This window comes from Pteronotus mesoamericanus, unplaced genomic scaffold (genome assembly GCF_021234165.1).
Source record: "Pteronotus mesoamericanus isolate MK-2021 breed Mesoamerican mustached bat unplaced genomic scaffold, CSHL_Meso_final contig_74, whole genome shotgun sequence".
NCBI classification, from domain to species: domain Eukaryota; kingdom Metazoa; phylum Chordata; class Mammalia; order Chiroptera; family Mormoopidae; genus Pteronotus; species Pteronotus mesoamericanus.
In genome coordinates, this window is record NW_026555247.1 from 28498382 (window position 1) to 28570470 (window position 72089).

Here is a 72089-nt window from a genome sequence, read left to right on the forward strand (position 1 = left end):
TGTACTGCTATTTTTTCTTTGGCTTATATCTCCTTCTTACCTCTATGTTTTACAAAAGCTCTTTATTTCTCCTAATGTCAAAGTCAAAAGGGAAACATTAATATGTGAGAAGGATAACACAATTTGACTTCATCTACCCCCATGAAATATGTTAATTGTGTGGGGGATTTTTTGATCAAAATTCTTTTTATAGCTTTTAAAAATATTTTTAAAACAATAACTTTATAGAAAGGTAAGCTACATAGTTCACTCTTTTAAAGTGCACAATCCAGTGGTGTTTAGTGTATTCACAGCTGTACATTGATCACCCCTATCAGATTTTGGAACAGTTTTATCCTCTCCCAAAGAAATCCCATATCCAGTAGAGTCATACCTGATGGCCTATTTTTCCCAGCCCCAACAACCACTAATCTATTTTCTGTTTCTATAGATTCACTTACTCTGGATAGTTATATCAATGTGATCTTACAATATATAGTTTTTGTGGCTTCTTTTACTTAGTATATGTTATTAAGTTTCACCCACATTGTGGTGTGTGTCAGAGCATCGTTCCTCTTCATAGTAGAGAAATACTCCATTGTTTGAATATGTACATTCTGTTTATCTGTTCATCAGCTGATAGACATTTGGGCTATTCCCACTTTTTGACTATAATACATAATGCTATTATGAACATTTCAGTACAAGTTTCGCGTGGACATATGTGTTCATTTCTCTTGGCTGTGTACTTAGGAGTGAAATAGCTGCATTATATGGTAACTTTATGCTTAACGTTGGAATAGATGCCAAACGATTTTCAAAGCAGCTGCACCATTTTGCATCCTCATCAGCACTGTTTGCGGTTCCAGTTCCTTCACATTCTCACCAACACTTGTTTCTTTTGATGACAACTGTCCTAGTGGGCAACTCATTGTGGATTTTTGATGAACATTTCCCTAGTGACTAATAGTGATGCGCATCTTTTCATGTACTTACTGGCCATTTGCATATCTTTTTGAAGAAGTGTCTGTTGAAATCTTTTGCCCATTTAAAATTTGGGTTATTCGTTTTTATATTGTTGAATTGTAATAGTTCTTTGTATGTTATTCGAACTTTTCAGATATATGAAATGTCAATATTTTCTCCCTTATTGGGCTGTCTTTTTACTTCATTGATAGTGTCCCCTGAAGCTCAAAATTTCTAATTTTGAGTTCAGTTTATTTATTTATTTTGATTACTTGTGCATTCAGTGTCATATTTAAGAAACTATTGTCTAATCCAAAGTTACTGAGATTTACACCCATATTTTTTTTATCCAAGGGTTTTACTGTTTTAGTTTTTACATTTAGACGGGGCTGCGTGTGCATTTGAAGTGGACTCCGTGTTCTGGGTGTAAATGGTCATTTAATTCACCTGAGGTCAGTGTGGTTCTTCTACCCTTAAGTGTGCCTGCCTTTCCCTGGCCTGGAGAATGTCTATTTTACTGTCTTTAGAGAACAAATCTTCCCTCTTCTGCCAGGACTGGGGAGGGAAAGGCACTCAGCTGCCTGCAGCAGGGGATGGGGCACCAACAGAGGAACAAACCTAGTGAATGCTCTTCTTTGTAGCCCTGCTTCCACCTCTACATCAGAGGCACCAGGTGCCACTGCTACTTTATTATCACCTGGTAATGCCTCTGGTATAAACTGGGCCATTTCTCAGCTTTCTCTGCAACTTCTTTGGGATCCAGCAGACTACTGTCCGGTAAGTTGGCTCTTTTCTATTTTCTATTTACATTTCAGTTTAAAAAATTGTGCTGCTCTTTTTTTACTTTTTTGGTTTTCTTTTTTTCCTTTTGATCTTGAGTCTGAAATAAAAATCCATCCTGTAGTTTCAGTAAGAATTCATAAGGGAGCAAAAGTAATGTGTGAGTTTTCCCTACTCTAGTTCTACCCGTTTAATAATTAGTGTCAATTCCTCTCACATTATGTTCTTATGTTTTCTGACAGTCTTGGTTTCCAAAGTTGCAGTGAATCTTTTTCAAAAATTGTGTTCATGCATATCTCAGTGATAGGTTGATTGAGGTTGTATTGAATTTTCTAGTTAGAGAGCATTTGGAACCAGAAACCATTGATTTTGTTTAGAAAACTGTCACTTGATTGGATTAGAAACTAGAATTGGGGATGCTGGCTTTGGGTATGATATTCCTTAAGAAAAGGCTTCTACTGCATTTCATAAAATGACTTTTCCCACCACCTGAGGCCTATTTCAGTATATCTGGGTCATCACACGTAACAGGTATTCAATGAGTGTGCCCAGGCAGGTACTTTTTTAGAGTTTCTTTTATAACAAAACTCTTTAAAAGAGCTGTCTGTAGGTACTTTATGATGCTCACTCCCTTGGTTAATATCAGTTAATTCCATACCTTTTAAATGCTATCAATAAAGTGAGGGATTCAAAACTTGCAACTCTGTCTCTGACCTCTTCTTCAAGTTGGGACTCCTTAAACCGCCTCCTACTTGTATACCTAGTAGACATCTCATAAAAGAAACCCTAACTACCTTGTGCTATCTGTTCCTTCCTAGATCATTTCTATCTCAATAAGTGACTCTGACATATACCCTATTGCTCAGGTCCAAATCCTAAGAGTGATTATTATGTAATTATTATAGGGTTTGACCAAGAGTTTTTCTAAGACACGACTTTCAATCTAAAACAGGACAATTTCAGGCAAACTAGGATGCGTTGAACATGAACTCCAAGGTATTAAGTATGTGTTGAATAAATGAATGATAATTTCTTAACAATGTGGTATCCTAGAGAATCACAGTATAGTAGAAATGGCCAATTTAAACTAGTGATGAACTATAATCTGTCTCCCTGTTCCTTTTGTAAATTATAAAGCCAAAAGTAAAAATGTTGGAAAAACTGTAACTTCATGCTGAGAAATAGTAATCAACTATGGTATTGGGGGAGAGTTTTGAATTTGAAGTCACTTATATTGTTCCATTTTTTCAAATTTACATAAATTCTCACTTAACATCATCAATAGATTCTGAGACTTTAGGTAAAATGATGTATAATGAAACCAATTTTACCGTTAGCTAACTGATATAAAGAAGAGTTAAGTTCTTATGGTATTTCATCAACATTACAATGAAATAACATAGAACAAAAAGTTATTTGAGGACCTACTCGAAATTTCACGCTATGCATAAATTTATGATTCAGTAAAATACTATCTGTTTGAAAGAGAGTCCCTGTGTGTTATTAGAGTTATAATTGGGAAAGGATTATTTTTCTTCATGTGGTTCAGTAAAATAACAAAAAAAAGCATATATTTATTTTTTAGGTCAAATCTATTGTTTTCTGGTAACAGAAAGTTAATTTCACCTGGGAGATGAGTTCATTCATAAATGATAACTTACCTCTGGGTAAATTATCTCTTCTAGACGCTGAGGGTAAGACAATGAATAAGACAGAATATCTTATACTCCATGGGAGAGTCAAGATAATTCATAAACAGTGTATAGGTAGGATAGGTATTATGACACAAAGAAAATTGAAATAGAGTAATAGAGTGAAGGAGTAAAGGAAGTAGAATGAAGGCTGACGGAAGAGAGTGAAGGGAGCCCCTAACTTAGGTGTCAAGCAGCCTCCCTTGAACACCAGTTCAAGACAATATCTCAAGTTCAAGCTGTGTGTTTTTCCAGTCCTTTTCTACCGCCCTATTCCAGCAGGTTGGTGGTCAACAGATGTGATCGAGGCTGCCATTAAGAGCTTCCTCACTGCTATTAAAACACTTTGTTTTTATAAGTACCAAAATAAAAAGCAAGCACCAAAACACATAGAATTAATATTTAGCACATATATATACGTGGTATAAGCTAATCAAAACCTTAAAATGTAATTATTTCCACACAATATTTTATAACTGTATTTGAGTTACTCAGCCAAATGACTTGTGAAGTTGTCAAATGTTTAGCTGCCTCTTGCAGAAATTTGAAGATGAATAATTCAATGTTGCCACACTTTAGGTGAATTTTATGCTTAAATCTTGGGCTATTCAAGGTAACAAAACTATATAATTCTTTTTTTGAAGGTTTTATTTATTTATTTTTTGAAAGAGGGGAAGGGAGAGGCAAAGAGTGGGAGGGAAAACATTGATCAGTGGCTCCTCGCATGCCCCCAACCAGGGACCTGGCCTCCAACCCAGGCATGTGCCTTTACCTGGAATTGAACCGGCAACCTTTCGGTTTGCAGGACAAAGCCCAACCCACTGAACCACATCAATCAGGGCATCAGTATACAATTCTTTGATACACATTTACCCATAGTAATGGGCATGTAAGGACTGGCATGTATGGTGTGCATGAGGCCTTACCTAGTGCCAGGGAGAACAGACCATAGGAGACAGCTTGCAAACATTTTCACAAGGCTGTAGAAAGATTGTGTTGGCAGGAAACACAATCATTAAAGATAGCTCTGCATCATTCACATATAACTGAAGTTCTACCTTGCCTACTCTCTCCTGATCATTCTCAATTATTTTAAAGGAAAAGCAGCCCCTGAAATGCAGGTCACCTGACATGGACAAGAATACCTATATTAATAATACTTTGACACATGGAAGCAATGTTGAAGTTCTCCCAAAAAGACACAATCACAGAGCAGAGATGTCCGTGTATGAGGTGCAAATTGCTCCACCATATACTTATGATGTCAGGAACGTACATGCTTTCAGTTGGTAAAACCAAATTAGATCCTGCTCAACTCTCCGCCTGCCTGATATTATATTTGAGTCCCAGCATTGTTATCCCAATTCTTCAAAAGAGATCTCTCGGCCCACAGTTGCAGTGGCACAATTGCTGTAGCCCCAAGATGCACCCTTGGCACCAAGTTTTACCATCTGTCCCACACTGTTGTTCCATCTAAAACAGAATCTCATTAGCCCAGCTCACTGCCAAAGACACTGTTGTCCATTTGGAACTGGAAGCCTTGCAGATGGCTGGGCTTCCTACATGGACAGTCCCCTGCACAGGCTCCCATGGCAACCATACTTGAGGTGTGGCTCTTCCCAGCACCCATGCTGGTTGCCAGCCCCACCTCCAAAGCACAGACTCGTGCGGGCTCAAGACCTCGACCTCCCCCCATCCCCAGCCCACAATCTCAGCCCTAGCTGCATGGCAACTGGGCTGCCCTTTCTTCAACCTGAAGCCCAGTGCCTCCCTTGCTGCCCCCTCCTGCCCCCCACCCCTGGCTTAGACTGCCCAGTTTAATTGCTGCAGGGGACTTTGCATTTTTTTGGCCCCTTGTAAGCTGACCTTGCAGCAGCTTTTAACAAAATCTGGTACACCTTCTTTTCCTTTCAGTTTTACCGATGCTACGCTCTCAGTTTTCCTTCTGCCTCGCTGGTTACTCTCTCAATCTCCACTGCCTGGTCTCTAACCATTTGGATTATTATTTAGTTAGTTACTTTAATAAATACTTAAATAGCATGTATCATTAGTACTTGCTAATAACATTTGCTCAAAGTGCCTTGCAGATACAATGCCCCAAGCCTCAATTTCTTAACTTTCTAGGTTGTCTCTCCCTACGTCACGATCTTAAATACCATCTACTCACTGACATCTCCCAGTTTATGTGTCTGGCCCTGGAATTCCAGATTTGTTACCTCCATCCCTGCTCTATATTTCCCCTTGAACATCTGCTGATAGGGACACCCAACAACTTGTTGTGTCCAAAACAAAACAGCTCCCCTGCTGACATATGCCACCTTCCCACCTCCATCGAGCATCCTACACAAGCAAATGGCAAATCCATTCATTCTAAGTTGCTCAGGCCAAAAAAACTGCAGTCAGATTTGATTCCTCTCTTTCTCTTAACCAAGGATTAATTCATCATCATATCCTTTTGGATCTACCTTTGGCCAGAAGTGTTCTGACCACTTCCCTTCACCTCTGCCATCGTAGTCTAAAGCAGCATCTCTCGTCTGGATAATGGAAGAGCCTTCCAGCAGGCCTTCCTTCTGAGCTGCTACTATTTGGGAAGGACATGAGGTATCTGAGGCATGGGCATGTCTAGATCACTAAAACAGTAGGTGCACAGACATTTCGCAAGGTCACTTCTGGCACACATGGAAATCTGGAGAAATCCATAGGAAGAGATTCTGGGGCTTCAAGCAAGCTTTGAATGATCTATTGGGGTTCAAAGGCCAGGGATCAACATAACGAAGTCAGGTAGTTGGACCGTGAATCCAGGAAAGGAGACCAGACATTTGTGTAGGGTACCGGTGAAAGGCAAGGTCATGTTTCTGAACTGTTTGGTCTCAACCAAGGACTTTTTTATCTTCCTTATTAATGCCAGGGAAAGTCCTCCTATGTGACCTGCCAGTCTAAGATTCACTCATCTGTTGATTCATGCAACTGATGTTTGAGACTCAGCACTCAACACGATAGACATTGACCTAGCTCTTATTAAAATTATAGTCTGCTGGGTAAGATTGCCATGAAATGCATATTTTAACACTGAGTAATGAAGTTTATAACAAGAGCAAATTCCAGACTGGGAAGGGAGGTGAGGCAGAAAAAGAAAGGCTGCTACTGCTGTGCAGTTAGGGCCATTGATGTCCCTCAGACATGGCTTTAGGTTTAATTGCTGAGCTCTTCTCTCTGTCTCACCATCCCTGAACACTCCTAGCCGAGGTCACTTTGACTTGCTTTGCCAGTCCAACCCCAGTCCTGTCTATAACTCGCTTGGCCCTGTCTTGCCACTTATCATGCTGTGATGGTGACATAGTTCCACGGGAACAGGGCTCCAGCCTTGAGCATCTATTTCTCCAGGACAGCATTTCCTGTCCCCAAGTTGGACTCTAGGAACAGGCCTCCAGAAACTGCTGTGAATTCCTCCTTGTGCTAACCACAGACCTCCCTGAAACTTGGCCCTCTGCACGCATTTCATCTCATCCCGCTTTCCAACTTGGACGGACATCCTCCATCATGAACTTGATAGAGCCATTCTGCAAGTCCTTTAGATCAGGGGTCCCCAACCCCCAGGCCACAGACTGGTACTGGTCCATGGCCTGTTAGGAACCAGGCTGTGCAGCAGGAGGTGAGTGGCGGGTGGGTGAGTGAAGCCTCACCTGTATTTACAGCTGCTCCCCATCACTCACATTACCTCCTGAGCTCCACGTCCTGTCAGATCAGTGGTGGCAGCTTGAGGTTCTCAAAGGAGCATGAACCCTACTGTGAACTGTGCGCGCGAGGGATCTAAGTTGTGCACTCCTTATGAGAACCTAATGCCTGAGCATCTGAGATGGAAGTAAGGCAGTGCTGCTAGCACTGGGGAGCGGCTGCAAATACAGGTTAACTTTAGCCGAGAGGTTGGACTGCACAGAGATCATAATAAATCAGTTGCTTACAGACTCATGTCAAAACCCTGTCAGTGAGTGGCAAGTAACAATTAAGCTGCATCTGGTGGCTGGCTATAAAGCTATCCTCCCATTTCTCCATCCGTGGAAAAATTGTCTTCCACAAAACTGGTCCCTGGTGCCAAAATGTTGGGGACTGCTGCTTGAGATCTACGCATTCCTTTGGCTAGGGACTGTCTGTCCACCTCCCCAGGCCCTAGTTCTGGGAATGACACTTCACCCCAAATTGTTTATGAAAGAAATGCATATGCGTGAGTCGATTTCCAGCTTGTCACTTTCAATTGCAAAGTTCCTCAGGGCAGGACTTATCTCCTCTGCTTCAGGCAGGATGACTAACATTTGTTTATTATGTTTGATTTTAAGCATCGCCAGGGGCAATATGCTTCAGAAAATACACTGCAACAGCAAAGTCTTGTGAAATAAAAGAATTATTGTTTCCCTGACTGAATCTGAATCTTAATAATATAATTTTTGTCTTATCTTTTCTCATTTAAAAACTGTGTACATATTGGCAGAATAAGAAAAAAAGCCCAAAAAGTTATATGAGAAGGACAAAAGCTCTTTGCTTATTTGCACATATAATTTTTGACTTTTTTGTCTTGCACTGAAGGGATAAACTTCTCAAATTTAAATTTAAAAGGAAATTCATTGGTTTCTTCATTCATATTGGCAATCATCCCTACCATAAATAAATATCCAGTGCTTGTTAGCATAGATTTTCTTAGACAGCACATCTGGATATTAAGGATCATAAACAAGGTCTTATCTAAAAAGTAGTCAATCTTTTTAATGGCCAGACTTCGAAATAATATTTAATATTAGGAGAGATTGCTGCAGTGTTGTTTAATGAAATATATTTGAAATCAAATCAAGACTTATAAGTATTAAAAGTGAACAATATGAACTATTTCTCTGAGGACACACTCCGTGCAGAGATATTATTTATCAAGTTGTTTTTATTATTTGTCAGGTTGTTTCATAATATTAAGTATATATGTGCACTTTGAATAGGCTTGTCGGGCTGCTGAGGGTAGGAAGCCACGCTTCAGAGGATGAAGGCAGGAGGAGGAGGCCCGTGTGCGCTGTGACAGCAGGCCACAGGCAATTAGCGTTCATTGACCAAGGATGGATGCAGAGGTCAAAAATGAAGCTTATAGGTAGAAGTGTGTTCCCTAGGCACAATCTCAGGACTGCCTATCCAGTTCAGGACTCTCATTTGAGGAAATTGAGACCTCGTGGGGGTGGGGAGGAGAATTTATATATGTCATGGTACCTACCAGATACTATTATTGTAAATAACAATGTAAGTTCATTGGACATAGAGTGACCGGTAGTCAGTTAGGTTCAATAAATATTTGCTGAGACCTACTTTGTGTTGCATAGTGTGCAAGGCTAAGGACACAAAGGTGAATGGAGCAGGACCTGCACTGGTATACGGAACAGAGTATCTGAAGAAACAAGGTGTTATGATGGCTGAAAGTATTGACTTTCCAAAGCAGAGCTGTCTGAGTTCAACTTCTGTTTCTAGCACTTACTAGTTAATGATTCAGAATAATTTACTCACTGTCTCTGGGCCTTAGCGTTCCCATTGGATTGACACTGTCACCTACCTCAGAGAATCGTCATTTCCAGATTTGTATGTAAAGCACTTGTATCCCTGCCCAACCCTTAGCAAGCAACACGAGTTCCTATCATTATTACTGTACAATTTTAGAATAGTAATAGCCAAAGTGGATTTTGTGTTGAGCTTATAAACAATATTGGGATAGAGGAAGAAAATATTATGGCTTCTATTTCAATTTTTAACATCAACATAAGATGTTAAGCTTCACAGATGTTAGTACAGAGGCTTGAAACTGGTGCCCTCATTCAATCGTGTGGCAGATAACGTGGGTCACAAGAATGAGAGGAACTCGGAGGACTGGAAGCATGTCACTATTCAATTGTCTGCTTTCAGTAGACTGAAATATATGGCATTTGACACATGCTTGGATAAGCTGATTAAGAGATTATTTAGTTTTAAAATGTTTTTTCTATGCAGATGTTTATTTTGATATTTCAAACTGAAAGAAAAGCTGTAAGAATTGGGCAAATATTTCCTGCATACCCTTTACTCAGATTCACCAATTGTTAACATTTTTCTCATTTTGCTTTATCATTCTGTGTATTGTGTATGTATGTGCATTGTTCTGAAGAAAAGAGACCTTTTCCCCTATCATCCCTAAATATGTTACTATTTCTAAATATGTTTGTTAGTATATATTATGGAAGAAACAGAGATTTCCTTAACCACATTGTATGCAATGATCAAAATAGGCAAAATGGCACATTGATATAATCAATTTTTCTTTTCCAGCTTCCAATCCTGGATCATGAGTTTTATTTAGTTTTTGTTTCTTTTTTCCTTTAATCTGAAGCTCTTCTACTTTACTTGTATTTTTTTTGACCTTGACTTTTTTGACGACTATAGACCAGCTATTTTGTAGAATATACTTCAATTCTGATTTCTCAGTGTCCTCATGATTAGGTTCAGGTGTGCATTTGGGCAGCTGTACCACCGAAGGGATAATCTGAACATTTCCATGCACCACGAGCAGAGGCATGTGATGGTTTGTCCTATTGCTGGTGATGTTAAACTTTACCCCTTGGTTAAAATAGTGTCTGTTTAGTCTTTTTCCACTATAAAGTTACTATTTTGCCTGTTGTTTTTAAGCAGTAATCGTTGGAGAGATACTTGGAGACGAAGTAAATATTCTGGTCCTCGAACTTTTACCAACTGGTTTTAGCATTAATTGATTATTTTCTAACTGAATGATTCCTCCTATGTTTGTTAGTTGGCAACCTACTCTAAGAAAGAACTCTTATTTCTCTTATTTATACCAGCATGAACTCATGGATTTCGATTTTATGGATTATAACCCATTAGTATCATTTGGAAGCGATATCGTCTCACATTTGGCTGGTATGCAGAAGCTGATTCTTGTCTTTTTTTTACCTTCCCACCTTATTCTTTGAGCACTGCTTACTTTCTTGTACAAGGAGATATTCCAGGCTTATTTCATTCCTACCTTGTCTCAGCCTTGGAATTAGCCTTTTATCCAACAAATCCTGGTGGCCTTTAGTATAAAAATGGTAGAGACGAGGGAACAAAGTTCTCTGTAAAGGGAAATGTCAAGTAATTTTGCCCATCTTTCTAGGGTCTCAAGACAAAACAACGGTCCTTTAAGGGTTTCTGGTTAGAAATGCCATCATTCAGGTTTGAGGTTAAAATTTATTTTTCTGAGTAATCTAGAAACCCTAAACTATATGTATTAATGAAGATACTTATATTAAAAAAGTCCCTTGCTGGACAGCTGCTTGAGTAACTGGCAGAGACTGTCCAAAACTTCTTTGAAGGGATGGAAACCTCAATCCAGGCTTCACAATATTCTCACAGAGACATCCTCACTGAACATGAGCTCACAGCCCAGAACTATGAACCCCACAAGGAAACAGCCCTTCTTGAGTTAGAGCCAGCAAAAGCAGCAGACAGTTAGAGGTGACTGGGCCTCATCGCCTCCCCCAGTAAAAACACTTTATTTAATAGAGTTATCAGGTTATTAACGATTTTTAAAGTTTTTTCTAAAAAAGGAACTTTAAAATTTATTTTGGAATTACCATTTATAGTCAGTATTATTTTGTATTAGTTTCAGGTGCACAGCATAGTGGTTAGACAGTCATATACTTTACAAAGGGTTCCCCCTGCCCCCAATATTTCCAGTACTCACCTGGCACCATGCATAGTTATTACAATATTACTGGCTATATTCTCTATGCTGTACTACACATCCCCATGGCTACTTTGTAACTACCAATTTGTGCTTCTTTTTTATTGTTATTCTATTAAGTTGTCCCACTTTTTCCTGCTTTGCCTGTGTTGGGGGGGAGCGGTGAGGGGTGGGCGGGGCAGAGGAAGGCAAAGGGGGAAATTTTAAAAGTTCTTAGACATAAAACAAAGCATCAAAAACATAAGGAAAGAATGGGATGCTGTATTCTTAAAAACAAACCAACAAACAGGATTCATAGAAGAACAAGATTAGTTTGTTTAAATTGCTAAAGTCTATCATTTAAAGTAAACTGCTTATAAATTCATCTATTGACTTTTAATATATAGATGGCAGAGATTAATGAACTGAAAGAGATATCTGAAGAATATACATATCTCATAAGAAAGTTAAGAAGATAACGATGTGAAAGAAAGATTAAGAGGCGTGTATAAAAGAAGACCCAACATCTATTAATAAGAGTTCCAAATGGAAAGAATGTGGGAGAGGCAGTGTTCAAGGAGAGAATGCCGGTGAAGTTCCGGAATTAATGAAAGACATAAATCTATTCTATACATATCAGGGAAACTGCAGAACATCAAAAATGAATAGAAGATCTTGGAAGCAACCGAAAAAGAGATATTGGTTAATTATAGTATACAGCTGTAACAGTTAAGAAGTCATTCGAGCATTAAATACCCAGGAAACAAAAGGCCCACTTTTATAATTTTGTTCAGCAAACTTTAAAGCCATACACTCCATCTGGCATTTTATAAATTTTTACCAAACTGAAGCACAGACCTGCAGAGCCCTGTTTGAGGCTGAGTAGCCCTGGAGAAATATTCTTATTGTTATGGCAAGAGTGACTGATTTACAAAGAGAATAATCACAAACTAAACTCATTTATTACTGAATACTTGGACGACACATTAGAAAATATTGCTGATGGTCTGAAGAGACATTTTTAAGTATAGAGTATGGGAGGTTTTCTGTGTATTTGAAGGAGAGTACATGTGTTTTTAGCAACTTTCAGTGTTTATATTTTCTAGATTGGGTTTAAATATTGAGAAAAATAAAGGACTAATTTGTGATTTAAAAAGACATACTGGAGAAGACATTTTTCACAGTAAAACTATGTTTAGTATTAAGCAGTGTTTTAGCAGAGAACAGCTGCTTTTTTATTGGGATAAAAAATTTAATTTTAAGTTCTAGGTTAGACTAGTCCCCACATTTGAAACTTGCTAACGGCATTTAACTTATAGGTGAAATATCCCAGTAAACAAGTTGAAGTCTGAGGCGCACAGAGTTGTAGGATGCCGTCAATGTAGTTAATTTTAGATATCAAGTCCTTTTAAAATATAGTTGTTTGTAATGTTATGAGATGTGTGGTAACTGGGAAAATCTGTTGCATCACACAGTGATTCATAGGTTACCTTATGGCAAAGTACTTAGACGTCCCATTTATTCTTAGAAAGATATGTGTTCCAGATTGACTGACGTTATTTATGGTGACAAATAGCTGTTTCCATGGTCTTGAATGATATGCTAGTAAGCAGGGAAATAAAAATTGAAATGAAGAACTTTTCTGCCAGCTAAGGTGATTAAGAGAAAAAAAAATGAATAAGGAAGACATAGACCCCTCCCCTCAAATAAAACAAACTAGAAAAACCAGGAAAGTCACCACCAATATCAACGATCCACCAATCTATGCATGAGGGAGGTTAAAAAACAAACCAACCAAAAAGACTGTTTCAAAGTGTTTTAATGGTTACAATTTTTTGGTAGACTTTACTAGTTAGGTTATAAGAGCAACTTAGGTAATTTTGAGGTGGTATTTTAAGCTAAAGAGCCATTAAAACAGGTATTGAAATAAAATGAACTTAGACCCAGACTTTTAAGTCACTGTATTACAAAATAGTTAACTGAGATTTAAAAAATATAATGAAACATATTTAATAACATTGTTTTCTCACTGGAGTATGATGGCTTGACTATAATATTAACATTTTAATATATTGTAATTCTTTCCATTTATTTTGAATGTTTCTAAGTAAATGAAATGTAGTGAAAAAGCTATGTGTATACATGATTTTGGACTGTTAAACATGTTTTTCTGCCATGATCCCACCTTCAGGCCAGGGGCCAGGTGACTGGAAGGGGAGAAATCAGCTTACATGGGGCGGCCAGTGGAGACGTCACAGAGGGATGTGCTGGTCCGGAAGGAAGTGAAGGTTCAGAAGGCAGTCTTCCCATCCGGGGTAGCATGACTGCACACAGATCAGTTTTCCCGAAGTAAAGAGGGGAATCAATCAGTCAGCAAACTTTTCATATCTACCATATGATTGACTCTGTCCTGTGATGCAGAGCCATAGACCGTTGCCCCTAAAGAACTGGAGTCTTTCATTCAACAATTATTTGTTAAGCACCTTTTTGGAGATTTTGTTACTGAACGTGGACCCATTGGTGGGGGAGCCCCAGATGCTATTACTGGAACAATGCTCCCCTCTTTCCCCAGGGTCCCTCTGTTCTAGGTTTGTTTGCCCACCGTCCTTAAAAATTATGGCGCTTGATGGCAGAATTTGGTGAAAAGGAAAGGAAGTATTTATTCAAAAGTTATACAGGTTTTGGTTACTGGCTAAATGTTGCCATTAAATTTCAAAATTCCTTTAAAACACCCATCAACACATGCAGTCCTGCCTTCCCCCCTTTGCCCAGTCAGGGGTACCGTCCTTCAGGAGAAAAAGAACAGAAATCCGGAGCTCAGCTACGCAGGCCTCTGGCTCTTCCCAGCACCATCCACTGTGTTGCCACAATCTCCAGTTCTTAATTAAGAACCACGTGGCATCCTCTCCTGGCCCACTAGCAAGAGTCCTTCCTCCCCCTTCCTACATGGTCTTCGCGTTCTTCCCTCGCAGTGTGAAGCAAACCATCTCCGAGCTCTCAGGCCCACACGCTGTGACCAGGCGGGGGAGGGGGTGGTGGTGGTGGACAGCCGCCTGCATGGCTGCTATACCTTGCTTTCCTGTTTCCTAAGCCACGTGGTCAAGGGAGCCCCCACTCTGTTCCCAAAACCATGCAGTCAAAAGCCTCTAGCATGGCTGCTGTGCCTGGGTCCCCACCCCCGGTGGGAATCATCCCCCCCTCAACCCCATCTCCTACTCCTTAGGCAGACGCTGCCACCTGGAGAGCTGCCTTGTCTAGTTACATCCTGGGTTTAAGTTATACAAACCTCCCCGGTTAACCTTGTTGATACGCAAAATAACCCTCTTTGCATATGAGGTATGAAGCTATTCTGCTGTTACTGACATGCAAAGTGACTCAGTGGCCCTGCTCCCTGTCTCCCATCCCCCATGGCAGCCCACCTTGGGGGGTGGATGAGCATATCCTATATTTTTCTTGAACACTCCAATTTCTGGACCCAATTACAAATCTCCTTTGGGGGGTACCCAGCTGCACTCTGTTACTCTTTCATTGCTGGTGGGTTCTGGGATACAAGGGAGCCATGCTGCTTGCTCTTTTGCAACTTCCTATGCAAGGAGTTAAGATTAAAAACAATTGACACATGTAGATAGTTTATGTTAAAAAAAAAACCTAATGGACAACACAGGGGGTAAGAGATAAATTCAGAGACAAGGCAAATTGTGCCAACCAGAAAGCTTGTGGAATTTTCAACGCCTTCTGCCACTCTTATCCTGAATTCAGGTCTTTCACCACCCAAAGCTTTTGCACACCTTGTTATCCTCACCAGGAACACTCTCAGGACATCTGGCTCCTTGCGGTATCTTGTCTTATCTCAAATGGCTACTGTTCAGAGAGCTTTCTGAACAGCATTGTAAGGAGACATCACGCCATTGAAATGAACTGTTTTCTATCAGAGATGAATTTCTGTAGTTGGCTATTGCATATTAATTTATGTTGCTTCTTTCCCTTTCTCCCCTGTTCAGCTAGGATGTGAACTTGAAGTATAGAACTTGGCATAACAGTGACAATTATTTATTTAATAAATGAAACAAATAAGAATCAGAGTTGGATCTTGAGGGGTGGGTAGAATCTGGACTAAATCATAAAAGAGAGAAAGAGGCACCTGAGGATGGGGGAACAATGGCCTCAGCAAAAAAAATATAGGAATGATACAGTGCTCGATATGTTTGGAAGACAGATAGGGCTGATTTAGCTTGAGTAGAAGGCTTGGGAAATGTAATTGCTGGGCAGACCATAAAACAGGAAATTCAAGCCAAGATGTGGGAGATTTTGAATGCCAGTCTAAGCATATCACAAGGCAATTTGTATTTTATCCTGTATATTCTCCATGGGGACTCACCAAACTTTTATGGAAATTGTGAATTAGAAAGCTCAATCTGACTTGCCCCTTGGCACGGAGTAACTGAACACATTAAAACTCTTGATTGGTTAAGAATCGCTGTAGAGATTTTTGTCCAGACAATGACTGGAAAGGTGTTGGCCGAATGTGTGTAGTATTGGGAAGGATGCGTAACTACTTCCAGGTATGACTCTAATTTTAGTGACTCTCCTGGAGACAAAGGAGGTGGGTGGTGTACTTTGAAATCCAGGGTGTAGGTCCCCATTTCCTTTTCTTCCAAATGTATTCGATGTTAAAAGGCTTTATAGGAGGCTTGACTCTAAACTGCTAAGTTATAGACAAATCATAAATCCCTGAAAATTCAGGCTCTGCCACTTATTTGGGATGATGGGCAAGTTAGAGTAACTTTCTCAATTTCTAAAACTACAGAATGGACAGAATAATACTCTCCTTGTGAGGAGGAGAGCTATTTATCTTCACCACTGGCATGTTCTTACCCAGGAAACTTTATTCCTATCCCTTCGGCTCTCTCTCACCCCAAAGGTGGTTAAATTAGGGGTAGGCATGTTTCTTGCTTGGTTCCTATACAGCCTAACTAGGAAACCTATTGCACAATTTTTGTCTACAATTACAATAGTACTCTCAACACACTCAAAGTTTTTGGTTAGATTTTCCTATCATTTATATATCTCTGAACCTGTCAAAAGGCAGAAATGTTTTCTCAGAACCAAGATATCTGGTTACCAAACTGTTTATATGCAATTTTAAATTGGAGTTCTATATTTTTTCCATATAACCTCCCAGCTCCAAATAGCAGTTTTCTTTTTTGTATTTATTTTTAAAAATTTTATTATTTTTTTATTGTTGTTCAAGTATAGTTCCCCCCCACTCCCCGCTGGCCCGCCCACCTTCACCTCGCGCCCCCAATCCTACCCCCTTGGGCTCTGTGCACCAGGCCTTTATTCACGCTCCTTGACGACCCTTCCCCATCTTTCCCTCGTTACGCTCCACCCTCTGGTCACCGTCAGTTTGTTCTTTGTTTCGATGTGCCTGGCTATATTTTGCTTGCTTGTTTGTTTTGTTGATTTGTTTCACCTATAATAGCCCTTTTCAGATTACTTGTGAAAAATTGATAATGGAAGAGTCATCTGTAAATTGCTGGTTTTACTCTTCAGATCTTCAGTTGAGGCAGTGTGGTGTGAATCTCAATGGTCTGCTTCTGGGCCTCACTCTGAGGACAAGTGGTTGGTTTCTCCGAATGTGTCACTTGAGGGGTTGGATTAGGTGACTTCTAAGTTGTCTTCCCCTTGGGAGATTGTCGGGTTTGGAGGAACTGTATCCTCCTAAATTCTTTGACAATTGCTGCAAAAAAATATTCTGTGCAGTGTGGGAGGCAAAACCGCATGACCTCTAAGGTGCTTTCATTTTCCAAATTCTGTGACTAAATGGATTTCATAGATTCTCACAGATAATAGCTACTAAAAGACATTGACATCATCCACTTATCCATGTTAGTAAAAGTGTTCATTTTAAAGCTTATAAATATTTCAGGAAACATGCCAGAGTTCCATCCCTCCATCTCTGCTTAGATCATCCTCAGGTAATTGTTCCTTGACGGCCCCCACGACCTCAGTGTAAAGAAAGTTATCCAAGGTACACTGACTACTGTCCTGCAAACTCAGGCCACAGGGTCTTCCTTCAAATCTTTAGTAGCTTTGTGTCTTTGAAAAAGTTGACCTAACCTCTATAATACAAGGGGGGAGCCCAAAAAACCGGAATTATCTTCTGCAGGGCAGGCCCCTTGTAGTACAGGCTTCCCCTACTACGTGAGTGTTCTAGGGACCCAACTGTGTCACTGTGCCAGCTGGCGTTATTGTGAGCTTCAGTGAATTTGTTTTTAATACTCTTTCGAAGTGTTTGCCCATTTCATGATGGGTGAGTTACAAGCAGACCTGCCCACACTCTGATGAGTATTCAGCAGTTTGACCAAACATGGCAGGACCTCAGCGTTCCACCCTCCCTATTCACTGGCTCTTGCCCCGAGTGACTTTTTTTGTTTCTCCCGTTGAAAAACATCTTCAGGGGAAACATTTTGCCAAAGTGGAAGAGGTGAGACAAAAAACAGCCGGGGCACTAAAATGCATCAGAATTGATGAGTTCAAAAACTCTATTGAGCAGTGGGGAAAAATCTATATAGGTATATTGCATCAAATGAAAGTACTTTGAAGGTGACTGAAGTTTAAACATGTAAGAATAAATACACATTTTTTTATAAATAAGTTCTGGCTTCTTGGGGCTTCCCCCCTCATATCTTCTATGTTACCAAATATAGCATAAAATGTGAAATGTTATTTGCCTGTTAAATGATAGGGAGGCACACCTGGACTTGGGCAATGACTAGAGTCTCGTCACTATCGCTGTCTCTGCATGGATGACAGCACCGAAAGGACCGGACTTGCTCCCTGGATTGCATGTGAGTTAGAAAGAGCGGAGTCACGTGTAAGCTTCACAGAAGTTCAGGCCCTGGCCCGCCTGGGATGAGGATACTAGTTAGTACCTGGTATGGTATTTGTAGTTGTCATTTTATTTATCTATCAAGAAGTTTGTCCTTGAGCCCTGGCTGGTGTGGCTCAGTTGGATGGGCTTTGTCATGCAAACTGAGAGGTTGTCGGTTTGATTCCCCGTCAGGGCACGTGCCTGAGTCGTGGGCTCTGTGCTCTGTCCCCGCTGGGGTGCTTGCAGAAGGCAGGAGGCAACCAACTGATGTTTCTCCCTCAAATCAATGTTTCTCTCCCTTTCTTTGTCCCTAAAATAAAATAAAATTAAAATTAAAAATTTCTTTTGAAGTTTGTCCTTCAGTATTTGTCTTGTTCTTTCCCCTTAGTTTTCACCAAACAGTAACCACCTTCCGTAGAAGGTGAGCAAGCTGCTTGAGGTTATAGGCACAAGTTTACTTTTGTATTTCTACCCATTGCTTAATTCAGTCCTGGACTATAGCAGCATTTAAATATAGGAAATTTGTTGAATTAGACTTTCAATGACAAGTGGGTAAGCATAAAAAATGAAGTATTATTTAAATAGCATTTACTATATGGCAGTTATAGTGCTAAGTATTAACATACTGTACCTCATTCAGTGGCACAGTGTAGGACCTATTGTCATCTACCTCTTAAAAATGAGGAAACAAGACAGAGAGAAGTTAAGTAGTTTTTCGAAGTACAAAGCTACGAAGTGTGGCTTGGATTAGGTAATTTACTAGAGCTGTCCTCTTAAGGGCCACAATATAACTACTTCTGAGCAATTTGGTCCAAGCTAGATGATCTAACTGCAGTAAGAAATCATGAACAAATGTCACTTTGACTCATACCCACAGCTGACATTGATAATTGTTCATAAGTTTCTTTCCCACTCAGCTCATAAGTAGCTGCAAAATCAGACTTCATACAGTGTCACAGCATTAAGTGCGTATACATTGGAACAGTCATAATGTTCCAACATAAGTTGAAGCCCATTTGCCATCTCTGGAGTGGGTATAAGTTGTGGTGTATTTGACCCTCAGCCTTCACAGCCATGACTTCTCCCCTGAGGAACACAGCTGGCGTTCAATGGCTTATTGGATGCCTCTACTTGGATATCCAATAGATACAAAAATGAAATATTTTGTTTGTTCCCTAACTCTGCTGTGCCTAAACCTCATCTCGTTAAGGTTTCTATCTCAGTTGATACAATGCCATCTATCCAATTGCTTGAAAAATGGAATCTGTGCTTTTTTCCTTTCCTTGAACCCCTAATTGCCACTCAGCCACTGAGTCCCGCAGACTTTCTAAAATGCTATCATTTGAACGCTTTCCCTGCACTCTTTGTATCTACCAAATTATTTGAAGTCTTTATCAGCCATCAGATGGGTCTCTTCCTTGTAGGATCTATTCCTTCCATTCTTTTTCCTCCCTCAGTGTTCTGGATCATTCTACCCCTTGGTTAATCCACAGCAAGCACCTGTCACAGGATAAAGTCCAACACTCCCCCTGCCTCCCCCCCGCCCCCCGCCCCGCTCCAGCATCTCTTGCTGCTTCTCACCCCTTTGCTCAGGCCTAATCCTGCACCCACATCCACAGCTCCAGTCAGTCCACTCTGTCTCTGCGTCAGCTATGGCAGGGGACTCACAGTTCTGAAACACACTGAATGCTTTCACAAACTTCCCTTGGGCCACTTCTTCTGCCCCAAATGCCCATCATTATTTCTTCTCCTAATCAACTACTCCTCTTGCTTGCAAGACCAAGTCAAAGAGCTGTTTCTTCTGTAAATCTGTCTCTGACCACTTTGATTTATGAATCTCATTTTGCAATCTCGTTTTAATTTATTGACTTATTAATCCACCCAACACATAGTGCTCGGGCACTACACTGGTCTCGTCAGAGAGAGCTATTCATCAAATAATCACATAAACAAATATAAAATTTTTCCTGCTAGGAGGCAGAGATTTTTAAAAAAGTATGTTTGATCATGCTCTCAAGGATGAGTAAGACTCAGCAACATGAAGAATAGTGGACGAGGGCAGAAGGCCCGGGGTGTTTATTTTAAGAGGCCTGTGGCAGGGAGCACGGCCCTGTGGGGACTGCACAATGAAGGCAGGCGGGGCCTCTTGGCCTGTTCGGAGACAGAGGAGGGAAATGACACAATCAGACTTGTGTTTTGGAAAGATCACTGGCTCCAGTTTGCAGGGTGGACTGGAGGTATGTCAGAGAACATACGGGCAGAGCAGCCGGAGCCACTCTTCCAGTCACTGAGGCAACGCTGTGCATTAGAGGCCTGGGCTGGTGGCGATGACGCCTGCTCCAGACAAGCCCACAGGCTTCAAGTATGGTGCGGAGGTCACACCAGTGGACACGGGGAGCGGCTGCATTTAAGGGCGAGGGTTTAATAACTATTAGGTCTCCAGTGTGCGTAGTTAGGTAGATAATGACATAGAGAACGCTGGAAGGAGGACCTTTATATTTTACATTTTTTGGAGGTGGTGATGATATGCAAAGGGGAGGAATCTCTTAGTTTACCCACTGCATTCATTAGGGTAGGTAATAGGGCTATTTCTGCAGTTAGCTTGTGAGCTCTTTGAGTCCAGGAAACACATTTTATTTTCACTTATAACCCCAGAACATAGCTCATAGGTTGTTTGTTTGTCCTGTAGCATGGTTTTTAAAAAAGAACAAACTTGAGCACAACAGTATTACACTAACTTTCAATACCAATAAGACATAGTACAAGATTCAAAGGAATACACACAGAGGTATTATTAATGTCTTTTCTTGCTGATTTAGACCATCAAAACTTAATCTGCCCTTGATCTTATTTTTCAATTTCACAACAATACCTGAAAAGTTTTTCAGAATTCTTATTCTAGTGTCAGGTCTAATTCCTAGGGTTAGAGTTGGTTCTTAACTACCTTCCTCCATCCCTTTCAGCTTCTGGCTTTTGACCCCAAGCCATGTAGAGACTGCGTTTTCCAGTCCTGCAACTTCTCACTTAGTAAAGCTCTCCTAGTTAGAGTGCTTTTTTACACTACACAGGCTGCTCCATCAGCCTTTCTGCGCCAGCTGTGAGTGCACTGCCGAGACTGCTTTCTTTCTAAGAACTCCCCACTCTGAGTTCTTCTTTTCATCCTTCCGAGGGGAAGGAAGGAGGAAGGAAGTTACGGTGACAGTTAAAGATGCCCACACACCCCTGTGGTGGCCTTTTCCAATCAGAGTGTCTCTCAGTTACTTGACTCCTCTTCCCTTTGTGGAGATACTACTTCTGGCTCCTCCTATCAGAAGTTACTTTTGGTCCCCTCCTCCTAGGTCTTCTCTTTCTAACATGTGCATCTTTTCGTAAGATTCTATATGAATGTGATCAGTATCCCATTCTTCATAACCTTAATAATCCATTTATTAATTCCTCTTGGCCAGGGAAGGAGTCATATAGAGCTCTTCTCCCAGGGCATGTGTTCATTCTAAGCACCCATCCATACTGATGGAGAGAGATATTCTTTCAAAAGAATGGAACCGATTTTGAAAATCATTGAGGGTAATCAGTGGGACAGAGCCATAGTTAGAAATGGCTATTTATGCCTGAAGGAGATGAGAAAATCTTCCTGAGCGCTGTCAGATGATAGATAATTTGAAACCCCTTGAAATTATTTATTGGAAACAGCTACTAAAAACTCTGCCACCGTTTTCAGCTTGACAAGATGGGGTTGTTTCATATTTTAAACATTCAAAGGAAGCAGCAGGAAAGCTGTCATTAAGAGATCAGTGAATGAAGCCAATGAGTGAGATAATTGTTCACTAAGAAGAGGCAGTTGGATTTTTAATGCCTTTTCGGTGACGGAGGATGAGAAGGGAATAGATTGGTGGCACGTTCCAAAGTCAGCTGCCTGATGAAAGAAGGGCTTGGGCGATAGAAAGCAGAAGAAAATATCTTCAGGAATTGGGAAAAATTAAAACACAATAACCCCAGATCACTTTTCTGGTGGTAGGGCCCTATACAGCTGCGATAATCTGTTGGTGTTTATTTTCCTGCTCCAATAAAAATGAAGGGCTATTTGGGAGAGATTCCGTTTAAGGGGCTGCCTCTGAGAGACAGCCTGTGTGGAGCGGAGCTAATTGAACGAGCTATGGTCTTTCCAGGGGGACCGGAGGCCACTGAAAAGTGGTAAAATAATGATAAAATGTAGCATCAGCAGCAAAAACCAGCACAGAGAAGTAATAACAGGGGGAGATTCAGGGGCTGCTGAGCTGTCGCTGCTAAACCAACCACAGAAAATCCTCCCGTCCTTGTATCTGCTGAGGCTTCCTGGCAGTGGAGGGTGTTGGAGTTTGAAGAGGCTCTCGTAGTAACAATCCTCCTTCCCTTCTTGGAGTTCAGAACCAACTGAGAAAAAGAACGGGAGTCAGCAGATACACTTTTATCTTGAATCCAGGTAAAACTTTTTGGAGGATGTACCTTACCCAGATGACAGAGGGCTGGCTTATATTGTGTCACAGAATGAAACTTTATCTGGTGTCCTAAAGAGTGGAAAAATTACAGGCCTGGCTTCCAGGGACTGAACCTTTAATGCTAAGCTTACCGCAGGCCAGCGTAGACCAAGATCCCCAAAGGAAGACAGATTTGAATAAGAGATAGGAGCTAGTTTTAGCTGAGTTCTGCCATTCTTGCAAAGTAATCAATTTAGTTGCTGCATGGAGGGCCACTGGAGGCCAGGGGTGCCATCTAAGGGGGCTCCATATATGCAGATATATGAGATGGGGGGATAGTGTCCCCACCCCCAAATAATTCAAGCCATAAGGTCATGCCATAGAGCGTGTCATTTAGTAGAACTGTATGTTCTCCACTTTGATTTCATAAGTTTTTAAAATGGCATCTATTGCACAGTGCTCAAGAAATCATTGTGGATTGAGTTTTTATGTTCTCGTTAGAGAAATACTCGAGGGCAAAAACAATTATCATGCTACTTTGATATACAGCGTAGTACATCACTGGGAGGTGCGTGGTGGCCTCTCAGTGAGCATGTAGCTGGGTGCTGGTCAGGGCTCAGATTCTGCAGGTGGGCAGCATGCTGTTCCCAGTTCCATTGGCACTGAGAACGTGGACATAGCTCCCAGGTGAGCGAAGTGGCAGTGCAGTGCCCTTCTCTCCATTTCTATTTGGAGTCACAAATTTACCTAAGAATCCCAGGAGAGGCTTCTGGGAGACAGACTGAGGTGGAAGGCTCCTTTTGATATTCAAAATATGCCTGATTAGGCAGCAGCATGCTGGGAACTGTGCTGGAGAGAAACTTTGTGTCAAGATAGAAAATTCACTTAATGACAAATCCCACGATATAGTTATTATCTTTTACATATGCAGAAACTGCGAAGAGAGATCACATGTCTTGTCATAGGGGACAAGGGCAAGAGGAATTATCCCAGGCAGGGTGATCTGGCCTCAGACCCTGTATTTTTAATTATGCATCATGCTGCCTCCAAAAGGGGAGAGAAACAGTACACAGTTTCTTCTCATTGTGTCACTTGCTGGAGGCCCGGTGGCACACAAACATTTGTCTTACGTGCTTTTGAACTTTATTTAAATGGAATCAAATAGTTTTTGTATGCTGGTGTCTGACTTATTTGGTTTATGACTACGTTCATCTGTGTTGTCGCACACAGTAGCATTTTCCTCATTTCATAGCTTCCTCAGCAAATCGTATGAATACCCCACAATTTGTCTATCCTGCAGGTGATCCCAATTCGGGGCCACTAAAAGTGCTGCTCTGGTCATCCCTGTGCATGCATTTTGATGCCCATATATTTGCGGTCCTACTGGGTATTTGTTAGAAATGTAATTGCTGAATCACAGGGCAGGTGTTAGTTCAACCTTAGTAGAACCTGCCAATTTCCTAAAAATGGGTGTAACAATGTATACATTCTCCAAATAGTATATGAGAGTTTCATGTACTGATCATCACTTGGTCCTGTCAGTCTCTCTTCCATTTTAGTTAAAATTCTAGCCATTCTAACACCAGTGTTTCTTATCTAAGTCCCTGTCTCCAGACGACTAGTTATTTACATGTGCAAAGCCAATGAGATACTATATTTGTCCCTCTCAGAGGAGAACTATACACATATTTGGTTAAGTCTTTAAAGTGAAGTTGCCTAAGCAGAACTGATGAAATGTTCTCACCTACTAGAGCTCTTCATCCTGATTTGATTTTTTGGACTCGTGTTAACTTACTAGTGTGAATTAGAGTTCTAGACCAGAAGCGTCGATCAGATGGCTTGGAGGGCTTTTGTTGAAAGCTCTATGCTTCTGGTATTACCCTAAACCCACTGAGCTAGACTCTCTGGTTGTGCTCTTTAAATTCTAATGTTTTAATTCAATGTTGCTTACTACTACTACTAATTTATTGTCATTGTCGAATTTAAAGGTAGATAATACCATACATATTTCCTTGGGAGATTGAGTATTTCACCAGAAACATTTTTGGGCAAAACACCTGTTAACAAAGAATAGTGCCCCAGCGTTGGGGGAGACTCAGGCGAGCAGGGGGAAGAGCATTGATGTAACGCTGTCCTCTTAGAGCTGTGAAATCTAGTCCTTTAAGGGTCGTGGCTGAGTAAGCTGTAGCTGTGTAATTTTAGGGTCTCTGACAGCTCTTAGGAGTTCCCCTCATAAGGTGGTTTCCTATCTCTCCACCCGCCACAGTTCAGTCAGTAGCCAAAGTGGGGAGAGGGAACCTTTTGAAAATCCTAGGGAGGAAATTTATTTCCTGCAGAACATCCTCATGTCTTATTTACTATTTTGATCTTTGGTGATACAGCTTCTGCCAAGGCAGTCTATCTTGGGAAGGCTATTTTATTTTTTAATAAGAAGTATTGTTCTATGAGTGTCATACTTGGAGTGGAATTGGCTCTTCCAGCTTCCCTCTGATCCTCTGTGATCCCAAATTCCTCTGGGGGCTGAAGCCAGAAAGAATGTTTTCAGTTCACTAAGGAAGAAACCAAACAGCCACTTTGGGAGAGGTGGTGCATTGTTTTACATTCGTATCTTCCTAAGCGAAAGGTGCAGTATGTGTGCTCACGCTGGGGTCATTCCCTTCTTCCTATGTAGTTGAATCTCAGCTGTACAACTAGCTGCCTCCAGGTGAAGAATTTTTCCCTTTGTATTTTCCAGTTATTCAGCATCTGTGTGTGGAGTAAATAATTCAACCTTGCCTAGACTTTTGGCTTCTGCTTCTGAAAGAGAATCTCTCACCAGGGTTGCCCAACCTGAGGCCCATGGGCCGCATGCAGCTCAGGGTGGCTATGAATGCGGCCCAACACAAAATCATAAATTTACTTAAAACACTATGAAAAACAATTTTGTTTTTGTGATTACGTGTCACAATGTATTTAATGTGTGGCCCAAGACAACTCTTCTTCCAGTGTGGCCCACAGACACCAAAAGGTTGGGCACCTCTGTGACACTTAAAATGTCTTCGGTTGCCTGAGGACCTTGTGTCATCCTCGGTAATCTAACAATGTGATGTAAGGTGGGACTTTGGGTCATGCAGTATCAGCTTGACTTACAGAAGGGCTGGAAACTGACGTTGGGTATGTAGACAGTCAACTATGTCTATGTGATGGAGCTCCAATAAAAACTCTGAAAACCGTGGATCAGGTGAACTTCCCTGATTGATAACACACCATGTGTAATGCTACCCATCATTGCTGGGAAAAGCAGTGCTGCCTATGACTCCATTGAGAGTTGATAACTGGTAACTTTGTCTTTGGAGCTTTTCTGGACTCTAACCTATGCATTTCTTCCTTTGGCTGGTATACTCTATACTTTCATTGTAAGAAATTGTAACTGCAAGTATAAAAGCTTTCAGTGAGTTCTATAGATCTTCCTAGCAAATTACTGAAGTCCAGCGTGATCCTGGGGACTCCTGAGCTTGCAAGTAATGTCAGGAGTGAAGGTGATTTTGCAGACTCTTCTCTCTAAATTTTAATCATATGTTTTTGGCCAAAGAGTCTCTTTATTTTTAAGGAGCCCATGTGCTTCTGCTGGAGTTACCTCATAGCCATTTAAATTAGAAAAGTTTTCCAAATTGTGGAGAAGTATGGAAGGCCCTCCTTGATCTCTGATACATTCTGGGATAAGACCAAAGGTTGTATGCAGTCCAGTTTAATTAAATAAATAACTTATGGTGTTGAAGCTTCCCCCCGCCCCCCATCAGATGGATTAGCAATGATACTAGCTTCAAGAAATTTTTTAATTTGTCCCAGGGTAGAAGGTAAAACTAGTATGTGATTAATGAATTCTAGCTGGTCTGGGGAGTTAAATGAAGATGACATTATAGCACGTTGGAAGATTTGGCACTGGAACATAGTATGTGAGTCTTGAAAGTATAATAATTATGGAGATTTTTTGTATGTTAGAGATTACATGCATTAATAGAATCATAGGATATGAAAACCAGAAGGAAATCATAGAATATAAATACCCAGGGGTTTTCAAAATATATTCTGTAGACAGACACGACTTAAGTTTCCCCTGAAGGGGTTTCTGGAAGGTCCAGGTGGAAGTCTGGTTAGGAAGAGTTCATGCTACTCCTGGCTTTATTGGGATCTCTCTGTTCATTTGTAATCTATTTTATATATGACTTCATTTTTATGCAATAAGTCACTGTTACAACATACATACGCATTCATAAATCTGCAATTTCTTCAGCTTGACTTTGTAAGGAACATGGCACCACTGAAGAGTTTTGAAAGTGAAGTGACATTTTCAAGACTGTACCTGAGAAGATTATTAGTGAAGCACAAAACCAATTATAAAGGGAAAGAAGGGATGGCAGCATATTTGACCACTGAAGACTGAATTAGTACAGTGAATGGAGAGGCAGGGAAGGCATGGAGACATCTTTGGACTAAGATGGACTTGCTGGATGCAGGTGGCTGGAGAACGGAAAGCAGAGTCCTAAGGCAGCAGGTCGGAGGAAGACAAATACCATAGGATCTCACTTACATGGAATAAAATGAACAAAAGAAACTAATAAACAAAATAGAAACAGACTCACAGAGAACAGACTGACAGGTGTCAGAAGGGAGGCGTGTTGGGAAGCTGTGTGAAAGAGGTGAAGGGATTAATAAAAACACACACACACTCACACAAACAACAAAACCCCTCACAGACAGAGATGACAGTATAGTGATTAGGAGGGAAAGAGGGTAGCAGGGGATAAATGGTCACAGGGGAGACTAGGCTTTGGGTGGTGAATACACAATACAATATACAGACGATGTAGTATAGACTTGTACACCTGAAACCTATGTAATTTTATTAACCAATGTCACCCCAATAAATTCAATAAAATATATACCTATTAAATAAATAAATACTTGTGGGAGAAAAGATAACTCTGTGGCGATTTATTAGCTCCATTCATAGACGTTGAGAGGGCAGCCAGCTGCTCTTCATGAGAAATGACAGGGTTATTTTTACATGGGTCGAGGGTAAAAAGCAGAGAGCACCAGTAGGCAGCTGGAACTGTGGAATCAAAGAGTTACGTATCTAATCAGGTGTACTCTGGGATCCACTAGGAAGACCAGCGTTATTGAATAAATGAGAAAAATTCCATCGAGGAGTCAGATGCTTTAAATTAACCCAAAAGCTTGAGAAATGGGTTTTAAATGCACTTGAATTGTACTGCCTATGAAAAATGACTTACTGACACTGATGTATTAAAAAATCTACTGTTTTAATAGGAATGTTAACACTTGTGGCTTTTTATTACCTAGGAGATTTGAATCTTTATAAAATATTGATCAAGTTATTCCCTGATCAAAACATTTAGTTGCTGTTTTCAGATCTGCCAAAATTAGGGAAGGCTTCTTCCTTGGATCTCTTTTGTTTTAATTATTCGAACTGTCATGAGTGTAAAGCTCAGGAAACCAAGACTAAGGATCAGAAGGGTTCCAGATCGCCTTACTCTGTACCAAATGGAATGTGAAACAATGTCAAGGGGCTGTCTGCACTGCGTCCGCCCTTCCCCAAGAGGGATAGATCTGCAGTTGCTCCAGTGGCCCTAAGCCCTTCCCCGACACCCACTCTTTTCCTCTGCCCTGTCAGGAATATTTGTTTGCTTATTGGGAATGAGGGGATGAGAGGCTGTGTTAACAACCGGGGTGGTTTCATGTAGCCTGTGTGTGATAATGGACAATGGCACCAGGAGGGGCTGTTTTTCCTAAGGCAAAAAGAAAAGAAATTACTGCGACCTGTACGTAAGGTAAAAACCTATTAAACACTTTGTTAGGAGGGATCCAAAATCGACAAAATGCATATAGCAAAAGGAGGCCTTTGCATGTGTTATCCATCCTCTCCTAGAATGGATGTGCTGATGTTGGTGACTTAGCATGTAAACAAAGCACTCCAACCTGTTCTCACAAAGTTCTTCATTAACTTTAAGAAAAATTTCAGACTCTTTAGTTTATTATGAGAGCCAAATGATATGTATTAAAATCAACCAGTGTGTTTCCTCTCACAACTCTCTTACTCACACTTGAAACTCTGGGACCTTCTCAGAGATTGAGGTCAAGGACCTCTGAGAAAACACCAAAGTGTCAAAGCTTAGCTTCCGTGTGTCTTGGACAAGAGACAGAATATTTTTGGAAGTTTTGCTGAATTGGTAAAATTCGGTCTGCCTTAAATCAGTTGTAGATACAAATGTAAGGATATGTATGTATAGAATAAGAGGCATTGCAAGGAAATCTAAGAACAGTAGGCATAAGAAGGCCAGGCGTCATGGAGCCAGATCTGGAGGTTTGCTCCACATTGCAGAACTCCAGGCCTCACGGTGGCATAGGTTCCTGTTATGCTGTTGATGTTAGCATTTGGATGCACAGTTAAAGGGAAAACAGGATAAGGAAGTCACATTTATTCAGCACATGCTCATCAAGAACTATCACATAATATCACATATCTCCTTTAATTGGAAAGAAACACATCATCATGTGGCCTCTTTGTTATAATGGACATATGGCCACTCAGAATAAAACCTAGATTTCCAGACACTCTGTGGAGCTGGGGGTGGCTATGTAACTGAGTTGCGGTTGGTGAAAGCAAGTGGCAGAGCGGAGTGCAGCTTCTGGAGGAGGACATCCCGCTTCTTTTTCTTACTGCATTTTATGTCGACACTACAATGGTATGTATGGTAGGCTGATGGGAAAGGAAGAATCCTGTCCCCAAGTCTTAGCCCTGGGCTGCCAACATTTACATGAGAGAAAGGAATTTGTTACTTAAAGCAACTGTTATCCTGGATTTCCTGTTACAGTAAAATCTAATGAATAAAATTAGGTATTTGCAAATCTCATATAAGTCATTCTATATTATAAATTCCTTTTGTTATTTTATTTTTTTTAAATTTGTCTCTGCCTTCCCCCCACCACTTTCCCTTGCCCCTACCCCGTCCCTCCCAAATTCCTTTTTTTATAAAAACGAACTTTTAGCATGCTTATAAAGTCCCATTAAAAGAGACTTCCCATCAAATATTGCTAAGAAGTACTGGTAAAAGACTTGGCTAATTCCTGGTAAACAGCAGGCACTAAAAACGTTTGTGGAAAGAATGTGTGAATGAAACAATGGCTCCAATTGACAATTACTCCCTTGAAGCCCAGTTTAGAGATGAATTTCCTAAAAAGGACATTTTAAATCCATATTCACTGATTGTGACTAGCCCAGTGATGTGGAAAGGTAACAACAGTACATTGTCTATTTCTTCACTTTGTACCTGCAATTCTAGGAACTTCCAAACAGAGACAATCATAGATTAAAGAGCAAATCAGATTGATATTAAGACTTTACTCTCCTAGAACTGAGTCCTTGTCCACTCTTCAAACCTGCTTCGTCTTCTAGGAAAAGAAGTTGCTTGGGCTAGAAGTTTTCTAAGGTAGTACTTCTCAAGCTCTAATGTGCATATGAGTCATTTGTGGAGCTTATAAAAATGCAGAATCTGATTTAGTAAATCTGCACAATGGGGCTTGGGATCCTGTATTTTCAATAGACCCCAGGAGATGCTGATGCCATTGGTCTGCAGAGCACCTATTGAGTAACAAAGTTCTAGGAATGCCAAATTCCCAAGCCATGCGACAGATCTTTTAGAGTATGTCCATGAATGCTTTGCCTTAAGCTGCCTGATTTTACCACATTCCTTTCTCCGGGAACACAAAGATTGTAAATAAAGAGAAGAGTACAATCAGAGGCTCTGGGCTTCTCAGGGGTCAAGAGAAGCCCAGCCTTTTCACTTTTTAGATTGCAAGTGTATTTTACAATGAGAAAAATTCCAAAGAAGGGCTGTTTTTTATAAATGTGGTGAACTTTAAATATTAACATTCACATTGAAACCTTTATTACTTAAAATATAGTACAATAAGATTTTTTCACTTTCAAGATGGATAGAAGAGTTGTTTTTCACAGTACAGTCTAAATAAGATGACTGAGCATGACTTTAAAGAAATAAAACATTTTTTAACCGTATAAACATATCTATGTTGAAATTAATAACTTGATTTAAAAATAGTCCCATAAGTCTATATTGGAGCTGTTAATGAATCTGAGGCCAACACCATATACCTCTTCCTTTCCTACCATTGATGGGTTCTGCTCACTCAACTTGCAGAATTCATGAGCATCACTACTTTCTCATCTTGCACCCCCATCACTTAGGAATGTTTTTGATGACAAATAACAGAGCCAGTGGTCTTATTGCTCTTAATTGAGAAGTGAATTTTTGGAGTTCCTTACTCTGCCATGCCAGAAGTCCTATTCTCTGACCAAGTCATCTTGGAAAGCCTTTCCTACCACAAACATTAGTGAACATACAAATAAATTACAGCAAGTAGTGTGCGTGCACGCGCACACACACACAGACACGCATTCACACATTAAATTTGTTGGAAGGTCCTGAAAAAGATTCAGTCCTGAAAAATTCTCTCATGTGTCACTTCCCACTTCCTGACTTTGAATGCAGTTGTGTATGGCTACAATGCTTAGAATGTTATATAACCCCCTTGTAACTACCTGAGATCAACAAAGAACCCATCCAGTTTCCTGACATTCCTAAGCTCCACATCCAAATGTAGAAATTACTCGACTCTATGGGAGTTCTTGTGGGATCATTCAGAGATGTCAATAAGTAGGCCTTATTTAAGGGGAAGAAGGATTAATAGAGATATGAAATCTGTCACTTGTAAAGCAAGAGGAAGGTGAGGGAGCTACAAAAGCTAGATCTTCCCTTGTGTAGACTGAGATGATACTTAGTGATCCAGGAGACAGGATATCGTTGTATAGAATCAAACACTTGGCCAGAAAGAAGAACTAGAGCCAATCCTTGTTATACCATTGACTGAATTCTATACTACAAGCAAAAGAACTTTGCTTCTGAGACTTAACAGTTTTCCTTGTAAATTTAGGAGCTTGGAATAGACACTGTCTAGGTTGATCCCAACTACAAGAGTCAATCACCTCACTCCAGTCTATATCATTTTTTAAAGCATTAAATAAAATATAACTTAGATTTTTAAGACCTAACTATCCAGGATTATTGGGATATTTGCTTATTTATTCATTAATCCATTCAAGCATTCATTTTTATGATATAATTGACATATAACAGTGGTAGGTGTGCAACATAATAATTTGATAGATTTATGTATTACAACATGATTACCACAACAATTGTACTTCTGTGAAAAATACCATCAGAATTTTGATAGGAATTTTATTGAATCTATGCATTGCTTTGAGTAGTATGGGCATTTTAACAATATCAATTTTTATAATCCATGAAGAGAGAATCTTTCCATTAAATAGAAAGTAACTTCTTTCATCATAGTTTTCTGTGTACAGGTCTATCTGCAAATAGTAAGTTCTACTTCTTCCTTTTCAATTTGGATGCCTTTTCTTCCTTGCCTAATTGCTCTGGCTAGGACCTCCAGTACTGTGTTGAATAGAAGTTGTGAAAGTGGGCATTCTTGTCTTGTTCCAAACTTCAGAGGGAAAGCTTTAGCTTTCAGCTTTTCACTGTTAAGTATTATGTTAGCTGTGGGCTTGTTCCATATGGCTCTTATTATGTTGACGTGCATTCCCTCTATATAGCTTTGCTCATGACAGTTTTTATCGTGAATGGATGTTGAATTTTGTCAAATGATTTTTCTGTATTTCTATTGATAATGATTGTGTAGTTTTTACTCTTTATTTTTTAATGTGATGTATCACAATGATTTGTAGATGCTGAAGCATTCTTGAATCCCTGGAATAAATTCCACTTGATCATGGTATGTGATCCTTTTAATGTATTGTTGAATTTGTTTTGCTAACATTTTCTTGAGAATTTTTACATCTATATTTATCATGGATATTGACCTGTAATGTGTTTTCCTGTGTTTTCACTGTCTGGTTTTGACAAAAGGATAATGCTGTCCTCATAAAATGAATTTGGAAGTTTTTCAGTCTCTTTTATTTTAGGGGAGGATTTGAGAAGTTTTGATATTATTTCTTCCTTAAATGTTTGGTAGAATTTACCAGTGAAATCACCTGGCCATGGACTTTTGTTTGTTGAGAGATTTTTGGTTACTGATTTTTAATGTTCTTAGTAGTAATTAGTCTTTTCAGATTTTGTACTTCTTTATGATTCAGTTTTGGTAGGTTGTGTGTTTCTAGGAATTTATCCCTTTCTCCTAAGTTGTCCAAGTTGTTGGCATATAATTTTTCACAATAGTCTCTTATGATTCTTTGTATTTCTGTGGTATCAGATGTGATGTCTCCTCTTTCACTTTTAATTGTACTTGAGTTCATTCTTTTTTCTTGGTGAGTCTAGCCAAAGTTTTATCAATTTTGTTTATTCTTAAAATTTTTGCACTCAATTTGGCTTATCTCTTAGTGTTACCAATCTCTTCTATTGTTTTTTCAGTCTCTATTTGATTATTTTTGCTCTGATCTTTATTTCCTTTCTTCTACTAACTTTAGGTTTAGTCCGCTCTTTCTTTTCTAGTTATGTGGGGGGTATAAAGTTAGGTTGTTTGAGATCTATTTGCTTCTTAATGTAGGCATTTATTATTACGAACTTCTTTCTGAGAACTGCTTTTGCTGTATCTCATAAGTTTAATATGTTGTATTTCCATTTTTATTTGTCTCAAGATATTCATTCATTCATTTTTTAATTTGTGAGAGCTCAAAGGCAAGATGCTTACTCTTTAGATTTTCATTGTCATTCTTTAATTACTTAGTGCTATTCCATATGGATCTCCTTGTCCTTGGCTTCCAGAGTAAGTAAAATTTCTGTTTCCCTCCAGTATCTTATTAGATATTTCATATAACAATAAAATTATTTGTAAGTATATGGTATGGAATAGAGTGAGAAAAATTATTTAAGAAATGCAGGCAAAATGCCAGGAAACACTGGATGCAGAGTGATAGTGAAAGAGAGAGAAGTAACTTTTTTGGCATTTGTCTGGGAAATGATTTTTTTGGATATGGCACCAAAATCACAGGATACAAGCAAAAAATAGACAAATGGGATTGTATCAAACTGAAAAGCTTTTGCTCAGTGGAAAAAAAACCCCCAATAGAGTGCAAAGGTAACCTATGGAATGAGAAAAATATTTGCAAATATTTATACAATTCAATTTAAATAATAAAGAGCCTAATTAAAAAAATGGATAAAGGGTCTGAATAGGTATTTCCAAAAAAAAACCCCCAAAAAACATGCAAATAGCTAACAGATATATTAAAAGGTGCTCAATTTCACTAATCATCATGAAAATGTAAGTAAAAACCACAAGGAGATCACCTTACACCTCTTATAATGGCTATTATCAGAAAGACAAAAGATAACAAATATGAGCAAGAATGTGGAGAGTAGGGAACACTGTGCATTGTCGGTGGTAATATAAATTGGTAGAGCCATATTGGAAATGGTATGGAGGTTCCCCACCAAATAAAAAATACAACTACCATATGATATAGCAATCCTACTTCTGGGTATATATGGGAAGGAAAAAAAACAGGATCTCAGGGTGATATCTGCAGCTCTGTGTTTATTACAGCATTATTAACACTGGACAAGATATCAAAACAAGTGTACATTGACAGATGAATAGATAAAGAAAATGTAGTGTATGTACACAATAGAATATTATTCAGCCTTAATAAAAGAAGAAAGTACTGTCTTTTGGACAACATGGATGAACCTAGAAAACATTATGTTAAGTGAAATAAGCTAGATGCAGACAGACAAATTCTGCATGATCTCACTTACATGTGGAATCTTAAAGGAGTCAAACTCAGTGAAGCAGAGAGTAGAAAGGCAACTTCCAGGGGCTGGGTGGAGGAGGAGGAAATAGGAAATCATTTGTCAAAGGCTGGAAAATTTTGGTTATGCAAAATAAATTTTGGAGATATTATATATAACACTGTGGCTATAATGAACAATACTCTGTTGTGTAGTTTACATTTGCTAGGAGGGTACATCTTAAGTGTTCTCACCACACCCCAAAAGAGATCATGAATATGTGAGATGATGGATATGTCAATTGGCTTGATTGTGGTGGTTATTTCACAATGTATATTTATATCAAATTATCAAGTTGTACACCTTAAGTATGGCAGGGAGAGAAGGGGGAGAGAGAATGGTAACTAGGTATTTTTGAGTCTTCCATCACTCTGTACCTAAGCAATAATTGTGTTAAAAATGTAAATACTTGTATTAAAAATATGTAAATATTTGTATTACATATATTTGTGAATGTTGCTGCTGATAGTACGCTATGTGTGTGTGAGAGAGGGAGCGGGTAGAAGAAGGAGGAGGAAGAAGAGGAGGAGGAGGAGGAAGAGGAGGAGGAGGAGGAGGAAGAGGAGGAGGAGGAGGAGGAAGAGGAGGAGGAGGAGGAGGAAGAGGAGGAGGAGGAGGAAGAAGAGGAGGAGGAAGGGGGATTGAATACCTTATGACCAAGTGACAGGCATTTCTGAGGTCTTCATCTGCTAAGCAGTTTTATTTGGAGAGCATGCTGATTTTTTTTGAGGAGTCTGTGTAAGATTTTGCTTCTCAGATATGATTCCCTCAATGAGAAGAAACAGGATAAAAATATTCACTTTAATGAAGATTTTTAGCTGTCTATTCTAGGACATATTCAGCTGTTTTTCAAATTAGCTGTCATAATAAAAATATTTTACTTTTGGGACAATTAACACCATCACATCAAAACAAATTTATCTTTGCGCCTTCCTCACATGGATGCTGAGAGATCACAGAACAATGAAAGGGAATGAATTTCATAGGGCAATGTTCTGAAGCCTGGCTGGGCGAGGATCTGCGCTTTCCAGCCTTGGTGATGGGTAGCCAGAGTACATGGTAGCCCTTTAAGAGCTACTTCCATTAATTTGTATTGTTTATTGGAGTTCTGGATATAATGCTGGAGGAGGTGGCATCATTTATGTGTTAACATACTGTGCAGGAGCTGAAAGACGGATCGTGTGTGGACATCAGTTGGTGGGCACTGTTCTAAGGTCTTTGAAGAGCCTCAAGATTTAAGACCTGAATCCTTGGGAAAATGAATAATACCTCTGCAATTTAATATGATCAGAATCTCTCCTAATAATGGTATGTTTTTTCATCTCTTGCTAATGCAGAGGTGCATGCAAAGCTTTTGAGGGGGAAAAGCTAGGGAGAAAACAGCAGCAGTAATAATTCCCTGGTGTTTGTCAAGGCTGTTTAATGTTGTTTACTTAAATTTCATTTCCTGAAGTCAATGATTTTAACTTACTGAAATGTCCCATAGGACCCAGAGTGTGCCATATTGGACAGGGTATCTCATAAACTTGGAATCTCCTACGAGAATGGTTTTCTTGCACAGCCTTTTTGCCTCTGACCTCTCAATCTCAATGTGAAAAGGGGAGAAGGTTTAGCTTCTTAAAGAAAAGGAAAAAGGAAAGAAAAGCTCCAAGAAAGAAAGAAAAGGAAAGAAGAGCTGCCTTCTATTGTTAAAGATGAAAAGGTAAAATTATGAAAGACATATTTTCAAATGTCTAGCTTTTTACATTTTTGTTGTCCCTTAATTTAAAACCTAAACCAGACTATTTGAAAAACAATGTCCAGCCATTAGGGAGAAATTATTTATATCTTCATGTAATTTCTTATGACATTTTAAAATTAGTCATTTTAACAGTACCTTTAAATTTTTATTGGCTAAATGGCAGTTTTCCTTAGCTTCCTCTCAGAGGATCTGGAAAATTCGACAAGCAGTTATTTATAACCTTAATTTGAATATGATCTCCATCAAGATTTCTGATATTTTAAACCTAGAATTTGACTGGTTTTGCATGAAAATGGTAAAGTAGATAGCTGAGCAATGTATTGAAGTATTTTTAAAGTGAAATTGATTGCTTAATAAGTCTTCTATGAAATGTTTCAAGATCATGATTCACTGGAGGCTTGATCTTCCCCTCACTCTTTTATTTCCTCAAAAACTCCAGTTCTGATTAAATCTGATCAAATGCAAGCATTTATCTCTATGTCTTCTGAAAGTCTTAATAAAAACAAAGAATAAAAAAACAAAAACCAATTGAAACCCTGAAAGACAAAAAGAAGATGAAAAAAGGCAAGAATCAAAATTTTGGAAGCAGAGTAGGTTATGGACACGTGGTGAACAACTTAGCAGGTCCTAGAGGTGTGTAAACCAGTGGTGGGAGAAGCTGTGAAGAGTTTGATTTGTGTTGCAAACCCTAAAAGATACAATAGTTGGCATCATCATGCTCACTTTAGAATAAAGTTGAAAACAAGTGCGTTGGCTGAAAGTCTGATGAAAGAGAAGTTTCGATCTTGAATCCCATCATCACTCTTCTTATCTGGAAGACTTCCCTCCCAACCACAGGTCATAGGGTGGAGGGTTACCCTCAGGAGAGTGGACACGTCACCTCTTCTGGGAAACCAACATATCTGAGGGTGGGGGGGACACGTGTAGAGGATGATGTGGAAGTATTATTAAGAACCTTGAAATTCCCAAATCCCTTTTCTTGCTAGCCTCCCTCATTGCAACTAAGCTAATCTCCTTCATGCAGACATTAAATTATTTTATTTGGGGAGCTGACAATACAATAGAAGACAATTAATAAAAGATCTGCTTATTTAGTTTCTGAGGGATCCACTCTTTTCTATGGAAGGATGGCAGGGTCATCAGTCATGTTTCTAGCAAAGCTGACGTCACACACGGCAGTTGGCAGACACACATGCAATAAGGCAACACACAGAAAAACACAATTTTATTATCATTTTTAAAGATCTAGAAGGTACATTATCTATGACTCCTAATAAGATGTCATTAGGAAGATTCTTTCAGAGTAAACATCAAGGTTTTGAAAATTAAAAGTAGCGGGAATGAAAAAATCAGTAGAAGCATAAGAAGATAAAGTTGAATATCTCTTAGGAAGCAAAACATTAACAACGGCACTAACAAAGGTACTTAAAAAGAAGAGACATGGTGAAAAAAGGAGGCTCATTCAAACAGGTCCACTATCTAGGACTCAGGGAGAATAGGCAACTGATGGGAGCAAACTACAAAACAAAAACAAAAACAAAAAAAACCAAAAACTAAATTTTATAGAACTAAGGAACCTGAGTTTTTATAATTAACAAGCTCACAAAGTGCCCAGCAAAATTATGTGAAAACAGGTAATAGGGCACATTTTAATATCATTTCATAACATGTAGATTTATGCTAAAATTCTAAAATTTTCAAGATATTAAAAAACAACTACAAATACAACTCAGCATAAACAACTGTCTACAAAAGGTCAGAAATTAGAATCAAATTGAATTTCATCACAGCTGAGGCCAGAACACCTAGACTTCTATATCTCCGAATCACCACGCTACAGGGCTAAAAACATTTTTTCAAACATTCAAAGTCTTAAAACACTGTCAGTCATGCTCTTCTAATTAGGAAGATACTGGTATGATTAATTGTGATGATATACATGGTGAGCACAGAGTAAAATATACAATGGAATGGAATAAATGCTCCATAAATGAATGAAACCCAACCTAGACCTTGGTGATTGTAGGCCAATGAATTTAGAAAGAAAGAAAAGGACTGATTGTTTACTCAGTCGAACCAAAGACTTGTGGAGGTGGCTCTTGAATGAACTGTAATAGGCTTTTTGACTCTAATTGTAAAATTAGCTTTGGGGGGTTCATGACAGGTTGTGTTGTATGTGGGATGGCCTCTCTTTATATACTTCCCAGAGGGACACTGACAACTGAAGGCTGAAGACAGTAGACTGTTCACATCTGGGAAGTCACATAGCCAGTCAGCCAACGGTGAGCACCCAGCATTGACCCACAATGTCAAAGCATTTACTGAATTCACTTTCCAGCCTGCTTCCTGTGGGCTGTTATCCTCAGCACCATAAGCAAACGGTCCTCCTTTGGTTTACGTGTTGTTTCCACTTTTTATAAAAGACAGTTATCATGTATCTCTATGTGCTAAATAAGGCAGAAATAACTAATTCTTATTTTAAAGGTGATAAAACTGAAGCTACAAGAAGCTAAGTAGCTTGCCCCAGGTGATATATCTCTAACAGAAGAGAGCTGTGATTCCTACCCCGCCACCCTCAATGACATAGAAATATTTATCTCAGTTGGCTAAGTAGAGACTGGAACATTTGCTCCAGAATAAGATGCTAGATATTAATAATTATTCCTTAAATTTATAGAATTTATATCATGTCTCATTTTATATTTTGAATAATTACAGTGCATATATAAAATCACACCACTTTTTTCAAATAATGCTTATGCCCATTAAGACATTTTTTTCTTCACAACACTCCTTCTAATACAGACAGTAAACTAAAACTCACAGAAGTTTCAGGACTTGCTCATGATCATAACATGCCCTGGTAGTCAGACCAGAACTAGAAGCCAAGAGTGGTTAGGACCTGGGTAGGTCCTTTTTCTGTGACTCTACAGTCTTCCCCTAAGAATTAGCTCTAGTCTTTCCTCACTCAGAGAAATATGAGGAATATGACAGGTTTTTCCACAAAGAGAGTCAACATATTTTGGTTGAAACTTCACCCTGTCAGAGAGGCTGCTTTGCTACCATTAGAGCTTTTAAGCAAGGATGAGATAATCACAATAATTATCTTCCATTAGCAAAATGATCTGGCACCACATTCTTCCTCTGGTTCTCACAGCCTCCCTTCTGGAGCAGAGAGCATCTAAAATGGGCTTTGAGAACATCACAGTGGAAAATAATTATAAGTATAAAAATGAGCTGGAGGAGGCTAAATTAATCAAAGAATCATGAGTGATAAAGAGCCCAAGATCAAAAAAATTTGATAATTTGAGCTAATATAATTTAGTTTTTGTCTTTCCCATAGATTCACTGTCGAGCAGCCTTCCAATTAGTATGCTTGCATCATAGCGTCAGTAAGGCACAAAACATTTCAACGCATCCATGAAACATTTATCCATCTAATTCATCTCCTCGTAAGCATGGTAAGTAAGGCTGATAAAGTGTACTGATTGCTGTAAATCAAGGTTTAACATAAACCCAAAGAATCTCTATTTTCAAGGGGACTTCAGAAGGAATTCACATTTTAACCAGATCTTCTTCCTTTCTGCCCCAGATCCAAAATTTAAAGAATTTTTCTATTTGGTGATTTTTAAAAAAACGACCCTTTCTACTACCACAGTCACCTTCAGCGTCATCATTTTTATCATCATCTTCATTATCACCATTTTCTACTGTGTGTGTGTGTACATGTATGTCATGCTGTTCTATGTTTGAAGATGTTGCTAAACAAATCAGAGCCCATGCTTGCCTAGAGGGTGTTTATAACAAAAGGGGAAAGTATATTGATAAAGCCTTCAGTAAAAGCGAATACTACACATTCTAAAATAGTCATCTCGGACATTTACACACTGAAAGAATGCTAGCGAAAGATGGGGATTAGATTTCATCAACTTACCGGACTGTATGTCCCATGAATGGAAGGGTCATGTCTGCTTCATTTACTGCTATGTACCCACCACTCAATGCCGTGTCTAGCAATTTGTTGGGGGCTTCATAACTATTTGTTGAAATGAAGGTTGGGGCACAGTAAAATGGAAGGTTTAGCTCTAGTCATTGAAATTAATATACTTGTTCCCAAACTTTACTGCACATTTTAATTTCCCAGGATCTTTAAAAATTATGTATGTCTGGGTCCCACTCCCAGACATTTGGATTTCATTAGTATTGGGTGCAATCTTCCCAACTGAATTTTTAAAAGTTCCTCAAGTGACTTTAATGTTCAAGGACTTTTGGGAATTACTGTGTTAATACAATTAAAAGAAGCTCGACTTTGCATACAAGGCATTCCTAGCTTACGATCTCATTAAGCAATCAATCAAGTTTGCAAACATTGACTTTGCACCTCTTACATATGAGGCCTTCTACATGGCTGTAGGGAATATAGAGGACATAAGACATGGCTCTTGAAGTTTCTTATTGAGCTGGAAGACAAACAAAACACTAAAACATGTAAATTAAATAATATAAGAGATATTGGCAAATATTGGTATATGACTTACCAGTAAGCTTATAAGAAGGAGAGAGCTTTTCTTCTGAAGTTGTCAGGCAAAGGTCACCAGGGAGAATGATTTTAAGCTGGGGTCTTGAGCAAACTGTATGAGGAGAAAAGATATTTTGTGACAGAGGACAACTCAAAGTGAGGGCACACCAAGAATCTGAGATATTAATATAATCTCAGAAACTGTACTTTCAAAACATTGTTAGATAAATTCAAGGTTCTCATTCTTTGCTAAGATTTGCTGAGGTTGCTAAGTGTCATTGGAAGGTCTCCAGAGCTATGTCAGTGTCAACAAAACCAATATGGTATCTCTCATTGGGTCAGGATACCTGATTGGGAACTATCATTCATTCGTATAATTCAGACCCAGGCTGAAATGTCTTAGTTGAGCATTAATAAGGCAGTGAAGAAAGGAAGGGTTAGACAGAATGGCAGAAACAGGCTGTTTCTAGCAGAGGTAAGTGTGTGGGTTAGGAGGGAATGGTTGGCCTGAAGACAGGAGCCATGGAAACAGGTTGTCTTGGTAGAAAGGAAGTGGGGGTGGGATGGCTGCTACCGGGGTCACTTAATAACTTAGGCCTTGTCCTGTATCTTCTGTCTTCCCAGACAGCCATTAGTTGTCAGGCAAAATTTAACCCAAGGGTCAATGTGGCTTAATTATTGCCTTTGTTAAAGTCTCGATGCCTTGCTATTTGTTTTTAATAAGCTTGTCATTTGTGATGTTTCTTACTTAAACGTCAAGATGGTGAGGAAAGAAGGAAAGCTCACCTTAGTTCTCCCCCCATCATTACTGTCAACCAGGTGCTATTGGAATCCTGTTCCTTGTCCATTGCTTTTGACAGTCTGTTCCTGGGGAAAAGAAGGAAATGCATTCCTGAGGAAAGGAAAGGACACTAATTTTAGTAACCTCCAGTTTTATAAACAATACATTAAAAATAATTAGAAAAATAGAGGCAGGACTGTCCCTAGAGTCTGCTAATTTAGGTACTTGCCTTCAGGGGACACTGAGTTTATAAAGAAAAGAGATAGGACGGAAAGAGGTGGATTAGCTAATTAGTACTAAAAAATTCCAGTCTTTATGTATAAAAAGTTCAGGAAGAATCTTCAATTATTCTCCCTCTGGAAAAAAAAAAAGATGGCTCTACTTTTTGCTTAGCATTTCGTTAGCATGTTAGATTGACAATAGGACAAGATGACTGAAAAATGGGGAAGGTCATAAAAAGTTCCAACCTCTCCTTCAGTCCCTTAGGGTAGGCTGAGCTGGGAGTTTGGGTTTGGGGTGTTCACAATAGAGAGGGATCAGCAAACTTTTTCTGTAAGCTGGGGTGTCCAACCTGCGGTGTCGGGGCAGCATGCGGCCCAATGGCTATGAATGCGGCCCAACACAAAATCGTAAATTTACTTCAAACACTATGAGGTTTTTTTTTTTTTTTTTTTTTATGTTAGTGTTTGTGTATTTAATGTGTGACTCAAGACAGCTCTTCTTCTTCCAGTGTGGCGCAGAGATGCCAAAAGTTTGGACACCCATGTAAAGGCCATGGGATGAATAAATATTTTGGGTTTCGTGTGACACATGTAGTCTCTATTATGCAGTCTTTTCTGTATTTTTTAAAAAAGATTTTATTTATTTATTTTTAGTGAGAGGGGAAAGGAGGAAGAAAGAGAGGGAGAGAAACATCAATGTGTGTTTGCCTCTTACATGCCCCCAACCAGAGTTCTGGCCCACAACCCAGGCAGGTGCCCTGACTGGAAACCAAACTGGTGACCCTGTGGTTTGCAGGCTGGCACTGAAACCACTGAACCACACCAGCCAGGGCCAGTCTTCTCTACATTTCAATTGTTTTTGTAACCACCCTTTAGAAACATAAAAAATGATTTTGTTTGTGGACGGTACAAAAACAAATCACACGGCTCCATTAGGGGACATATTGTCTACACCATTTTCTTTGATGTAGATAAAGGCTCTTCATTTGCAATATTTCACAGGTCTGACAAAGGAAAGAAAGAACAGTGGTCGTAAGTGAAGAATACCTTCCCTTTGCTCTTGGAACTCCTCATTCTCTTTCCTTTGCCTGCAGAGATTTGAGGAGTTCTTTTGTGATTTCTGTTGGATGACAGACATAAGAGAATTTTTTCTTTAGACTGTTTTTGGACCTTCTATGCTCACTGGAATTGAAGTCAATTTAGTATGGACTAAAAATAACAACAGCTAATATCTATTGAGTGCCTCCTTATGCCTTATTCTAAATTGCATGTGTGTGTGTGTGTGTGTGTACTCATTTAATTTCCTTTAAGTCCTGATAAACTAATATTATTAAATTTTGACAAATGAGGAACCCGACACAAAGAGATTTAATTTCTTGCCAAGGTCTCAAAGCTAAGGAATGGCAGGACTTGGATTGAAATCCACGTATTCTCTCTCCATATCCCATACTCTTAATTGCAATGTCCTCTAATCTTCTCACTTACCCCATATTGAACATTGACATGTATCAACAATTTTCCTTACTTTTATGACATTTATGTCAGTTAGAATAAGCCAGACGAATGCTGCAGTAACAAATCACTCCCACATGTTAGTAGCTTCCCACAACAAAAGTTTACTTCTACCCTTACGGTATAAAATTCTGCTCCACATAGTGACTTGGGATCCAGGCTGATGCAGCTTCTACCACCCTGTATCTGCACATTTCAGAACACACAGTCCCCTTAGTCTCTGCAGCAGGGCAAGACAGACTGAGAATCTCATGAGACTTTCACTGCCTCTGCATGAAAGTCATGTATTATAAGTCACTTCTCACATTTATTGTTTATACTACTTTTCTCACTTAACTGAATAGGGGCTGGGTAATGTAGAGAAGCAAAGGTGCTCTTTGATATGCATTAATTCCTTTAGCACATTTTCTAATATTCAATGTATCTTCATCTATAACAGCTTGTTCAACCTTTATAAATCTTTCAAAAAGACAAAGTAGGCATTTTTATCTCTGTCTTAGAATGAGGAGACTAAGGTTAAAAGAGATGCAGTGACCTGCCCTAGAAGAATGAACAATAGAAAGAACAGGACTTTGGGTTTAAAACAAATTTTGGTTTAAAATTGGCTTCCGTTGCTAACTTGCAGCAAATTACTTAACCTCTTGGGACCTCACTTTACTAATCTCTGTAGAAGGAAGACTTATCTCTACCTTATAGATTTGTCAAAAAGATTAAACAAGAGGTACATAAAGTGCCTTATGCCTGACCCCTAGACTAGCTTCAGTGAAATGATAGCCCACGTTGACATTTTCCCAAGGTTGCACATCTTGTTGGGGCAGAATTGGAAGAGGCATCCAGGGCTCTGGGCTCTCAGTGCTTCCCCCCCACTATCACTCACTGTACTTTGTTAAAAAGACCATCTAAAGGAAGCATGTCTACATAGGGCAGAGGTGAGATTTTTATACATGAAACAATGGGAGAATAATATGACTGTTCTTATGAAATAATATAAAGATAATCACTACCATGGCAATTTAGAAAAAAGTAATATGTAGCTTTAAATAATAAAGGAAGAATTACAGAGGAGTTCAGTTCACCTTACCTGCTCTGCTATACATTCTGCTATTTGTCCCCTATAGTGGGTATTGTCCAGGGCAACCATCCTCCATCCTTGTCTTTTTTATTCTGTATGCAGTCTCAATATCATTATACCTACATACACAGTATTGATTACTGTCTATATAATGTTTCCACAGCCTATATCTTTTTGTTGAGGTCCAGCCCATATGTGTCTACTTGACATTTCTTCTTGATAGTCTCAGACATGTTGAAATTATCATTGAGCTCCTCATCTTCCTCACCCACGTCTATTCATTTTATCTATATTAATCTCAGTGATCTGTACATCCATCCTTCCAGAGGTCAAGCTGGAACTACTGGATTTGTTTTAGCATACCACCTTCACATCTACCTCCTCTTTAGTATACCCCCCCTATTCATCTGCTCCTCTTTATTCTAAGCCACTCATTAGTTTCAACCTGGAGGATAGCATTTATCTTCTTAGAGGCTCTCTGTTTTCATCTGGCCACACTTCAGCCCATTTTAACAATCCAGCCAGAAGGAATTTTCTGAAATTTAAATCTAATTGCATTCTTCATTTAGAGTCCTTCAATACTTACCACTAAGTTTTGGGATTAAAAAAAAATCCAAACACTTTGTCTTAGTTACCAGACTATTTATTAGGCCTTGACTCCATCTGACTTCATCTCTGGGATTGTGTACAAGTTCAGCATTCTCTCCAGCCAGATAAAAATATGTGCAGTTTCCTGGTCCCAACAGACTATTATGTGCTAACATGCTTTCACACCCAATAATTTTTGCCTCAAATGCCCTTTTTCCATGTCTTCAACTCTTATTTCATCTTCAAGACTCAGCACAAGAAAGTATTCATCTCTGGTTTGTTTTAAGGTCCTTCGTGCTCATGTAACACCCACTCATGACCTGAACTGTAATTTTAGTATATCTGTCTTTCCCCACCATTGGCTGTTAGGTAAGATCTCTCTTCTGATTAAGAGAAGAGGCATACTCAGAGTTCCTTAAGATTCTAAGAACACCAGGGAATATTGGAGGACAAGAATTACTTCAGTGGTTGTGCATGCAATCCTGCTGGAGAACTAGAATGCCATTTATCATCATTTAGGTTACAATAACTTTGGATGTTCAGTAGCTGCTCTTGTGAATTAATAGGAAGTTTCTAGACTGCCTTGTTTGTGACTCAACAGCAGCCCTATCTTTGCTTCTCTGTCTTGCTGTCCTCTTTACTTGGCTAGCAACTCTATATCATGGTGTGTGCTTAGACAAAGCTTCTGTTAGGTTGTGGCTTCTACTCATGGCTTCTATTAATGTCTGGTTTTTTAGTGTGTCTCTCCAATTTTGTATTTATTTTTTGCATACATATCTGTGTCTCTTACATTAAAAGCCCCTTTCATTTGGTTTACATGTTAGTTTCCAATATTGGGTATCCTCATCTCATACCAGACAATTGCAGAGTTCTCTGTGGTTCAATTAACTATAGACAGGATGACGGGGTTCTGTATTATAAACTACAAACAACCATACATAAGATATCTTTCAGCAAGGGGCCAGAGACATGGCAAGGACCCTAGACATGTCAGAAGGGGTGTTTTGAGCTAATTAAGGGTGCCATATCTAAATTAATTAGAAATATGCCTGGTACCTGGTATATATTCAATAAATATTAGGAGAGTAACTGAATTAATTAATGCTGAAGAATAATGGAATTTGGCTTATGGGGTTGGAAGAAGTGAAGGCATTACTACAATATTTGGTGGTTAGAGGGGATGACCATCTGCAAAATCCCATATCTGAGGTCATTATTCAGAAGGATTTCAAAGTTCTCAATTTTACATAGTCTTGTGCTGGTAGGCATCTTTGATATAATTTTGATTAGCTGATAGAGCATTTTGATAGCTTGTGGACAAAAGCCTGTATAAAACTTAATTTTGTCCTCCCTGATGTCATTAAGTTAGAAAACTTGTTTCTATACCTATGTGGTCAAAAATAATTTATACTTTGTGTTAGATAAACTCTATATCTGAGGATTGTGGTGTTAGCAGCAATAATATTAATCTACCCATTTAATTGTCATTATCCTGATCTTTGAGTTCTTGGCTGACTAGCTTGAATTCCTTGGTCATTCTCTACATAATGCAATCTGAGAAAAGACAAGGGCAGCTGACTGACAGGCGTGTGAGCTGCTGATGCGGACGTGAAAAGTCTATGTGACTCTGTCATTGCTAACAGCTGCCTTTTTGGGGATGTCTAGGACTTCAAAATCTCTTAAAGCAGATTGACATAATTGGACAATTGAGGCAATTATCTGAGTCCTTGGTTTAAAAATAACTTTCTTGCATCAAATTTCTAGACATTTCAGATAAAAACAAGATTTTTTTTTGATTGGATAAATCTAATGAATACACAGACAATGGTTGTTACCCACAAGATGAAGAATGAACTGAGTTCTACCTGGAAACCCTTTGAGTCACTGACTTTGCTTTAGGGTGTAACCCATAATTCTTGTCCACATCATCCAGAAACTTCTAGATGTGTGGGTGGGGGTTCCTTCATTTCCTTGAAACCCCAGCCTGGCTGAGGTATTTTGCAAGAGGAACGTGGGGAGTCTGTGTTGATGGGAGGTGTCCTGGAAACACTAACCCCCGAGTTCCGTCTGAGACGGCACTGAGGACTGCGGGTGGAGCAGATGGGATCCTGGTGCTCTCCCACAGATAGAAAATAAACATTGATTAAGCCACCCAGTCTATGACATTTTGTTATGGAAACCCAGCAAAATAATATGCTTGTGTTCAATAGAGCTGCAATGATGCTCTCAGCTCATCAAAGTAGGTACAGAATGGGGCACAGGACGGAGAAGAAAGTCCTAATTTCCAATGCCCCACAGCAACTGGCGTCCCAAAGGCTGGAATGTGGAGGCTTTCGGAGGCATCATTACTTATGTGAATGTTGATGTTCTTCCAATTATGGTCAGTGGCCATAGATCATCATCTCAAGGAGCTTTGGAGGAAGCAGCCAATGTGGGCACATGGAGACCACAGATGGAATGAGAAAGGGAAACAAGAGATGGATGGGTAAGGGGTACACACCTTGGGGGGGCTTCTGAAACATCTGACAGTTCTTTATGTGGAGTGATATTCTATTCTCAGTTGGGGATTTGTTCTTAAACCAGTGCACCTTTGGATCACACAAATATTACAAAGAACCCATGTTGGATCATTTCTTCATTATGTTTCCTGAATGTGCAAGCCCATATTAGGAAAAACTTGCCTTGGGATGTGTTACTTCTTTTTTTTGGTTAAGATTTCTCCAAAAATAGTCCAAATTAGAAAAAAATCGCAATGATTAACTTTCAAACTATCATAATCTCATCACATAGCATAATTGTTCTGCACTTAAACCACATCTTGTATACTTTAATGATTGGTTCTTTTCACCCTCTTTCACTTATAAGAAAAATTGATTCTTCAGATCAATATACCCAGGGGCACAAGAATCTGGGCTGATGGTGGAGTCTGAGGGGGCCTGTCTGAATGTTAATTGTTGCTTCTCATGTCTCCAGGAGCAAGGATGCTGCTCTGGCTATGTGTCAAAATCTACAGCAAAACACGAGTCATTTTTCTTCAGACCCCCAAATAAAAGGAGATTAATCACATTTGTCTCTCTTACTACCTTTACAAGAGAGTGTTTTTGTTTTAAAAAGCTGCTCATTGACTTAACTTGGAAGGCCACAGAGCATGGTAAATGATGATGGAAGGTTTGGAAAGGCCTGTGAAAATGCTCTATGCTTAGGGCTCTCTCTACTCAGTAACAATTCCCTCCAATTTAGGTTTTCAGCAACAGAGAAGACTGGAAAATGGAAGCAGATATCACAAGCAGTGGTTCTCAGTGTGATCACCCAACCAGCAGCAGCAGCAGCAGCACCTGAGGCCATGTTAGAAATTCAAGTCCCCTATCCCAGACCTACTGAGCTTGAAACTCTGGGGGAGAGGGGCCATAGTTTAACAAGCCTCCTGATTTAGATTGAGAACAACTTCTCTGGACAATTCAGCTGCAAAAACTATTTTCTTGAATTTCTGAGGAAAAATAATTTCCATGGTTCTTGCTTTGCCTCCATAAACCTGACCCACACAAAAACGATTCAGTTCATCATAGCCCACCTCTTCCTCACAGGATCTCTCCAAAACACCATGATACTTTCCCATGGATTTATAACATTCATCTCTATCACTTCAGTTTTTTCTCTACCTCCCTAGCAACTAGTGTTCAAAAGAACTCACACTGTGCATTGCATAAGTTCCATGATTACATATTCTTTATTGTGTGATTTGTTAATTTTTATTTGAACCCCACCATGCTTACCAATAAGGTTGAACACCCAACATAAAGACTTTCTATATTAATAATAGTTATTTTAAAATGCTTGTGTGTGCTATACACTAAGCTAACCACTTTACAACTTTGTTTTCCTAGAACCCCAAACAGCCTATTTTATAGATGAGGAAACAAGGTCTTAGAAAAGTTAAATAACTTTGCTGAAGTCATACAGGGGCAGAGTTTAGTACTCACATAGAACCTATCTAGTACTGTACCTGGAGTAATGAGCTGATATTTGTTGATGGAATTAGACTGAATCGCTCAGTCTAATTGCTTAAATGATCTGTATGTTAGGCATATGTCTCTACCATGTAAATGAAAATAGAAGTGAAATGTCTTTGGCGTGTGATAGTTTTATTTCCCACCCCTTTGTTTCTTTAGGAGAGGTACTGGATTAGCAGCAAGAAATCCATAGATATTTTTGGTAAACAAAGCACATAAGTGACCAAAACTAGAAATTTTAGTCTCTTGCAGGACAAAAACTAGTGTCTGATCCTTACTAAAATGGCTTGAATTTGTGACAGGGCTTCAATAATATTTGTTATGTAAACTAGCTAACTGATGTCAGCTGGGTCTGTTGTTTTACCAAGGAGTGAGAGAATGGCTTTAAATATTTTGATTTCGGCTTCTCATTATTCATGTAGGAGTAGTAAACAGTTGCTGGATGTGTGAAAAATACTGAGTTAGGAATTTAATTGGCTTTGGGATTAGGGTATGAGCATTTGCACAGAAGTTTTATGTGTAAGGGTACCAGGTAGGTATGTAAAGATTCTGCTGTGGCATGACTTGTGTGAGACAATAGGCAGAGCTCTGGGAGACCCTGTGACTCACTATCTGGTGTAAGAATACTTAATAAGATAACACAATTCTCTCTTCAACAAGAAAATGCCTCCATCTAGGAAGACAAGGCCTTCCTACTCCTTTGGTTCCATTTCTTCCCTCCATGCTGACACGGTCTTGAAAGAACTCTTTCAAGTCATGGATGGGAGAGACATTGTAGAATAACAGAGAACAAGGCTGGAGGAAACCCTGGAGAAGGAAGTAGCTTCTAGGTCTGTTTCTATGCCATTGAGGTCTGTAACTAGGGGATGTTACCTAAAACCTTTTGGACCTTAATCTTCTCACCTAGCAAATGAGAAGACTGGACAACATATTGTCTAGGACTAGGTTATCTGTTCTGATGAATAGACCCAATTCTTCAATTCAGGTTGACATTAGAAAAAGTCCATCAGAGACTTTGATTCACTATCAAGATTCATTGTGACAAAATGGATTTTTGTCTGATTGTCATTTGTTAAGTAGAGCCATTCTTCTGTGTTTCTGAGATACCATGCTGCCTTAGTGGAGTAAGGTAGCAGGAGTTCTTTATTTTTTAAAATTTTCAGGTGTTTAAATTCAGTTTTCAATTTAATATCATTCACATATATGAAGTAAATTTGTAAATGTAACCATATATATGTTTTTTAATTTTTACCTTTATTTTAAAATTTTGTTCCTTCCTCTGATCCACTAATATCAAAGTCTTCATTTTTTCAGTCACCTCCAAAACAATCCTCTCAAATTTTCCCTCCTCTCATGAAAGGAGCCTACACACATACACAGGTATACTGGTTTTTGTTCTTATTTTGAGTCTTTGTTTGGAATTAAACAATGTAATGGTATTTTGTATCTTATTCAATATTTCATCAAGATCTCTCCTTTGGTGCCATTAATTTATTTTTAAAAATGACTAATAATATTCCTTGGTATGGAGGTACCATACATTATGCAGCCATTCCTCTACTAACAGACAGCTGATTTCCAGTTTCTGTCCATTTCCAACAGTTTTGCAGGAGATTTCCAGTTAGACTTTGGAAGTGCTGGGTTAAATACTTTATTACATTTTAACAGCTCTTCTTAGATTGTTTTCCCAAAAGACCATAGCACCTTAGTTCCATCAACATTTGATGAGCCCTTTTCCCCCATGTTCCTGCAAACAGCAGGTACTATACCACCTTTTTTAATCATGTTATCAGTCTGATGTAAAATGATAATTCCTTATTAATTTAGTTCAATGCAAATAAAGTGTCATCAATATGAGAATCTTTTCACATATTTGTTGGTCATTTTTATTTTTGTTCATACATATCCTTTGTCTGTAGCTTTCCTACCTGAATTATCTTTTTTCCCTCAAAAAGTTGTAAGAATTCTGGGTATATTAAGGGAACTCTTTCTCTATTTTACATTTGTTACATCCCCCCCCCCGCCCCGATACATGATACTGACTCTATTTATGGTATCTTTTTTATGCACACTTTTATTTATTTTAATTATATTTTATTGATTATACTATTACAGTTGTCCTGATCTCCCCTTTTAAGATGTTATTTTCCTAAAATTTTCCAGTACTTTTAATTTTCAGTATCTGAGTTTTTAGTCTTAAGAAAGTGTCCCTCACCCCTACATTGTAAAATAGTTTCCTTGATTTTCTTTCATAATTCACTATAAAGTAGTTTTGAAATTTGTCTTTAATCCCCATGCAATTTTTAATTTAGGGTGGGAGCTCACTTTTGTTTTCTTTTGAATGAGTGATGAGCTATACCATCATCACTTATAAAATAGTTGACTCTTTTTTCACTAATGTAGAACTACTGATTTTGTCACATGCTTAACATACCAGACCTGATTCTGGATTCTCAGTTCTGTTAGAAAAGAAAAACTAAGCAATCAGATATTCAATCTGAAAAGGCAAGTGAACCTCCTTTCTTCTCTCATTTTTCATAGCTTACCTGTCTACTCACAGGCATTTGTTCCTTCATATTAACTTTCTTTCTAATTGGAATTGAATTAACTGCCAACTAATTTTGGGAAAAATTACATTTTCATTATGTTGAATCTTTCATATGTACACCTGTTATGCTATGTCTTGTCTTATTTTAATAATATTTTAATTTTAATATTTAGTTTTATTCATTTGTCCTATGCCTTTCATTTAAAATGTGATTCTAAGTATTTATTGATTTTGCTCAGATTGTAAATATAAATACTTTTTCATTTGTTTACTTATTGCTAGAACCAAAAAAAGCTATTGATTTTTATATATTTGTCCTGCTTTCATCTATCTTACCAAACTTTCATCTTAGTATGATGAGGTTTACAACTTTTTAAAATTAACATCTCATGAGTTTTCTTACCATGAAATCATGCTTTTTAAAAAATATTTATGTAAGTTAAGTTTTTTTCCTTTTACTACATTTACTAAAACTACCAAGTTATTTTTATAGTAGTAATAGTTATTGTGGGTTTCTTTTTCTAATTCTTAATTTTAATTGAAATAATTTTTATTTTTGTTGCATATGACACTGTGGTTGATTGTTGATAAATAAACTTAAAAAATAAGTCATTTATTTATAATAATATTATACTTAGTCTTTAAGTAAGCATGTCTGATAAATTTTATGAAATGCTTTTCTAGAACCCATAGCTATAATCATTTATTTTTTCCACTTTTATCTTTTGATGTGGTGGGTTATGTTAATACATTTCCCAATATTGAAACACTATTGCATCCCTGGAATAAATTCAGCATCATAATGCACCATGTTTCATGTACTGTCAGACTCTGTTTTATGAAGTCATAGTTAGAATATTTGTTATTCATAAGTGAGATTGGTTTTGGTTTTTTAGGCCAAGTTTTCTCAATTTGGACATAACTGATATTTTTGGCCAGATAATTCTTTGTCATAAAGGCTGTCCTATGCACTGTGAGATGTTCAGTGATATACCAGGCTTCTGCCCACTGGATGCCAGTAGAACCCCCTACAGTTGTGACATCCAAAAATGTCTCTGGATATTAACAAGTGCCTTTGGGGTGTTGGGAAGGAATCCCCGACTCCAAACCACCCTAGCTGAGATCTGCTTTATATCTTTTAAGAACCACAGTTGTCTCACTCCAGGTCTGGCAGATCTACACAGAAGTTGTTATTGATATTTATGAAGGCAAATTCATCTGGGTTACATGCACTTAGGGTGACCAATCATCTGGTTTGTCTGGACTGGGTAGATTCCTGGGATATGGGGCTTTCAGTGCTAAAACCAGAAAGTCCTGGGAAAACCAGGATGAATTTGTCACCTTAGATGCACTTCTTCAATCTTGTTGTACAACATAGGCTTGACCAAAGAGAGCAGTGCAGTAAGGTCCATTCAGCCATGAACACAGTTCCCATTTTTCACTCTCACATTCCCTAATGAATACATCCTGGTCCAATTACATTATGAACTTAGAGTTGTGAAATTATATTAAAAATCTTTAGGCATTTGTCTCTGGGAATCATACTAACATGCTCCTCGGCAACTATAAGGCTTATCCTGTTCTATTTTAGATGTAGTCATAGCTATATATTTTTTCTTTATCATTGTTTCCTCTACTTTTAATCTTTCCTCAATCTTGAAATCCCTCCTGGATCATTTATTGTTTCATTAGTCGCACCCCACCCTCACCACTCAGGTATTTCCCTCAGGTAGGGTCCCCAGGTAAAATACTTCCTGAGTTTTTGCTTGTCCTTGAATAACTTTATTTGACCCTCATAGGTGAATGGGATCTTGAGTTTCAGTTATTTTCTCTCATGAGTGTTTTTCTCACTTGGTCTGTAAGCTTCAGGACTGGATAGAGCAGACTGATGTCGGCTTGATTCCTTTAGATTTGTGCTTATATGATTTTTCTTTTGTCCTTGTTTTATTTTTTAAAACAACAGGAACATATTACTCTTCTGTATCTAGTGTTTATTTACTGTAACCTTGTGATGGTGGAGAGGCAGAGCATGAGGGAAAGGGAAGAACTGACTCTCACCTTGTTTAGCCCAAGTATAAGTATACACTTATCAACAAATATTTTGACTGGCTTTAAGGAATTCTCTATTTGTTCATTTGTGAAAATCCATTAAGCATGTTCCTGGGAGCTCTCAGCTTCCACTCTGCATTTCAGCCGCTCTGGAGTCCCTTCCCATAGGAAATGGGTGGGAGTGGGGAGTCGGAGGGTGACTTCCTGTCACCCACATTCTGATAGTTCCGCAGGGTGTGAGGAGCTCTGCTTGTGGCCTTGAGCCTCTTCTGGGTCAAATTGCCACCTGGATAGCTTTTTCATGAGAATGCGACACCTTCAGGAACTATTCAGAAATTTCAGGTTGTGGGTCTAGTGTCGGCAACTCATTGGTGTACAAGCACTAAACGCAGACAAGATCTCTTCTCTTAGAGATGAGCTCATCTTCCTATCTACAAAAGCAACTTTTAAAATCACCGTTTAAAATAGTCTGATCTTTTGAAGAAACTAAAGTGGGTAGGAAAGAAATCAGGGAAAAACCCTCTGAAACCTATGCGACCTCTGTCACAGCTGGAAATGGAAAAGAAACAAGTCAATTTTATGATACTTTCAGAGTATTGAGAGACACCAAGAATGCACACTGGGCTTTTATTTCATGCTCCAGGGGCCCCTATTTTTGGATGAGTGGCCTTGAAAGTGTACTCGTCTTGCAGGATCCTGTGCTATGTTTACCATGAGTTCTTAGCAGGAAATGGTTTCTCCTTGCTCTCAAGAACACTTTAGGTCACTCATGACACTCACGGTGCCTGGAATCTTGAGTTATTTTTGTTCAGATCTTTTCTTCTAGGGGATAGTTATAGGCAGGAAGCTGTCTGGTCCATGCCTATATTCTCCTTGGCCTTTAATCCAGTACCTGAAGCACAGTAGGTGTTCACTACTGACAAGTGGATGGATGGATGGCTAAAAGAAGGAAACTTGAATCTTATTTTTTTCCCCCTTGAGATCAACTCCCTTCATCTATTCAGTTAATGTTGGTTTTTTAGTCTATATTCTGTTCCATTGCTACATGCCTTCAAGCTACTCATACGTTTTCTTCTGCTAATTTAGTTTGGTGTTTATTTAGATCCAGATCAGAAAGATCTTGCATTAAATTAGCCTCCAGGGTATCAGTGAAGAGCAGGTAGCTGTAAAGTCTCTATAACCATTCATTTGCATTCCAAAAGCTTTCCAATTTCTCCTTCTCCACGGTCCCTCTTTTCCTGTGATGCACAGGAATCTTTCTTATCGTGTATCTTCTTTACCTTCCTTTGGCCATCCCTTCTTGCCTATCCCTGTAATAACAAAGACATAGTTTGTTATTTTATTTATGGACGAATACTGATATTTTCGTCTGTTTCTGTTGTGAATTTTCTTAGGTTTCATTTTTCTCTTAAGATTAAAGATACTCTTCCCCTAGTAAAGAAAACATCTTAATAGGATATAGATTTTAACGTGGGCTAGAGACTAGGAGAGCATTGGGATTTTATAAGATTTCACAGGGCTTTGAATATACATCTAAATTACAACAGAAACCATTGACTGGAGTATTAGTTTTTACCTCCTCCTTATTTTCAAACTATTTCTATAATGCTTTTTTTCTGATCTGCATTTAAAAACAAACATGGAGTTTTTCAAGTTCTAGTAATTTCTATCAAGATTATTCCCTTGGCTTCAGGACTTGGTTTCTGAGTTTATGTTGGGATTGGATCCACATATTGAGAGGGTTCTCATCATCAACCTTCAGAAAAGGATAAGCAAATGCAAAGGGAGCTGGAGGCATTGCTGGTTTGTGTACAACAGGACTTCAGTTACTAGATATTTTATATTTGCTGTTGGTTAGTAACTTTTTATTTTTGGTTGAAAGGAAGAAGTACAAGCTCAAATGAGGATATAGAAGGGAACCTCCTGGATTTTCTGCGTTTAACCACAGTGTTAGAAGGATAAATGCACAGCTGCGACTCAGTGCAACTACATGCAGGATCCGGAAATTACCGGCTCTTCATGTTGGCTTCACTGATGCAAACTTCCTTTGTCTACAGGCTGGAAGCATGATCCCAGCAGTTCTGGTGCCCCATTTCTCACACCTTTGCCCCTGCAGAGAGACTAGAAGTCAACCTCTTGATGCCAACTTAAAAATCATTGAGCAAGTTGACTCATCTCGGACGAGGAATGAGGCCTGGATCCATCTGTGGTCACCTCAGTACACTCTAAGTAAATTTATGGGGATGGCAAATACTTCAACCTTAAAGTAGGGGAGGGGCTATTCCCAGTAGATTGGAGTTGCTATTCAGGGAAGACAATATTAGGTGTCCATTTTTCCTGTGAAGGATAAGGGGCAGACTTTATAGAAAAAACTTTGAGGAAGAACTTGTAAGGCATGAAAATAACTTCTTGCTGCTTGGTGAGGAAGTCTCCTGAGAGTGAAATTTCTAGGGATGAGTATCAAATAATTTCATTTTTTCCCCCCAAGTGTTGATTCAATTCTCTTTCTTCCTTTGAATTCTAAAATTCCAATGCCAGGTATAAAGTGTGTAATAGTAAGTAAACCCTCGTGAACTTACCTCCCAGCCCTTAGCATCTGAATTCCCTGTCCTACACATCATTATGCAGAGGGCATCAACATTCCTGAGGTGTGACTCGTGGATTCTTGTGCCTCTCAGGTCATCCTATGCATAAGATTTGTTAAGGAGGAAATGGGAGGTAAAGATGAAGGGCATGTCAGGCTTGGATTTTGCAGGAACTTTAATGCTCTGACTTGAAAGACCCCATGACTCAGTCAGGATGGGCCAGATCTTCCCCATGTATTTAACCAGGTCCTTCTCCAAAGGTCTATGAAATAGCCATATTTGATATTTCTCAGTCTTAAATTTCTATTTCAAGTTCCAAGAAAGCAAATCGACCCCTGTCAATAATGGTGATGCTTGGTGATTTTGGTCTGGAACGCGGATGAGAGTGTGTCCGTGTAAAGTGAGAGTGTCCCAGCTTGTCACAGCCCCTCAAAATCATGTCAAGGGAATTGGCATTTGAGAAGGTGGACTGTTCTGTATAAAGAAACAAATCATTTATTAAATATTAAAATGTATTTGGTGTTAAAATGTTCCTAAAGCTTACAGATGTCCATTCACTTAAAATATCTTTATAACCCTGAGTTGAATTAAAATGGCATTTGCCTTAAGGAAAAAATAGTCTTTTCTTTTTGGCTCCTATAAAATCAGTGGTCAAAAAAACCTCATAGACCATTTTTTTCCCTATGAATATCTGTTGAGCCAGTTCTCTTCCATCTGAATTGTGTGTTTGTTTTTCTGAACCTACATGAAGTCATGTAAATGAAAGAATGGATTTCTTTTGGCCAGTAAGTATCCTATAGATCACTCAGTCCTTTTCCACAACACATTTCTTTTTGTAAATAATATTTTTATTGTTATTCTATTACAGTGGTCCTAATTTATCCCCCCTTGCCCTGCTATGCCCTTCCCACCCACAGTCAATCCCCACACTGTTTTCCATGGGTCATTCCCACATGTTCTTTGACTAGGCCCTTCCCCTTCTTTCCACCATTGTCTCCCTCCCCCTCCCCTCTGGCCACTGTCAGTCCGTTCCATGTTTCCATGCCTGTGGTTCTGTTTTGTTTGTTAGTTTGTTTTGTTCATCAGATTCTTCATATAGGTGAGATCATATGGAATTTGTCTTTCACCAACTGGCTTATTTCACTGTGCATAATATTCTCCAGTTCCATCCATGCTGTGACAAAATGTGGGGTTTCTTTCTTTCTACTGTGTAGTATCCCATTGTGTAAATGTACCACAGTTTTTTGATCCACTCATTTACCGATGGACAGTTAGGCTGTTTCCAGCAATTGGCTATTGTAAACAGTGCTGCTATGAGCGTAGGGGTGCATACGTTTTTTTGAATTGGTGTTTTGGGACTCTTAGGATATAGTCCTAGTAGCAGAATCTCTAGGACAAAAGGCAGTTCCATTTCTAGTTTTCTGCAGAAATTCCATGCTGTTTTCCACAGTGGCTGCACCAGTCTGCATTCCCATCAATAGTGTACTAGGGTTCCCTTTTCTCTGCATCCTTGCAGCACTTCCTGTTTGTTGCTTTATTTATGATAGTGATTCTTACAGGTGTGAGGTGATATCTCATTGTGATTTTATGTGACCTAGATAGAACAACTGTTAGTCCACATAATATTTTGAAATATGCTAAGAGGTGACATAGGGTTCCTTTAAAACTGTTATTTTTGGTGCACACATGCGCAGAAAATGATAAGCGAGATGATAGAGTGTTAACTTGATTGTGGCAATCATTTTACAATATAATATCTATATCCAATCAGCACATTGTATACCTTACATATATACAACTTTATATGTCAATCATACCTCAGTAAATCTGGGAAAAAAAACCCCAAATTCTGAGAGCTAGCTTGCCTGCAAGTGTGTTTACAGATAAGCAGCCCCAGAGAACAGCTGAGTCATGCTGGCTATGTAACGTCTTTGTTCCCATTCCTATTAGAGTAAACCTGTTCAGAAGTGGGACAGGGAGCACCTGTTGTTCTGGAAACACACATCAGAGAAGATGATTAAATCCATACCAGCACCCAGTGGCCCCAGACTTTTAACTGCTAAGGTGCAACACATCCCCTGGGTACCTCATCTAAAAAATAGGATTAATTATTTTTGTTTTCAAAAGATAAAATTGATCTTCTGGTATATGGAAATTCTTTGTCTTAATTTTATAAGCTTTTTGAATTCTGTTGAGCCAGGGGATATATTTAGGTCATTCTTCCACAAGTTCACACCTTTCCCATGTCAGATCAAAGCAGGGCTTTTTATATTTTTATTTTACGGTAGCTTAAACAAAACTTGTGTTTTTTTTCCTTCATCACTGTGTTCCAAGGGCCTTGCTATGTACTCAGTGTGGGGTGCAAATGCCATTTCATTAATGTTGTTATTATTTCAAACAGTTGCAGATGACTTGTAGTTAAATAATTTAAGGAAGGATGAGAAGTTAATATGAAATTTCTGTTATGTATTTTTTGTCTACCTTCCTCAATATGACTGTTTCAAATTGTTTTATTTATTTTATTAAATTTATTGGGCTGACATTGGTTAATAAGATTACATAGGTTTCAAGTGTACATTTCTGTGACACATTCTCTCTTGCACTGTGTGCCCATCACCCAACCAAAGCCAAATCTTCTTCTGTCACCATGTATTTGACTCCCTTTACCTTTTACTGTCCCCAACTTCTCTTGTCTGATTTTTGTTTATTCATTTTTGTTGTTTGTTCCTTCGCTGTTTTCAGTTTCATACTCCACATATGAGTGAAAGCATACAGTTATTTTGCTCAGCATTGTATTCTCAAGATCCATGTATATTGTCACAAATGGCAGTATTTCATCTTTTCTTATAGCTGAGTAGTATTCCATTGTATATATGGACCACATCATCTTTACCCAGTCATCTATCAAAGGACACTTTAGTTGTTTTCATGTCTCGGCCACCATGACTAATGTTGCAATGAATAGAGGGTGCATATAACTTTGCAAATAAATGTTTTTAAATTTGTCAGGTAGATGCCCAGAAGAGGGATTGCTGGATCATATGGTAACTCTATTTTTAGTTTTTTGAGAAGTCTCCACACTGTTTTCCATAGTGTCTGTACCAATTTACATTCCTACCAGCAGTGAATAAGGGTTCATTTTTCTCCACAACCTCTCTAACACTTGTTATTATTTGTCTTTTATAATGAGTAGGTCTATGTAACATACCTGAAGGTTATACCAATATATTCCTCTATTTGTATGTATATAAATTGCATATCCTATATGTAGCTTATATATGTAACTTCGAGCATATATGTATCTATCTGTGTCTTTCTATTTCTCTCTATTTCTATATCATCTTGCTCTTTTTCTCTTCTTATATATCTGTATCTAATGTACTGGTATGTATGCATAAAAATTTGACGTAGGTCAATTAAATTGGCTTTAGTTTAACAATGACACAAATGATCTCAACTAATTTCGCTTAGGCTTAGAACAAGACAGTTCATTCTAAATGAAACATCTAAAAGTACATAACAGATTTAGGCTCTGTTAAAGAGAAGGGCCTCTCAGGCATGAAGGTGGGAGTGACCAAGTGTCTTTTCCTCAACCCCCTATTTAGAATGCCATACCTCAAATATGTACTTTTCCATTCTAAGAAAACAGACATTAGGGTGTCAAGAATTCATTTTTGGTCTTGGATTACTATCCAGCTAAGCATTTTTGTTAGAGACAGGGCATTTTGATAATACAAATGCCTTTTTGAATTTCTTTTTTTAAGTGTTTATGATTATTTTTAAATTTTATTTATTTATTTTTAGAGAGAGGGGAAGGGAGGAAGAGAGGGAAACATCAATGTGTGGTTGCCTCTCACATGCTCCCCTACTGGGGACCTGGACTGCAACCCAGGCACATGCCTTGACTGGGAACCGAACTGGCAACCCTTTGGTTCGCAGGTTGGCACTCAATCCACTGAGCCACACCAGTCAGAGCTCGAATTTCTCATAGCACCATTCTGAACTTTTTGTAGTTAAGTAAGGGGAGAATAATTTCTCTTTTCCATTAAATATTCAGGGGGCAAATACTAATCTGAAGGAAGATTGAAATTCTTTATGTGGCACACTCAATAAATGATACTTTATATTAGAAATATCATAATTCTTTTCAGGTCAGTTAATGTGTAAAAACTGGAAATTTAAAATGCTGTGATTCTAGGGATGTCAGTATTTCTCACATCCAAACATAAGTACAATGAGACCTCCCAAAATTAACTTTGGAATTATTTACCCTTTCAAAATATCATATGTCATGGATCTTTTTCATAATTGTGGCTAATTGAGAGTTGACTGTATTAGGAAAGAGCCATGTTTCCATTAGGACTTTGAGTTTCTTTTTCTATTCAGATTGAAGTGGTACTCTCTTAACATTCCAAACAAGTCTGAAAGCAAATCATCACTAGAGGAGATTTAATATTAAGCTTCATATCATTGTGTTCATATATAGTTTTTAAGGCTGTTCATACCAAAATATTCACTTACTGTGCTATTTTTAAATCTGTTTACTTCAAAGTTTTAAGCACAATGTTGAGCATTCTGTAAATTCTTAAAAGTTATGTTGTTTTCCTCCAGACAGCTCAACTTTCCTTTATGTATGATACTCTGGGAAAATAACTACCTTATAAAATAAATGTGTTTTTTTTTCCTTTTGTGGCAGCATAAAAAATAAAATGAAGCTAAAACATTGTGTTAAGTACTATAATACTTAAGTGTCTCCATCTCTAGGCACATGGGATGGAGGAGGGGCAGAAGGCTCTGGGGGCTGGACAGACTCTAGTGAGAATCTGGCCCCTGATACACTGAGCTGACTGGCTCTATTTGATGACATTCTTTGTGAGTCAGTTTTTAAAAAAAATCCTCACTCAAGGATCTGTTTTTTAATTTTGGTGGAGGGAGAGGGAGAGAGAGAGAAAGAAACATCCATGTTAGAAACACTGATCAGTGGCCTCCTGTAGCGCCCTGATGGGGGATCAAACCACAGCCTAGGTATGTGCCCTGACCAGGGACCAAACCCACAGCCTTTTGGTGTACATGACAACGCTCCAACTAACTAAGCCACCCAGGTAGAGCAGATTTTGCTTTTTTGTCTGTCCTCCCCCAGCACTGAAATCTATCAGGTCTCTGGACCTTCAACAAAATGAAGGCTCTGGTGAGACATTTGCAAGTTCAGACTGAAATCTAATGGGCTCTGGGCCAGCACGGCTTTCTTTGTGGACAGTGGACTTCCCCACTGACAGGGAAGCCATGGGCAAGATGCTCGCTTGTGGTGCTGGAGGCCTAGCCACGCAGTGGTCCATGGACCCTGCTGCTGTGTGCCATTTTGGGGGCTGGAATACTTTCTGCAAGAAAAGTTGCCGTGATTCTCTGAGCAGCACTCAATTCTCAATTCCTTTCTTTTGTTTATTTCATTTTCTATCCAAGTAAGACATCTTTTAGGGCTCTTTGCTATTTCAAAGAAGCATTTGTTCTGCTTATTTTCTTATCTGTTGTTTGCTTGTAAGTGTCTGTGTCGGATTGGAGAGATACCAGAGGACTGCTAATCGTTTTGTTTCAGGCTAATCTTTCTTCTGCTGTCCTGGTGGCCACAGGATCCAGTGATTGAGTTTTCTTATCCCCAGGGAACTCTGTCTCCCATCACCTGGAGCCACATACTATACCTGGCCTTATGGCTTCCCTTCCCTTTTGATTTGTATCTAAACAGACTAGAAACAGAACGACCTGCCTTCCTATTGAAGATGTGAGCTTGAGAGTCACTGGAATTCAGGTCAGTCAGAGAAGGAAGCTCTCTTTCAGGCCCAGCCACCCTGCTCTGTAACCCCATGCCTAAGGCACTCTGTTCTCATCCTTAAAAATTTATCTGTGGCCCAAGGACCACCTCCCTTTTCAGGGTCCCTTTTAAGTCCCTCTTCTCTAAAAATGGATCCAGGCCCTCCTCTCTGTGTTTTCCTTAAGGCTCCTGAGTGTGACAGAGTTAATTCAGGAGTCGGCAAACTGAAGTTTTATTGGAAAACAATCAAATCCATTCCCTGGTCCGGTGCTTATGGCAGTTTTTCTTTGGCAAGGACAGAGTGGAGTAGTTGCAACACAGACTGTATGTCCCATAGAGTCAAAAATACTATCTGGATCTTTAAGAAAAAGTTTGCTAATCCTGAAGCTAATCTAAAGGAAAATATCTGAGATAAAATGACAAAGGTGAATAATGGCTACTGTAGCTATATATCACAGAGAGCCTATTTTCATTGTAGTAGGAAGCACTCTTCTTGTTTAAACCCAAAGGAGTGACTTCAACCAAAGAACACAAACCATACGTGGGGAGCAGATGTGCTGTTCATGGCATCCTGCGATTGCTGGTAGGTAGTTGTCTTCTTCCTTAATATAGTTCTAAGATTAGATACCTCGTATGTCAGTCAGAGTTCTTGAAGTATGTTCTTCAGATTGTCAGCATCTCATGGAATCCTGTTAGAAATGTGGATTCTCAGGCCCTACCCCAGACCAACTAAATCAGAAACTCAGGGGGTGAAGCCAAAATATGTGTTTTAAAAAGTCCTCTAGTTGATTCTAAAGAAGGCTAACATTTGACAAGCAGACATGTATGTAAAAGGGTTTTGTAAACTTTAAAAAGTTTGACAAATAAAAGGCAGGAATTCTGTTCATGTTGAACCAGGCTTGATGATATAGAAAGAAGAAGGAAATTACTGAGCTAGAATTTTTATTTTCTGATATCCAAGCAAATAAAGAGGTGTCTGACATGCTGTAGTTAAAAGTATGCAGAACTAGATTCCTGGGTTCAACGTTGCAGAGAGCGAGAGAGAGAGAGAGAGAGAGAGAGAGAATATGGATGAGAATGAGAATGAGAATAAAAAAAGGTGGCGAAGTTAACCCCTGGGGAAGTGGTTTGAGCCAAGATTTCTGTACATAAACCATCTTCAATGATCTTTCAGACTTTCTACTTTACTGCAAATGGCCATTGACCAGTGGGCACAACTAGATGTTATGATGATAATTATCATTTTGCGAAGTAATAAAAAAGGAAATGAAGCTTAGACATGAACTTACTGTAGCCAACCTAGCCAGTTAAGTGATAGAACCAGGACAGGACCCTGGGACAGTGTGTGGCCAGAGGGTGTGCTTCTTCTGCTTCACCGCACGCTTCTCCGGGATGGGAGGCAGGGAAGGTTCCCTAAGGCCATACCGACGGCCTCTGCGGCTGCTTCTGCTGAGCTCCTCTGCACTTGGCTGCCTGGGTCTGGACTTCCTGGAGCTCTGACTGTACAAAGTGATTAGAGAGCCCAGGGTTAGGCAATAAGCATGATAGGCCTTCAGGGGCACATGTGTTCTTCATAACTCCGTGGAGGGGGTGCCCCGCTATAGGCTCCGTGCTGTGGACACCCCCAAGCATGGCAGCCCTGGGAAGCTGCTTTCCTGCGCTGTAGCACTGATGTGCTCCTCGATGGAACACTTGCCCAGCTCCCCCAGGGACGGTCCAACAGAATACTGCAGGGGTCAACAGGTAGAGTTAGGCAAAACATTTAAAAATCAGTATTCCTATTGTTTTTTTTAAAACAAATCATTGAAATTATCTCTTGACAAAGTATTCTTGGGAACATGCCAACAGTCAGTTATGAAGGCATGTAGAGAACATGAGTTTAAAGATAAAAACTGAGGGCGCCCTGCGAGGGGTGGGACCTCCTGAGGGTTCTCCAGGCCCTGGCTGAGACTCTCCGTATCCCAGCACCTTCCACAGGACCTGAACAGAGAGGATGCTCAGGATGTCTGCAGAGAGTGACCGAAGGACCAATCTGCCATGTGACATTAATTATTATAGTAATGCTAGGAAGAGTTTCCTAAGCACAGAGGGTCCATTTTCAAGGCTATTTGTAACACATGTCAAGGCCTTAAACCAGTGATTTTCAAGTGGTGTGCTGCAAGAATTTTTAAAACAAGCCATACTTGACTATTTAGTCAGGGGCACTGACCTCTTTTCCCTTAGATTTTCAAATAATAATAATAAAAAAAAAGACAACAGCCAACACAACAATAGCTGTCCAGTGTGAGTGAATCAAGATTATACCTATTTTTTTTCCTGTCAGATGGACAAAAAATATAATTATTTTTTGGTGTGCTGTAGAATTTTGATAATTAGTTTCTATGTGCCATGAGATGAAAAAGGTTGAGAATTGCTGTCCTAGACTATGATGATGGGCTTTAATAAATGGGTATGCTGGGGTCTCCGTCTCTTTCCTATAATCTATCACCTTGTAAACTAGTCTCTTTTCTCCACTGCTTCACAGTGGCCAAGTCATGGTAGCCTTAGAAACCTAGGTTCTTTCTGTGATCTGATGGGCATCTTACCTTGAAGAGTACTGTCTTGTGGCATTGCCCAGTCCAGAGGTCCTCACAGTGCAGCAGGGGGAGGACAGTTTTGGGGGCAGGGTTCCAGTGCACCAACTCTAGCCTAGACCTGGATGCCCCGAGTTGAGGACCAAAGCCTAGGAGAGAGGACACTGTACGTTTGGCTTTTATTAATGCTGTGCTGCCGCTGTGGGTGAGCACTGAGGGAGAACACTGAAGAGACGGGGAGAGAGAGATGCAATCTTAAACTCTGCTAGACATGAAGAACTTTGGGCACAGTCCAAGTCCACTTGTAGATTGGGCCGCTGCTAGAATAATTTCAGTGAAAATCCAGATCTACAGAAAATAGCTATAAGCCAAAGCGAATCCAAACACGGCATAGATCTTACTTCCCACTCACCTCTCTCCTAGAGTCACCCCAATCTCAAACCACAGCTCCCTTATCATGAGGAGAACTTTGTTTCTTTTTTAATTAAAAGTATAGTTGACGTATACTATTGGTTTCAGGTGTGCAGCATGTTTCTTGACTAGGAAGTCTAACACTGTGGTGTCATCCATTGTGTGAAAGGGACAGGTGTTCCCAGTGATTGGGATGGAGGTGCTGAGGGCAGAGCAGTGACATCTCACAGAACCCAGTGGGCTGGCTGTGTTGGGGACAGCAGGTCTCCCATAGGCCATCAAGGTCCAGCATTACCAACATGGACACGGCCACAAGGGCCAGGTGAACAGGTTGAAGACCACCGAGGGGACAGACCTGCTGGCTGCCCACCTAATAGCTGTCCACAGCCTCCCGTGTCCACAGCCTTCTTCTAACCAGCTAACGACTCACTAAGGAAACAGTGGCCTCCTCTGCATTCCAGAGAGTATACCATGACTGATCTAAGCTAGTCGTAGTTATCTTGTTTTCCTTTTCCTTGTGATTGACTTAGCTGCAGGCTTTGCAGACATCAGGAGAAATATGCTGGAGGTTCCTGGAACAGACTTTCTTTTCTAGTTAAGGAAGAGGGGTATTGAGGCATGAGAAGAGGTGTTCTCTTCTTTCAGAATCAGTTGTATGAGGAGGTGATGCTTGGATCTGAGGCAGCTACTTTGAACTGTGCTAGATTCCTGTGGCTGCTGTAACAAATTACCACAAACTTGGGGGCTTAAAACAACATGTTTATTCTCTCACAAGCCTGGGGACCGCAAGAGTATTACTTGGACCAAAATCAAGCCCCTGCAGTTTCCAGGGCAGAGTCCCTGCCTCTTTCTTTTCCTGGTGGCTGCAGGCATTCCTGAGCTTACCTCTGTGTGACTCTGGTCTTCAAGACCAGCATATTTCTCTGCTCCATTTTTGGGTCTCCTCTGTGTGTGGTGAAATCTTCTTTTGCCTTCCTCTTATAAGGATACATGTGGTTCTACTCCAGGCCCACCTGGAACCTGTAGAGTTCACTAATAGTCTCCCTAATGCATGTGAGCTTGATTATCCATATATGTCCACCAAACTCCACGTGTGCATGTCTGTGCACTACCCCCATCTCTGCACGTTGTTCCTGTGTCCTTTGAACTGCCCCGTGTCACTGAATCCCACACTTCCTTCAGGAGCTGGCTCTGGCCATGTTCACCAAAAAATGTTTCCTGCTCACTCCAGTCAATACTACACTAACAATATTTATTGCTTGGCATTTGTACTACTACTTGACATTTGCTTGGAGATTTGAGATTGATCTGTACCTTGTACTTTTCTTTAATTCTTTCATATGTTCAAGCCTTATTTAATCAGCCAAAGCATCCACTCCTTGAGGGAAGGACTCCTTGTCTTGACTACAATCATCTGTATCCCTCACTCCCAAGCAACTCTGCTTTAATGATTGCTGGGCACATGGAAGGTCCTCCACAGGCGAGGTACTTGTTGAGCTGGTCTTGTAGGTCAGCAGCCTGGGTTTTCATTTGACCCAGCAAAGTGCTTCCAGGGCAATGTCCAGCATGGCCTCCTGCTGGAGTCCTTTTGGAACTAAGTGGGGAGGGATTGCTTTCATGTCAACCTGGAAAGCGCTCAGCTTGTGCTGGGGGGGAAGTTGGACGCAAACATTATGTGGCATGTGAAAAGTCAGTCTGATGCCTTTAAAAGGCCTGGTTCACTGAGCCCTCTGTGTTTCCAAAGCAGCTGACTATTCCAGAGTGAACGATTGATACGAGCAGTTTAGGATTTCAAGGTGTGGTTCACATCAGCTCAGGAACTCAAAGGAGTTTCTTTCAAAAGAAGACTCCAAAAGCCAGGGTTTTTAATCTCATAAAGGGCTTTGTTACATTGAGAAAGGGTTCCCTTCCATAAACTCAAGGGCATCGCCTTTCTGTGAGCTCTCAGCAATATTGTATGGAATTTTCATATTTAAGAAACATTTTTACACCTATAAATTAAGAGGACATCTTGCAATCATTATAGGTCAGTGGCACTGGGCTAGAGTGGTCTTTGGGGCATGGACCTCAAAACTTACAGAATGAATGAATGGGGGCTGGAAGAAAATCCTAGTGATAAGAGTTTGTCAGGTGTTTTTTTTTTTTTTTTTTAAATTGCATCATTAGTGATGAACTAAGGTATGCCATGAAGTGGAAAAGGAATGTAATATGGAGGAGTCACGGAGTGATAGTGTCAGATGCAGAGTATGAAGTAGAGATGGGATTAGCTTATTTTTCCTTTTGATGGATGCACAGAGTAATGTATGAAAACTGGCTAAGTGTGTTTAAAGAGAAATGTAAAATTCTGCTTTGAGATGAATAAAGCCACATTTTTTATAGGCAGAATTAGTTCTTACTAACACATCCCATAATAGTACATCTAACATGCAGTGTTTTATTAGATTCAGTGAAATCAGCGTCAAAGGGGTTTTGATGACATGAAAAAATGGGGCTAGTAAAATCATTCTCATACAATAGAAAAAAAGACAGTACCTTTCGATTCAGGCAGAGAATTGAAGAACTGGGAAGAAATTCGAGTTTCAGTATTGTTAGTTACTATTTAGCAAAGATATTCACCCTTTGAATGACTTATTTTTATTTTGTCCTTGCTTAAGATTTTTGTATTTTAATTTCTACTTTTGATAATTGAGATACCATTGCAATCACTAATAAGAAGGGAACCAGTAATGGTGGACCTTCTATATTGAACGGGTCTAATAACACTGAAGCCTCAGCTCCCCCGCGAACTGTGGTTCTGGGACAGACCGCTTGCCAGCCACAGTGTGAATCAGTTCAGGTAGAAGAAAATATTGATTCCTTTAGTCATAGAGCCTTGTTTGTCCAGAACACCCTGATAGGCTATGTTGGCCATGTAGCATCTGTATTTTCACTCCAGTGCTGTACAAACACCATAATTTTCTAGGTAGGTCTTGATGTGGAAATGGCTGGGAAGTGCTGCTCTCACAGACAGGTTGCTGGCTGCTGCTCTGAAATGTATGGAACAGACCAAATTAAGGACCCCATCATCCGCAAGGCCCTTCTGTGTTTGCACTGGTTATGTCTAAAAGTTTATCAGCCAAAGTCATGCCATTACTGCACAGGTCCAGAGGTATTTCTTTCCACATTTTCAATTCAAAGGAAGTTGGATCAGAATTTATTCTTCCCTCTCCAACCAAGTGGAAAAAGAAACTTAGTGCTACAGTGTGAAACCACTAAAATCAGCATTAATTCCGCAAAAGAGGTCCTTAAAATGTGATTTCACTAGGCCAGTGGAATCAGCAACACTGGAAACTTGAGAAAGTCCAAGTCTTGTGCCCCAGTCCTCATTTCTGAGTCAGGCACTCTGTGATGGGCCCATTCTTCTTTAAGAAGCCCTCCAGACAATGCCGATGCTTGCTTAGGTTTGAGAACCACTGATATATAGTTTTCATAACACAAATTAAACAGAAAAAAGTTATAGCTCTTGGTCTCTTGACAAAAGACAGTGGAATATGAGCCTCAGAATGGAGGTCATGTTTCTCCTACTGTCTTTTTTGTGACTCTGGGCAAAAATTACTTAACCTTGCTGGGTCTCAGTTTTTCCTAGTGTAAAATGAAGGTAAGGGGTTAGATCATCTCTTGGTTCCTTATTCTTTTTTTTAAAATTAGCCTCTGAGTTTTTATATAAATCATAGTAGGTACTGTGCAGTATCTCTTACAGCTCTGTGGAGGTTGGGGTATGAATGTGAGTTGCCAGTTTTCAGGATTCTTTCATGATGTTGAAGAAAAGAGAAACTATCTTTCTGCATAGGTGCAGTTGGAGTTATCCTGGCCAGGGCTTTCCAGCTTGCTAAGTGGATTACTATGAAATGGATGAGGACATGAGGCTTTATTACTAGTCCCTGGGTTCTAATCCTGGCCCAGATATTAACCCTTACTGTGATATCAGGCAAGTCTTAATAACTGTCTGTATCCATTTCTGCCCATGATATAAGAAGTCAACTAAGGAAACAGAATTTTATATATCTAGACCAAGATCACCAGAGAGCAAGTATCCAATAAATGCTCCATTTTTCTTCCTTTCAACTAAAAAATTTTATTCTTTGGAATTCACTTGTGTTAAGCACTACCTTGTAGACATTGAGTCTTGATTCCTGAAGGTTTCTGAGGTTATCTCAAGCACAAAGCTTTCGTTGACAAGCAGTTGCTGTTCTTGCCAGCTCATGTGATTGTCCTGGTCCAATGACGCCTGACTACTTATCTTCAATCCAATATTTATTGAGAGCTCTGCGCATTTTTGATGACCTGTTGATTTATGTACCAGCAATTTCAGGGTATCCCATAACTCTAGATTTCCTCTCTAAAGTGCTGGCTAAATTACATAACATACCCTTGTTTAAATGGGGACAGAATAAATGTGTGGATGTCAATAAAATGTCTTAACCTTATTTACAATAGTCCTACCAATGAAATATTAGAAGCAATTTATCTCAGTATTTACATATTTTATTTATTCATGTTATTTTTTTCATATAATCTTATAATCCTTAACATCAATGATGTACAGACACTTTCCAATAGGTCATTGTACTAAATTCTTATGATGGTTTTGTGGGACAGATGGTATTGCATCCATTTAAGACGAGGAAACTAGGGCTCAATTTGAGTAACTTTCCAAAGGTCACTTAGTATGTGACAAAAGCAGAACATGAGCCCAACTGTTTTTCTTTTCAGGGTCAGTGCTCTTTCTACAGAAGCAAAGATCTCCTAAAAACTTATGTTTACTGGGTAAATGCTTTTAGTATTTGCATAAGGTTTCTTTAATTCAGGAAGGTGCTGAGATGGTATTAAAATTCAAGTTTAATCAATCAACCAATTAGTATCTATTGAATGCCTGTTGGGTGCAAAGATTGCACTTGGTGCTGGGGGAAATACCAACAACAAAAAAGATAAAACTGAATGTAGTGAAGGTAGAGAAATAGACACACATGAAATAATGGCTCATTCAATGGGGTGTTAATGAGTATTTCAAATGAGGCAAAGGGTGGCATGAAACCAGGGCTAGGTAGCCCCCCTGCTACAAAGCGGATCAGGAAATGCATTTTGACTTGACATATGCATCAAGTTTTACTACATTTCTGATACTATCTTATTTAGATATTTTTCACAACAACCCTGTCCCCTCTTTTCAGTGGGGTAAACCAAAGCCCAGAGAGCTGATAGGGACCTCCCGATATCTACATTTGACAAGAAGTAAGGATGGGACTCAAGCCTGGGTCTTTTGAATCCAAGTGTCATGCTCCTTCTATGACATCATTTATTAGAACTAATTCTAGAAAAGGCTTAGCATTTGTTCTCCTCCCGACCCCCCTCCAGAGTAAGCCAGTACTCATTTAAATTCCAAGAAACAGGAGTTTAAATACTATAATATTGTATTAAGGAGTGTTTCAAGGAGTTGCATGGGGTAAAAATAGTGTCTCTTTGTAGGAAAGGCATTATGTTTTTTTCTTTTCTTTTCAAAACAGCTACACTGCTGTTTATTCAGATATGTGCCAAGGATTCAAACATTAAAATAAGCAGTTGATTCCACAGTCCAAGCACCCATCAATAGATGAGTGGATTAAAAAACTGTGGTACATTTACACAATGGAACATTACACAGCAGAAAGAAAGAAGGAAACTCCTACCTTTTGTGACATCATGGATGGAACTGGAGGCTATTATGCTAGGTGAAATAAGCCAGTTGGCAAAAGACAAATACCCTTTGATCTCACTTATAACTGGCATCTAATGGAAAAAAATAAACTAACAAGAAAAATAGAATGAGAGACATGGAACCATGGAACGGATTGATGGCTGTAGGAGGAGAGGAGGGAGCAGGGGAATGGTGGAAGGAATGGGAAGGGACTAATCAAGGAACGTGTATGATTGACCCACAGACATGGACAATGGAGAGGGGATTGACTGTGGGAGAGAGGGGTGGGCTGGGTGGAGGGGGGCAAAAGGGAAAGAAAATTGGAACAACTGTAATAGAATAAACAATAAAAAAAGAGCAATTGAAAATTTTGTAGAGCTTTTTAAAGACACTCCCATCCCCCAATCCACGAATACTTTCCCAGACACTATGAGGCCTCCTGGCGGGAGGGAGGTGTAGCCTTGCTGTGGTGGAGGCTGCTGGGAGCTGGGGCTGCCTTACTCTGATGCTGGGCCCACAGGGGCTAGTCTGGTTGGGATGAGCAGAGGCCTCCCAGGGACGAGGGTCAACATGAAGCTCAAAGCCCTGTCTTTGAAGTGAAAGGATGTCACCAGCAAAGCCATGCAGAGGAGCAATTTTCAAACATTTCAGAAAGTTCAGGCAGCTGCTAAGTAGCCTGTAGTCCTGGGGCGGTACCAACAGCCTAGGAAGTAGCATCCGTCTGGTTACTTAACTGCAGTTGTAATTCATGGGCAGCAGCCTGCAGGGCTTTGATGGGAGGCAGGGAAACCAGACAGGTTTGTGAGAGATGGGGGGGTGGGTGAGAGAGTGAGGCTTTCCCACTGCGTGAAGAGGAAATGACAGCCCAGCCAGGAGGAATGGAGCTGACCCAAAGGGAAGCACAAACACACACTGTTTGCTTAAGCAGAAGGTATCCAAGGGGAAATTTGAGGCACCTGTTTTTATTTTCTTTCACTTACAAGGAAAATTTTTAAAAAGGAAGGCTGCTTTTGGGGCAGGGACTTAATATTTTGGATAAAAATGTCTAATAAATGAGTAAAGAGTAACCTAAATACAAGGGGATGCTGATTGCTCATGGTACTTCCTGATAATGGAGCAAAACTTAATTTTCATTTGTAGGCACAGAAATGGTCTAATTGAAAAAGTCCAAATATATTTAAATGTCTTTTCAAGTCCAAACAAATTAGAAAGTTGAAGTCTATATTACCTTCCACAAAGATAAGTGTGCAATAAACAATCAGATATTCATTGATAAATCATCATATTTTTTTCCAGTTTGCAGACTTTTATCAGGATCTTAATCTCCTTCTGTATTTTCATAGCATCTCTGTTTAATCTAGTGTTACTTTTATTCTAATTCATAGAGAACTGTTAATATATAATAATAGAAATCCTTAGAGTGCCTCACACCTGCAACATTATGGGTAAGTGGATAAAATATGCATAGTTAACAAGAAGACTCCAAAGGGACAAGGTAAAAAGCAGTTTTCCCCAATAAATCACTGATAATGTAAAGTTCTGTTGGCTGTTCTCATTGTAAAATTTGTATGGATCACTTAGATTTCCTCTGTTTCAATCACCTTAAGT